Source organism: Pseudorasbora parva, chromosome 21 (assembly GCF_024679245.1).
Source record: "Pseudorasbora parva isolate DD20220531a chromosome 21, ASM2467924v1, whole genome shotgun sequence".
Lineage (NCBI taxonomy): Eukaryota > Metazoa > Chordata > Actinopteri > Cypriniformes > Gobionidae > Pseudorasbora > Pseudorasbora parva.
This window is the reverse complement of record NC_090192.1, coordinates 16,348,674-16,420,762: the sequence shown is the minus strand read 5'-3', so window position 1 is coordinate 16,420,762 and position 72,089 is coordinate 16,348,674. Positions and strand designations below refer to the sequence as shown.

At 42.2% G+C, this 72,089-nt stretch overlaps 1 protein-coding gene and 1 long non-coding RNA gene across 2 annotated transcripts; one reads left to right on the top strand and one right to left on the bottom strand.

Moving 5' to 3' along the window:
* Positions 1-17,131: 17,131 nt before the first annotated feature.
* Positions 17,132-67,311, top strand: cox19 (cytochrome c oxidase assembly factor COX19). The gene is made up of 3 exons (XM_067429952.1): positions 17,132-17,371; positions 66,807-66,918; positions 67,011-67,311. The coding sequence occupies exons 1-3, from the start codon at positions 17,290-17,292 to the stop codon at positions 67,084-67,086; spliced, it is 270 nt and encodes an 89-aa protein (XP_067286053.1). The 5' UTR covers positions 17,132-17,289; the 3' UTR covers positions 67,087-67,311.
* Positions 50,367-51,542, bottom strand: LOC137055356 (uncharacterized). Its single transcript, XR_010899980.1, has 3 exons — positions 51,371-51,542; positions 51,206-51,267; positions 50,367-50,960 (listed from the first exon to the last, which is right to left on the bottom strand). It is a non-coding gene; the product is annotated as an uncharacterized lncRNA (long non-coding RNA).
* Positions 67,312-72,089: the final 4,778 nt, after the last annotated feature.

Below are 72,089 nucleotides of genomic sequence, written 5' to 3'. Positions count from 1 at the left end.
TTAAGTGGCCCCATCTGGCCACCCCTATGAAACATTTCTGGAGGCGCCACTGGTTACATCCTGAATCCACCAAGGCCTGAAATGTACCCCCCTTTATACTCACAGGAATTTGGTACTCTCCTGCTTGATCGGGGGTGGTCCGCTGGACGTTCGGGATCCGGATCATTGTTCCGACGTCCATCATCGGACATCGGTCCACAAAACGATCCGGATCACCGCACCGCCAGCAGGCCAGCCCAGGCCTACCCGCCGCCCCTGCGGCGGGGAGTGGGTTGGAGAATGAGCGCGGGGAGGGCGTGGAACCAGAGCCATTGTCACCCCCCGCCCCCAGCAGCCCCGCCCCCCTGGGCGGAGCCCGCGAACTCCCGAACGGTCCAATCCGAGGAGGGCCCGGAGGGCGGGACCTAGGGAGAGGGACAGGATGAGAGGGAGAGACAGAGGGGGGAGAGAGAGAGTGAGAAGTTAAAAGGGGTTCGCCGACCCCCGGGCACGCCACCAGGTGGTCCTCCGCCAGGTGGATGGCCGTCTCCAGCGACGTGGGCCGGTGGCACTGGACCCACTCGGCAGTTTTCTTTGGGAGCCGAGCGATGAACTGCTCCAGTACCACCAGATCGACGATGTGGTCCACGTCGCTTCCGCCGGCCAGGAGCCATCTGCGGCAGGAGTCCCGGAGCTGTTGGGCCATCGCGAAGGGTCGGCCAGCCTCTCCCCACTCCAGGGAGCGGAACCTCTGCCAGTGCTGCTCCGGGGAGCGGCCGACCCGCTGAAGGATGGCCTTATTCAAATCGTCGTACTCGAGGAGGTTCGCTACCGGTAGTTGTTGTGCGGCCGCCTGGGCTTCCCCTGTCAGAAGTGGTATGAGGCGCACCGGCCACTGTGCCCGGGGCCACCCGCAGGCCTCCGCGGCCTTCTGAAATAAGTTAATAAAGGCCTCCGGGTCATCCTGTGGCCCCATCTTGTGGAGGGGCACGTGCACCAGTGCGCTGGCCAGCCCGGCGGCCTCGGTGCGAACCTCCCGGTCAATCCAGCTCCGGAACCTCTCGCGGTCCTCTTGCTGGCCTTGGACGATTGCCGCAAAGCGGCGCTCTTGGTCCGCCCTAAGGTCCAGCATGGCTTGGTGTTGATCCTGATGGAGGGCCGCGAGGGATGTAATGATGTCCGCAAATGGCGAGGCGGAGGGCGTCTGCATGGCGGCGGCGCTGTCCTGCTTCCTTCCCGGGTTTCGGCACCAGTGTAATAAAGTTCGATATAATGAGGAAGGAAAAGGACACGGGGGTCGGCTGGACGGTTGATGCTATTCTTTTTATTTTCTCAATAACTCAAAACACACACTAAGGTGTGGATTCACATAAACACGATCACATGATCACTTCCGGGTCGGCACTTCCAGCTTCCGGTTACTCAGTCTCTGTGGGGGTTTGGCATCAACCGTCCGATCTCTCTCTCTCTCTGGTCTCCGGTTCCACCAATGTTTTATACCCTCTCCGCGCTCATTACTGGAACAAGAGACAGGTGTTATTAATCTGCGTCCAACCCACTCACTTACCGCTCGTCCCGCGGCTCTCTCTCCCGCTGCAGACCTCGCTGAACCACGCCCCCCTTGCCACATCATTTTACTGTATAGTTTTGGAGAAAAGTGCAGTCAAACTGCAAAAAATCTGCCTATTCAAACACTTAAACTGTCCAATTTTCAAAATTCATAAAAATCTTTCCTTTATAGGTTTGCCCATTCATTCATGGGGGTACTGGTTTGCTTATCTCAAATGATTGGAAATTTGATCCATTACCATCTCTACCGGCCAGTTCATTTGAATCGCACTCAATCACTATTACTCACCCTGTTAAAATCCATGTGGTAGTGGTCTATCGTCCTCCAGGTCACCTCTGTAACTTTGTGGAGGAGTTGGATGTGTTAATTTCTAGCTTCCCTGAGGATGGCACTCCACTGATTCTGCTTGGTGACTTCAACATCCATCTTGATAAACACCTAGCTGCAGACTTCAGCACTCTACTGACTTCATTTGACCTTAAGTTAGTATCTACTACGGCTACTCACAGATCAGGTAACCAATTAGACCTCGTATACACACGCAACTGCTCCACGGACAACACTTTAGTTACTCCATTACACACCTCAGACCACTTTCTCATCACTCTTAACCTCATACTGACTCCTGATACAACACGCACTCCTACACAGATTACCTTTCGGCGTAACTCTACGCTCACTCTCTCCCTCTCGCCTATCCACTATGGTTTCATCTTCACTCCCTCCACCTGCTCAGTTCTCAGCACTGGACACTAACAGTGCTACCGACACACTTTGCTCCACTCTAACATCCTCCTTATACAGTTTTTGCCCCCTTTCATCCAGACCAGCCTGCCCCACCCCATCTGCCCCCTGGCTGTCTGATGTTCTCCGTGAACATCGCTCTGGACTCAGGGCGGCAGAGAGGAAATGGCGGAAATCTAAAAACTATACTGACCTTACCTTGTATCAGTCTCTTCTCTCTTCTTTCTCTACAAATGTCTCCACTGCTAAAACAACATACTACCACAACAAAATCAACAAATGCTCTGACTCTCGCAAACTCTTTAAAACATTCTCCTCTCTCCTTTGTCCTCCTCCTCCCCCTCCTTCATCAACTCTTACAGCTGATGACTTTGCATCATTTTTCACAAACAAAACATCCCTCATCAGGAAACAGTTCTCCTCATCACAAACTGACACGCACCTCTCAACAACTAACACGAACACGCTTCCATCCTTCTCTCCACTCTCCGAGGCAGATATTTCTAAACTCATCCTTTCCAATCACCCTACTACCTGTCCACTTGATCCTATACCCACTCACCTCCTTCAGGCTATTTCTTCTTCAATCACTCCTGCACTCACTCACATTGTCAACACTTCTCTTCACACGGGAACCTTTCCCACAGCATTTAAGCAGGCTCGGGTAACCCCACTGCTTAAGAAACCCTCTCTGAATCCAGCACTTTTAGAAAACTACCGACCGGTATCCCTTCTGCCTTTCATTGCAAAGACCCTTGAGCGAGTTGTGTTCAATCAACTCTCTATGTTTCTTGAAAGGGACAACCTCCTAGACAACAACCAATCCGGCTTCAAAAGCGGCCATTCGACTGAGACTGCCTTGCTCTCGGTAACTGAGGCACTGAGACTGGCAAAAGCAGCTTCCAAATCCTCAGTGCTCATTCTGCTGGATCTGTCTGCTGCTTTTGACACAGTTAACCACCAGATCCTCCTGTCAACACTTAAGACGATGGGTATCTCAGGAACTGCCCTCCAGTGGTTCAGGTCTTACCTCTCTGGTAGGTCCTACAGGGTGTCATGGAGAGGTGTAGTGTCTAAGTCACATCATCTAGCTACTGGGGTTCCCCAGGGCTCAGTCCTTGGACCACTTCTTTTTTCCATCTACATGTCATCATTAGGTTCTGTCATTCAGAAACATGGCTTCCCTATCTCGAGGGAACTTCGAGCTGCGTCGAAACGCTAGGGGGACACCTCTGCGTGCCATGTCATGAAGCACTTGTGTAATCAGTCCAATAGCGGGACGATACGTCACGGGCGGGTGACGTCATCGACCAGGAAGCTATAAAGCATGCCCGGACCAGACAGTCACTAGCTTCTGTGTCTTCACAAGCGCTCTGTGTGAATTGTATGTCCATTTATTGTGTGTGTGTTCAAAAAAATATGGCAAGTCAGTATAGGTGTTGTGTTCCTCCCTGCCCACGTTACATCACGGGTGGGGATACACACGTCCTAATGTGTGATGTGTTTGGGGCTTGAGCATGCCCAGTCAGCTCTCGAGGGGGTCGGCTGCGAGCATTGCGAGAGACTCCCAATGCGCATATTAAGATCACGCCGGGCACTCTTCGAGGAGAGTGCTTTGGCTCGCGGTCCTCAGGGCTCGGGTCCCGCTGTTGCCGAGGCGCAGCGAAGGCTCGCGTCCTGGGGATCGCAGTTGGATCTAGTGGCGGGGTTAGAGACGGGCGATCCCCTATCTCTGCCTTTACCCGCTGGATCTCATGCCTCAGTTAGCGAGCTGGAAGCACGCTCTGCGGTTTTCTTCCGCTCGCGCTGAGGCACAAACGCAGCAGCACTCCAGCTCTGAGGAACTGGATGTTGTGCGCTGATGATGATCTGCCAAAAGAAAACGACACACACACACTCATAAAAAGAGGTGCTATTGGTGTAACTCGCGCTGTGTCCAGGTTAAGTTTAGACTGGCCGGCCGAGTGTCAAGAAGTTCGCCAAAAAATAAATAAATATATAAATAAAATAAGAAAGAGAAAGAACAATATAATGGCGATTAGACAGCATGTTTGAGATTACGAGGGGCTGAATCTAGTGGCTCGGATCTCGCGTTTGCCGAGGCAGCGTGTAGATCACGGGTCTACAATATAGATTCTATGACTCGATCGCGGATCTCGCGCTTGCCGAGGCAGCGTGTAGATTACGTGGCTCAGATTGCGTGTTTGCCGAGGCATCGCGTAGATTATGGGTCTGCATCTATCATTCAGAAAGGGCGACGATGTCTCGCGGGGAAGAGACGCTTGCGAGCTATCTCTCCCCCGAGTCCACATCGTCACACAGCCCCACAGCTGCCCACAACAAGCCGGTAAAAAAAAAAAAAAAAAAAAGTCGGCTTTGGGGGTAGGGCATATTCGGCCGCCGGTTTGTATACGCCGGTTGCCCTGCAAGCATATAAAACAAGCAGACCTGCTGGGGGATATTGATATTGAGATGTGAAATATAAAAATATATATATATATAATAAATAAATAAATCAATCAAAATGTCCCTCTGGGGCTGTCGGGCGGGGCAGCCTCAGCCGAGTACATCCTTTCTCAAACCTACACCGAGCAAAACAAAGAGAGAGCGTGGCCGCTCGAGAGGCTGGTTCCCTTAGTAGATTTTCTGGCAGCGTGGAAACTTCTGCCGAATATCTCAGAATGGGTCCTGCTCACATTATAAAAAGGGTTCGGGTCACACCCACCCGTGTTCAGCAGGGTTACTCCTACGGTAGTAACCCCCGAGCAGCCTCTGGTCATGGAACGAGAGGTACAGACTCTTCTGCGAAAAGAGGCTATACATGGGTCCCTCCCCTCTGCAGAGAGTCGGGCTTTTACAGCCGGTACTTCATAGTTCCAAAGAAGGATGGAGGGTTAAGGCCTATTTTTAGATCTGCATCAGCTAAACAAAATGCTCACGATAAAACAGATCGTGTGTCACGTCAGGTCCGAGGACTGGTGTGTCACAATAGACCTAAAAAAAAATTTATACTTCCACATCTCCATCCTTCCGCAGCACAGACAGGTCTTCAGGTTTGCTTTCGGGGGCGAAGCTTACCAGTATTGAGTGCTGCCATTCGGCCTAGCTTAATCACCCCACACTTTCACCAAGTGCGTGAATGCAGCTCTGGCTCAGGTGCGACTCCAGGGCATTTGCGTGCTCAACTATATCGACGATTGACTGGTGTTAGCATAGTCGAAACAGTGGGCGTTCAGCATCGAGATGCTGTTCTCGCCCATATGAGAGTGTTGGAGCTAAGGTTGAACGGAAAGACATGTGTGCTGGCACCTATAAGCTGCAGAGCACTACTTTTCTGGCGGTAGTCTGGGACACTAAAATAATGTCGGCTCGGCTATCCCCTCCCAGGATAAAATCGATCCTGGATACCGTGAACCAGATAAAGCTAGGTCAGTCACTCACTGTGAAACACTTTCAGAGAGTGTTAGGGCTGATGACAGCAGCGTCCAACGGGGTACCTTTTGGCCTGCGGTACATGAGACCCTTACAGTGGTGGCTCAGGACCAAGGGGTTCTCCCTGAGGGGAAACCCTTTTTCGCTTGATCAAGGTCACGCGGCGCTGCCTACGTGCCTTAGTGAAGTGAAAAGATCCTTGGTTCCTGTCCCAAGGTCCAGTTCTGGGGGCTCCTTGTCGTTGCGTAACGCTAATGACGGATGCCTCCCTAACTGGCTGGGGAGCGGTCATGAGTGGCCGCTCGGCCCAAGGTCTGAGCGGCCGTCAGCTCTCCTGGCACATAAACCAGCTGGAGCTGATGGCTGTGTTTCAATCATATAAAATCAAACACTTCCTCTCAGACCTGCGGGCCGCCATGTGTTAGTTCGGTCAGACAACACTTCGGTGGTCTCGTATATAAATCACCAGGGGGGGTTGAGATCGCGTCGGGTGTGGAAGCTGACGCATCATATGCTAACATGGGCCCAAGGCAAGATGCTCTCGCTCAGGGCGATGTACATCCCGGGGGTCCTGTATGTAGCGGCAGACTCCCTGTCGAGGCAGGGAGTGATGCCGGGAGAATGGAGACTCCACCCGAGGTGGTGGAGGAGCTGTGGATCCGCTTTGGGCGAGCCCAGGTGGATCTGTTTGCGTCTCGAGAGACGACACACTGTCCAGCATATTTCTCCCTCACGCATCCAGCCCTGCTGGGGCTGGACGCAATGGTACAGACGTGGCCGAGGCTGCGTCTGTACGCCTTCCCCCCTCTGGCATTGCTCCCAGGAGTGCTGGAGAGCGTCCGCCGGGACGGGGTTCAGCTTTTATTGGTAGCCCCGCTCTGGCCGGGCCAAGTATGGCTCGCCGACATTATGTCTCTCCTAGAAGGTCCTCCCTGGAAAATTCCAGTCAGGAGAGATTTTCTTTCGCAGGCCGGGGGGGTCAGTACTGCACCCGCGCCCGGAACTGTGGAAACGGTGGGCTTGGCCCCTGAGTGGGCCCAGTTCATAAACACGGGTCTATCTACTGAGGTGATAGAGACCATGTTGCACTCCAGAGCACCATCCACAAGGAGACTTTACGCACTCAAATGGAGAGTTTTTGTCGCCTGGTGTACGCACCAGGCTTTGGACCCTGTTAACTGCCCGTTCGGTTCAGTTCTTGAGTTCCTACAAGAAAAATTCTCCGCAGGGTTATCTCCGTCAACACTGAAAGTATATGTGTCGGCGATATCTGCTTATCATATTCCATTAGATAATGCATCATTGGGGAAACACCCTTGGGTCATGCGTTTCCTTCGTGGTACTTTGAGGCGCAGACCTGCGGCACGCTCGAGGGTGCCTACTTAGGCAGTGGCACCCTCTTGTCTGGAGTTTGCACCAGGAATAGTAAAAGCATTTCTCTTCCCGAGGGAAGGATATGCTCCCAAGATCCCGACTAATGTGCCGGGACCAGTAATGCTGCAGGCTTTCTGTCCGCCTCCGTTCACTAGTCAAGACCAAGAGAAGCTAAATCTGCTATGTCCGGTCAGGGCCCTAGATGCATATGTCCACAGAGCTACCCTGTGGCGAAAGTCAGAACAGTTGTTTGCATGTTTTGGGTCCTCCAATAAGGGAAAACCGGCTTCAAAGCAGACGCTTAGCAAGTGGATAGTCGAGGCTATTTCGCTCGCTTATGAGTCGGTCGGACATCCTTCACCTATGAGGGTCCGCGCCCACTCCACTAGGAGTATGGCTGCCTCTATGGCTCTTATTTCGGGAGTTTCGCTGTCAGAGGTTTGTGATGCGGCTGGGTGGTCCTCTCCGCATACATTTGTGAGGTTTTACAATCTAGATGTAGCCTCTACACCGGGGTCCCGGGTGTTTCTGGGTTGATTCACACATACAGACATTTGGGACTCTGGCGGCGTGGGTATTGAGGTCCCCTAGCGTTTCGACGCAGCTCGAAGTTCCCTCGAGATAGGGAACGTCTCAGGTTACGTATGTAACCATGGTTCCCTGAGAGGGAACGAGACGCTGCGTCGAGATGCCATACTCCCGGCATGCCTGTGATCGATTTGTTCGACTTTTCCAGAAGCTAGTGACTGTCTGGTCCGGGCATGCTTTATAGCTTCCTGGTCGATGACGTCACCCGCCCGTGACGTATCGTCCCGCTATTGGACTGATTACACAAGTGCTTCATGACATGGCACGCAGAGGCGTCCCCCTAGCGTTTCGACGCAGCGTCTCATTCCCTCTCAGGGAACCATGGTTACATACGTAACCTGAGACGTTTTCCTATCACTGCTATGCTGATGACACTCAACTCTACTTCTCATTTCAACCAGATGATCCTACAGTCAGTGTTCGTATCGCTGCCAGTCTGACAGACATTTCTGACTGGATGAAAGAGCATCATCTTAAACTCAATCTTGCAAAGACAGAATTACTTGTTTTCTCAACCAACCCAGCACTTCATCAAAATTTCTCCATTCAGCTTGGTTCATCGACCATAACTCCATCAAGGACAGCCAGGAACCTTGGAGTTGTGATTGATGACCAGTTAAACTTCACTGACCACATTACTGCAACAGCCCGGTCCTGCAGATTTGCTTTATACAACATTAGAAAGATTAGACCCTTCCTATCAGAACAGGCTGCACAACTCCTGGTTCAAGCTCTTGTTCTCTCCAGACTGGACTATTGTAATGCTCTTCTGGCTGGGCTTCCAGCATGCACTATCAAACCCTTGCAGCTGATCCAGAATGCAGCGGCGAGAGTGGTCTTTAATGAGCCGAAGAGAACGCATGTTACGCCTCTCTTCATCAAACTGCACTGGTTGCCAATGGCTGCTCGCATCAAATTCAAGGCTCTAGTTCTCGCCTACAAAACAACCACTGGTTCTGCACCAATATACCTAAACTCACTTGTTCAGACTTACACACCCTCCAGAAGCTTGCGTTCTGCGAATGAGCGGCGCCTCGTGGTTCCATCCCAAAGAGGCATGAAATCGCTCTCACGGACATTTTCCTGGACCGTTCCCACCTGGTGGAATGACCTGCCGATCTCAATTCGTGCTGCCGAGTCTGTAGCCATTTTTAAAAAACATCTTAAGACACATCTTTTCCAATTGCACTTTTCCTATTGCACTTGACCAATACAGAATAACACTTACTGATCATATCTACGTCTCTCATCCGGATTTGTGCCTTCAGGCGGGTATGTTACATAGTTATCATAGCTACCAAAATCCAGTGTTCTGTATTTTGCGTACGTGAGTTTTTGCTGTCGATGGCTATTGCTGTGCGTTTAGCTAGAATGCCATACAAAACCAACCCATTGGGCCACTGAATCCGCATTAACGACAACAGTTGGGGCATCAGCCTTAGTCCTAATGGGTTGTTATCATAGCTATCAAAATCCAGTGTTCTGTATTTTCCGTACGTGAGTATTTGTTGTAGCTGGCTATAAAAATAAAAAATAATAAAAAAAAAGTTGTGTACTGTGCTAATTAATTGAGATTTCTTACAGCTCTTACAGGTTGTTGGCCTTGTTTGTTTCGTTGCTTCTATTGCTCTACCCTTTTTTGTAAGTCGCTTTGGATAAAAGCGTCTGCTAAATGATTAAATGTAAATGTAAATGTCATTCTTTTGATATTTGTTCAAAGTGACCCTGACTGCTACTGTATTTATTTACAAGTCATTTTACTGTATAGTTTTGGTGAAAAGTACAGTCAAATTTTCCCCAAAAAATCATTCAAGCACTTGCACTGTCCAATTTTCAAAAACTCAAAAAAATATTTCCTTCATATGTCTGCTCATTCTGTCATTTGATATTTGTTCAAAGTGACCCTGACTATTACTATATTAATTTACAAGTCATTTTACTGTATATTTTTGGAGAAAAGTGCAGTCAAACTGCAAAAAATCTGTCTATTCAAACAATTACACTGTCCAATTTTCAAAAATTCATAAAAATATTTCCTTTATAGGTTTGCCCATTCTGTCATTTGATATTTGTTCAAAGTGACCCTGACTATTACTGTATTTATTTACATGTAATTTTACTGTATATTTTTGGAGAAAGTGCAGTCAAACTGCAAAAAATCTGTCTATTCAAACAATTACACTGTCCAATTTTCAAAAATTCATAAAAATATTTCCTTTATAGGTTTGCCCATTCTGTCATTTGATATTTGTTCAAAGTGACCCTGACTTTTACTGTATTTATTTACAAGTAATTTTACTGTATATTTTTGGAGAAATGTGCAGTCAAACTGCAAAAAATCTGTCTATTCAAACACTTACACTTTGTCCAATTTTCAAAAATTCATAAAAATATTTCCTTTATAGGTTTGCCAATTCTGTCATTTGATATTTGTTCAAAGTGACCCTGACTATTACTGTAATTATTTACAAGTCATTTTACTGTATAGTTTTGGAGAAAAGTGCAGTTAAACTGCAAAAAATCTGTCTATTCAAACACTTATACTGTGACCTATTTTCAAAAATTCATAAAAATCTTTCCCTTATAGGTTTGCCCATTCGGTCATTTGATATTTGTTCAAAGTGACCCTGACTATTACTGTATTTATTTACAAGTCATTTTACTGTATAGTTTTGGAGAAAAGTACCGTCAAATTTGCCCCAAAAATTCGTTCAAGCACTTGCACTGTCCAATTTTCAACAATTCATAAAAATCTTTTCTGTATATTTTTGAAGAAAATTGCAGTCAAACTGCAAAAAATCTGTCTATTCAAACACTTACACTGACCAATTTTCAAAAATTCACAAAAATCTTTCCTTTATAGGTTTGCCCATTCTGTCATTTGTTATTTGTTCAAAGTGACCCTGACTATTACTCTATTAATTTACAAGTCATTTTACTGTATATTTGTGGAGAAAAGTGCAGTCAAACTGCAAAAAATCTGTCTATTCAAACACTTACACTGTCCAATTTTCAAAAATTCATAAAATTCTTTCCTTTATAGGTTTGCCCATTCTGTCATTTGATATTTGTTCAAAGTGACCCTCACTATTACTGTGTTTATTTACAAGTTATTTTACTATATATTTTTGGAGAAAAGTGCAGTCAAACTGTAAATAATCTGTCTTTTCAAACACTTAAACTGTCCAATTTTCAAAAATTCATATTTTTTTTCCTTTATAGGTTTGCCCATTCTGTCAATTGATATTTGTTCAAAGTGACCCTGACTATTACTGTATTTATTTACAAGTCATTTTACTGTATAGTTTTGGAGAAAAGTACAGTCAAATTTGCCCCAAAAATTCATTCAAGCACTTGCACTGTCCAATTTTCAACAATTCATAAAAAACTTTACTGTATATTTTTGAAGAAAAGTGCAGTCAAACTGCAAAAAATCTGTCTATTCAAACACTTACACTGACCAATTTTCAAAAATTCACAAAAATCTTTCCTTTATAGGTTTGCCCATTCTGTCATTTGATATTTGTTCAAAGTGAACCCGACTATTACTGTATTTATTTACAAGTCATTTTACTGTATAGTTTTGGTGAAAAGTGCAGTCAAACTGCAAAAAAATCTGTCTATTCAAACACTTACACTGTGTCCAATTTTCAAAAATTCATAAAAATATTTCCTTTATAGGTTTGCCCATTCTTTCATTTGATATTTGTTCAAAGTGACCCTGACTATTACTTTATTTATTTACAAGTCATTTTACTGTATAGTTTTGGAGAAAAGTACAGTCAAATTTCCCCCAAAAATTCATCAAAAAATTCGTCCAATTTTCAAAAAAACATAAAAATCTTTCCTTCATAGGTTTGCTCATTCTGTCATTTGATATTTGTTCGGAGTGACCCCGACTATTACTGTATTTATTTACAAGTCATTTTACTGTATAGATTTGGAGAAAAGTACAGTCAAACTTACCCTAAAAAACATTTAAGGACTTAAAGTCCTTTTTTTTTTTTTAAATCATAAAAACTTTCCTTTATAGGTTTGCTCATTCTGTCATTTGATATTTGTTCAGAGTTACCCTGACTATTACTGCATTTATTTACAAGGCATTTTACTGTATAGTTTTGGAGAAAAGTACAGTCAAATTCGCCCCAAAATTAATTCAAACACTTACACTGTCCAATTTTCAAAAATTCATAAAAAATCTTTCCTTTTTAGGTTTGCTCAATGTTTTGGCAAGATGTATTAGGATTTATTTGGAATTAAATTTATAAAGATTGTGTGTTTTATTGGAAGGATGTGGTACTGGGCTTTGTCGATTATAATCACAAAAAAGGTCATTTTTTTGTAATTAATTTGATCTTGTTACTCGCTAAATTCCACATTCATAAATCCAAATATCTAAATGCTAACCCTCTCTTTATTGTTTTTGTGAAATAACTGGAAAAATACCTATTTTGAATTAAAATTTCTGAGAACAAAAAAGCCATAAAAATGTTATCTAATGTCATCAGACAAGAGAAAAGATGTTGTTACATTTGGGAGGGGAGGATATTTTGTTTAAAGATTAGGAAGACACGTAAATTCAAAAAAGTATAATGTTATCAAATAATGATGTGCACAGATAAATAATTTTTAATAAAGACTTCAAACTTACAAATGTTGTTACATTTGGGAGGGGAGGATATTTTGTTTAAAGATTAGGAAGACACGTAAATTCAAAAAAGTATAATGTTATCAAATAATGATGTGCACAGATAAATAATTTTTAATAAAGACTTCAAACTTACAAACAAAAAAACAAGAAAATTACAACATTAAAAAATGCATAGTTGTCTAAATGTGGAACCACAGACAACTAGCGATTTTGTAATCTGATGTTTGATTCAGAAACTAGTTAGCCTACTAGTTAAGTCCGCTTACCAGCATTATAGAGGAAGTAACTGTTCGGTTGTTGCTTAGGTAGGGAGGGTGGCCTTAGGTTGGTCGCGTGTGGAGTGAGCTCTGTCAGGCGGCAGTGATTTGGCACGGCTGTACTGTGACTGGACCGGAGATGGAGGAAGGAGATGGAAGAGGAAGAGATAAGGGGAAAGGTGGAAAGGAAAAGCAGGTAGGAAGTAAAATGGACAACCTGAAGAAAAAAAGGAAGGCTAGTACTCTAGGGACAAGTAGTAACTCAGATGTGAGTGATGACGAGAGTGATATGAGTACATTAGCTGAACGAAATGAAGAACATAAAGTAGTTATCAAGTTTCGGGAGGAAGGTGGAGTGGAAGGTGTGAATCCGGAGACTGACATTGGCAATAAAAAAAGCGATTGGTGATATAATTGCAGCAAGGGTACTAAGAAATGGAAGTTTGATGATTACATGTAAAGACATGGGTCAGAAGGATCGGGCATTAAACTGGAAAGATTGGGGCAATTTCAGGTGGAGAGTGTTGTAAATGAGCAGGGAAGAAGAAAATGGAGTAAAGGTGTGATTACAGGCATTCCAGTATGTGTGGGAATGGAAGAGGTGAGGACTAATTTAGAGGAGGGAATATGATGAGTGCATTTAGACTTCATTTAGACAAGAGAAGGAGTTAAGGAGGATAGTCAGTCAGTTTTGTTACAGTTTGAGGGAGAGTTTCTCCCAAAAAAAGTAACAATTGGATATATGATTTACTTTGTTAGACCTTATGTGCCAAAACCACTTAGATGCTATAATTGTCAGCGGTTTGGACATGTAGCAGTGATGTGCAAGGAGGAAAGAAGATGTGCCAGATGTGGAGGGAATCATAGTTATGGTCAGTGCGGGGAAGGTGCACTACCTAAATGTTGTAATTGTGGAGGTGCTCATAATGTGGCGTATGGAGGTTGTGCAGTGACGAAGGAAGCAGTACAAATACAGCATGTAAGAGTGGGACAGAAGGTATCATATGCAGAAGCAGTTAAAAAAGTCAGAAATCAGACAACAGAAAGTCGAAGTGGTGGTAGTGTAGACAATGAAGCAAGACAAATAAAGCAGAGTGAGGGGAATAAGATGCAAGTGAATGTAAGGAAACTAGTGACATTTATTGCAGGTGTGATTAATGGCACAGCAGATGTTAAATCAAAGACAGAAAGAATACAGTTGATTGTCATGGCTGCAGTACGACATTTGGATATAGTAGGACTGACATGGGAAACAGTGAGAGATGATCTCAATCATCAGTCTAGTCAGGAAACATGGGTTTGTTAATATTAATTATGTTATTATTAATACAATGGAATTGATAGCAAATGGGCAAGAGTTTAAACATTGTATTGATGAAATGGTGGAAAAGCCAGATGTTATGTGTATACAGGAGACCTGGCTAAGACCAAATCTGGATTTTGTGATATAGGGGTATGTGGTTGTTCGTTGAGATAGAAAAGAAGGGAATGGGGGAGGATGTGCTACATTTATTAAAAAGGGGATTCCATATAGGATCCTGGGATTGGGAAAGGAGTTGGAATATGTTGTGGTAGAGGTATGGGTAGGACAGGATAGTGTATCTATAATTAATTTTTATAATCCATGTAGGAGATTGGAGTTAGATAAAATGGAAGAGATCGAGGGACAGGACAGAAGAAAGGTTGTATGGTGTGGAGATTTTAACGCTCACAGTTCTCTTTGGGGTGGGAAGAAGATGGATGAAAATGGTCGGATAAAAGAGGAGTTGTTGGATTTGAAAGGGCTGGTGTGTATTAATGATGGTAGAGGTACAAGGATTGATATGGCTTCAGGAAATGAGTCAGCAATAGACCTTACTTTTACATCTAATGATATTGCAAGACTATGTGAATGGAAGGTATGGGATGAGTCAACAATAGGGAGTGATCATTTTCCTGTATTATGCTCAATTAGAATGAAGGTGAATGAACAGGCTGAAGAGGGATGTGGGAAATGGATGTTTGGAAAGGCTAATTGGACAAAATTCAGGGAGTTATGTGAGGAAAGACTGGATGGAGAGGTTAGAGATATTGATATTGAAAAAGATTATTGTAATTTCCAGGAAATTATTAAAGGGGTGGCAGATGAAACTATTCCTAAGAGTTCTGGGAAAATGAGAAGGAAAGCAGTTCCATGGTGGACAGAGGAATGTAGAGAAGTAGTACGAGGTAGGAATAGGGCCTTTAGGCAATTAAGACGGACTCATAATTATGACCATTTGGTACAATATATAAAGACGCAAGCATTAGTAAGAAAGACCATACGGCAGGCTAATAGAAATTATTGGCGTCAGTTCTGCAGCTCAATAGGACGAATGACACCTGTGGGAGAAGTATGGGGAATGATAAGGAAGATGAGTGGAGTAAGGAGGGAATTGGGCTATCCTGTATTGGTTTGTGGGGAGGAGAAGGCAGTGCCTGATAAGGAAAAGGCAGAAATGATGGCAAATGCTTTTGTAGCTATACATAGTTCTGATAATCTAGAAAAGGATTGGAAGAAAGGAAGAGAAGAGACATTGAAGGTATATCCGGGAGTCTTGGGAAAAAGAGAGGAAGTGGATGATGCATTGAGTGCACCATTTTCTAAGGAAGAGATGGAGAGGGCAATTGCTAGAGCAGGGGTGACCTCACCAGGAGGAGATGAAATGTGCTATATCATGTTTTCTTACATGGGTGAAGTAGCATTAAAAAGATTGCTTGGTTTATACAACAGAGTTTGGAAGGAAGGGCAGCTTCCAAAAAGTTGGAAAGAAGCAGTTGTAGTCCCAATTAGGAAACCAGGAAAGGATCCTACTAAACCTACTAGTTATAGACCAATTGCTTTAACATCTCATGTGGGTAAAGTTATGGAACGTATGATAACAGACAGATTGGTCTATTTTTTGGAAAAGAGGGGATTAATTACGTCATTTCAAAGTGGATTCAGGAAGGGCAGAGGTACAATGGATCCAGTGCTATGCCTAGAAGATGAAATAAGGAAATCCCAGGTTAACAGGGAAACAGTAGTGACAGTCTTCCTAGATATTGAAAAAGCGTATGATATGATGTGGAAGGAGGGATTGTTGATTAATGCCTCTACAATTAAGGAGGGAACAGCTGGCAGCAAACTATTGGGTAAATTTACAAGGACATGGTATGTCTCACCCCTCAAGGACAGTTTTGCAGATATGCTGGGAGCATGGAAAGGTCAAATGTCAGAGTTTTGGTTGGGTGGGTGATGTTATAGGAAAAGAGATGGGGCTGGAGGGAAAGGAATTTAGCCCAACAGTTCCGATGCCAGCCAGACCACGTTGGCTACTTGGGCAACCTAGTGTGGACCTGGAGATATTAAATGGTTATCTAAAGAGGAGAAGGGATGTGGATTTATGTGAAGTATTTTATAATCAGTTGAATACGGAGTATAATGGATATTTGGATATGTACACAGATGGGTCTAAAGATCCTCAGTCTGGGCAAACAGGGGCTGCATTTGGAATACCAAAGATGGGGATCAAGGTGCAGAAAAGACTGTCTGATCATTTATCTGTATTCACAACAGAGTTGGTGGGTATTTTGTTGGCATTGTGGGTAGAAGAAGTTAGACCAGATAAAGTTGTAATTTGCTCAGATTCTAGTGCAGCTTTAAAAAGTTTGCAATCATGTACATCACAATCAAGGCAGGATATAATATATGAGGTACTAGAATGTTACTCACACATTTGTCAGTTGGGTATAAGAATAAAATTCACATGGGTACCAACACATGTTGGGGTTAAAGGAAATGAAATGGTAGATGGTTTGGCAAAGCAAGCCAGCAAAATGGAAGCTGTTGAAATAACAATTTTATTAAGTAAAGCGGAAGCTAAGGTCCGAATTTAGATGAAAATTATGGAAAAGTGGCAAAGATGCTGGGATGCAGAGGTGAAAGGGAGACATCTATACAGTATACAACAAAAGGTTGGAACAAGGAAGATCAATGGAAGGAATCGAAGGGAAGAAATAATCTTTACTAGACTGAGGGTTGGACATTGTGGGTTAAATAAATATTTATGCATTATTGGTAAACATATATCAGGAGTGTGTGAATTTTGTAGTAATATTGAATCTATTGAGCATGTACTATTTGAATGCCAGAAATATGAGAGGGAAAGAATAAAGATGAAAGATGATATAAGGAAAATGGGGGTTCAAGCAAATTCACTTATTGAAATTTTGGGTAAAACATCAAAAGACATAAGTAAAATTTTGTTTAGTTTTTTAAAGGCCACAGGTTTAGCAGTTCGGATATAGTTTACAGCTTGGAAAAAATGGTCCTTTTTTATATTTATTTTTTATTTTAATATTATTATTATTTTGTGTGTGTGTGTGTGTGTGTGTGTGTGTGTGTGTGTGTGTGTGTGTGTGTGTGTGTGTGTGTGTGTGTGTGTGTGTGTGTGAGGGGGGGTTCATCTCTGCCTAAGCTTCGGTCCACACTCCAGTACGGTAGGTGGCCGTAATGCACCATTGAATTTGGATGCCAACCACCGTTAAACATCAAAGAAGAAGAAGAAGAAGAAGAAGAAGAAGAAGAAGGTTGTTGCTTAATTCCGCTTAATTCACAACTTCACATGAGCGCCCGTTAAAACCAAACAGTGCGTCCTCCTTTACATGTATTGAGACTTTGTTTTAAGAGCATAATGTCAACAGCGATGAACTTTGGAACCAAGACCTTCCGACCTCGTCCACCGGACAAAGGAGCGTTTCCTTTGGACCATTTCGGTAAGTGATTGAGAACATTCACCGTTGCATTAGTTAGTTAACATTCACAAGCAGTCACAATTTCAGCGTCCCAATTCGCCAATACTATGACCTAAAATTATGTACTGTTTTTGTGAATAAAAAGTACAATACTGCCTTAAAAAGTGGAACAATAAAAATGTTAAATCCAGGGCTCTCAAGTTTTGAACTGAGTTCAGAGTGAGATTTCGGCCGTGGCGGCAGCAACAGGTTTTGGCTGGGTACGGGGGTCTGATATGAAAAATGACACAAATTCGTACAAATAAAATAAAAAATGCATTTAGAGAGAGAGAGAGAGAGAGAGAGAGAGAGAGAGAGAGAGAGAGAGAGGCTTAACAATCTCTTTATTCGACCATTTGTCTTTCTACATCAAATCATACAATTGTTACAAAATAAATTACATTCTACAAATTTAAAATCAACATTTAATTTTCTCCAATTTCACAAAGAACTTCCCCCACTGACCATATTTCAGAAAACATTACAATGCTATTTACCAATTTATAATATGTATACTCAATTTTTATTCTAGCCATTATCATTCCTTTTAAAACCATCTCAACATTTGTTGAACCAATCCCAACATTTTATTTTTCCTAGTTTTCCAGATCGACAATTTTGCCGACCCTAACAAAAAATTCAATAAACATTTCTTCCTTTTTTCCTTGAAATTATATACTGGTCCACTTATAAAAATCTGATGCGAAAAAAGTTCTCCACACCTTATAAAACGAGAGAGAGAGAGAGAGAGAGAGAGAGAGAGAGAGAATGGTTAGTGTTGTTTATTGGTGTTGGTAGCAGGTTTTTGAGGCCTTCAACCCAGAGGTTGGTGGCACCTTAACATGAGCACGGCCGCGCTGAAGTGAGCTGTGGTTTACAACAGAGATTATTTTACTCTCAAATAATCTTAGACAAGCTGCCTATAATTATTGTTTGCTGTATCAGTATGGTTGTATTTTTTCCTCTCTTTATGACAGCGGCAGGGCCGGCTCTAGCTCTTTGGTTTCCCTGAGCGAGATGGAGTTTTGTAGCCTGACAAGCCAGACCCACAACAAGATGTTTGGTCTGGAAACTCACCATAGACAATCTCAATCCGAGGGGCGGGATAAACGGTTGTCTTTCAAACTCCCTCTGCACGCGATAGGATAGGGCTACACCAACCAGAGCGAAGGTTAAACAGAGCTCGCTGACTGATTAAACATTCGTTGTATCCGGTCGGCTAAACTCCGAACACATCTTCCCTTTTTAAGAATGACTTCAGTGCCGTTCTTTTCTCAGAGAAAAGCTGAACTCCAAGTCTTCCAGAGTCGCGGTCAAAGCTGATTCGAAAGACCACCGCCGTTCGCCAGTTTCTGTGTTTACTAGAAGCACGCAAACGCAACTCGGCCATCGTCATTATGGCCCCGCCCGCCGACTCTATACATGATGTGATTGGGCTGTCCAGATTTTGAGGAACACAGCTCAGAATGGTATTGAGAGTGCCTAGACAACACTTGCGGGCAAATTAAATTTGCTGCCGCTAGGGTGCGTCTAGATTTCTAGGCTAGGAGTTTTGCATTTTCGGATTGCATTTTTAATTCCACATTGAATTTTGATACATTCATTGCGGGATAATCAAAATGCAATCACAAGTATCTTAAATGGGAGTTTAAATGCAATTTAGAAAAATAACATTTAAATTATCATTTTGCTACAATTTTTGCTTGAACATTTTAAACACATCTAATTATTTCTGTAATACATTTTAATATTGCAACTTATATAAAGTATTACAATATACAATTTATGTTTAAATTATATGTTAAAACTAATGTAGGAAATAGCAAATGTAAATTATATTATTCAATTTGAATGATCATTTTGTTCCAAATGTTGCACACATGGTATGGAAAATTTAAATTTAAATACTGAAATGCATTGCCATATTACATATTGCATTGCAAATTTTATATGGCTACACTTCAGCTTCCATAAATAGGGGTGAGCTCGAATATATTCGATCTCTAATTAATATTCGAAAAATAAAAATAATATTGAAATTTTACTAAATTGCTTCGCTGGCCATAAATGCAGTGAATCCATTATAAATCCCTCTAAATCTCGCAGTTATAACTAAATCCACTGGGTGGTGCTGTGGAGCGTGTTAATAACTTGACTGTATTTGATTACTAATGTCGTCTGCCTCGTGATATTTGGAATTACTTAGATGAAAATTATCTTACAAAATGGAGTTACTTTTAATAAATTAATTAATGAAAGTGAGTAAAAAAAAAAAAAATCACATCCAAACACCAGTCGAATGTGGACAGCTGTCCATCACCGCATTCACGAGTGCAGAAGAGCACAGATGTTCACTGAGTGAGAGCGCAATAATGTACGATAGCAAAATGCATTTCATGCAAATCATGATTGAGACAAGGCTTCCTTAAAGTTTTGTTGAGGGATTAAGAACAGAAAACACAAAGTGCTGTCAGAAACTGGCCGTGAATCACAGAATGTGACGTTGGAATCAGAACGTAAACTGGGTGGAGGGAATGTATATATTTTTCCCAGATACATAAATCTATTTTATGATTGGCTGTTCGGTCTCTATTTTTATTAGATTAACTGGTGCGTGGCAGGGCCATCAGAACTCTATGGGGAACTCGCTTGATTCCTCTAATAGCGTGCAATTTTGTGTGTGTTACCCTGGCGATTTCTCTGCGTGAGAAATACAATGTGTGGCGTGTGAACGGTTTGAAATGCGTGTGTCTCACGCCCAAAGCGTGAGACTTGAGAGCTCTGTAAATCTATCTTGGTCATAAATAGGCCTAACATTAAGGAACACTCCACTTTTTTTGAAAATAGGCTTATTTTCCAAGTCCCTTAGAGTTAAACAGTTGAGTTTTACCCTTTTTGAATCCATTCAGCCGATCTCCGTATCTGGCGGTAGCACTTTTAGCATAGCTTAGCATACATCATTGAATCATATAGGTCCATTAGCGTGATCAAAAAATGACCAAAGACTTTCAATATTTTTCCTATTTAAAACTTGACTCTTCTATAGTTACATCGTGTACTAAGACCAACGAAAAATTAAAAGTTTCTATTTTTTTAGACCGTTATATAGGTGTCCATTTCGGGGGGGACGGGGGGATGCATACCCAACAGATTTCTTCATGAGTCATTTTGTGTGTTGAAAGAAAGAAAGCTGCTGATTTTGATTCATTATCGTGAGGTGCGGTGTCATGACAAATCCTGTCCCCCTGTGAAATCGTGTCCGCAAGGACCCAACTTGGTAGTGGTTTTAAATGCCTGATCAAAAGCTGTTATCGCGATGTTTCGTGTAAAGCTAATCGAGCCATTGATTACGTAGATATATGCATAGATATCAACGGGCTACTGTACATAGTTTATTCTAGCATGTTAAATCCTAAAAATAAAAACATTTAAGAAATGTTGTGTTACGGGTTAGGTATCAAACACGTCTAGTAAAACGTGTATTAATTATACTAAGGATAAGTAATGCAGGATTGTCAAAGTAGTAGTTTTGATTTCAGTGTCTGGAATAATTTACCTCAACATAGCTGTTGGATGTTTTTCAGTTAGCTAACATTATTGGAAGACAAATATATCACTTGTAATGATAACCCAACTTACCCTAATAAAAAGATTCATGAACGAATAGAATGGGTAATAAAAATGAATCCCGAATGTGTTCATAGTTTTTGTTTAACGCATAAAAAAATTCTAGGCTGTTCTGTCATCTAAAATTTTATTTGGTATAATTATTCAAGTTACTGGGTAGATATAGTGAATAATTTAAAGTTTTTAAAGGTGTAGTTCAACCCAAAAATGTGATTGTTTACTCACCCTAATGTCATTCCAAAAATCAGTACTTTACTGTCAAGTGCATTTTTGTGTGACAAAAGTGCAATATTAAGTATTCAATAATAGCCATCATTATTTGTCCCCCGTCCTAGTTTATTTATTCCAATTTAAGGGACACACCCCAGCAAAAACATTCATGGGGGAACTCAAGGGCCAGATGGGCTGGATTTGCAGAATTTTAGCCACAGTCCAGCCCTGGCCAGTCCACTGCTGTCAATTGTGTTGTGTTTATTTTGGACCTGAGAGGATAACGTGCAGTACAAATATTATCAAAATGCTTCTCAGCAGCGCGGATGACGTCAGGATATTAAGCGAGCTCTCAGATTTAATGCATTTCCCAAGTATTGTATTTTAACTTGGCCTATTTTGCAAACAAAATGACTCTGGTGATTTCCTTAGTGACTTCTTTATAGCGAAAGCCTAAATTGAGTCCACACAGCTCTGTATACCGTGGCAGCGGAATAATTCTATCGTCTTGTGAGCTGGGTTTGCTAATGCTAGCACTAGCGATGCACTCACCTTCACCTTGCGCTTCTCTGGTTTAGCGTCAATTTATGTTCTGAGATAACACTGCCATCTAGCAGTTATACAGTGTATTTGAACCATAGGAGGTAAAAAAATATAGACAACACGACATCATCCGTTTCCGCTGAGCAGAGTTGAAGCTTTCAGATGCTCCGCAAGACCCTGACATCTTGGGACCGGGGTCTGCGCAGTAGAGAGCAGGAAGTACAGCCGCAATATCAAAATCCCACCCACACTCTCAAAGATGCAGAACAATTAATTATGTTGGTGTGAAATAAGCAGTTATAGAAATGTAGAAATTAAAGATATGCTCCAATCTGCTCCTAGCCTAAAAATCTAGACGCACCCGAGCGGCAGCAAATCTAATCTGCCCGCGAGCCTCGTCTAGCAACTCTCAATACCCTTCTGAGCTGTAATTGCCTAACTCTTGCCAGGCCAATCACATTGTGTATAGAGTCGGTGGGCGGGGCCATAATGACGACGACCAAGTTGCGTTTGCGTGTTTCTAGTAAACACAGAAACTGGCGAACGGCGGTCTTTCGAATCAGCTTTGACCGCGACTCTGGAAGACTTGGAGTTAAGCTTTTCTCTGAGAAAAGAACAAAGAATGGCACTGAAGTCATTCTTAAAAAGGGAAGATGTGTTCGGTAGGGCTGTAACGATATGCGGTATGAAATCGCAATATGCAGGTCCACGAACCTATATCGCGATGTGAGAAGGCAGAATCGCGACACACTCCTTCCAACTCCCAGAATGATCCTTCCTGTCCAGGTCCAATTTTTAAGTCAGCAGTATGGCAACATTTCGGCTACCCGGTGGAGAACAAGGATGGCAATCGTGTAGTTGACAAGACCCACACAATTTGCCGTAAGTGTTTCAAGAAGCTTCCCCAACTGGCCGGCAACACAACCAACATGCAGATGCCGGAGACACACTGAGTATTTCTTTCCCCTCAAAATATCTTTTGGACTGTTTTGTTTCCCCCCCATATCAAGGTTTTTATCGTACCGTGGGTCAAAAATCGTGAAACGAACCGAATCGTGGGTTTGGTGTATCGTTACAGCCCTAGTGTTCGGAGTTTTGCTGACTGGATACGGCGAATGTTTAATCTATCAACAAGCTCTGTTGCATCTTTGTTGCACTGCTTGGTGGTAGTGCTATCCTATCGCGTGCAGTGGGAGTTTGAAAGACAACCGTTTATCCCGCCCCTCGGATTGAGCCCTGTCAATGGTGAGTTTCCAGACCAAACATATGAGGTGCCCCTAGGGACATTATTCAGAATTGCCATGCATATACATGTGCTTTTCCTCTCACATACACATATGAAACGAAATTCATTCTCATTCTATAATGAAATGTTTACACACATACAAGTGAAATGCTTTACAAACACAACTGAAACGCGATTATACATACAACTGAAAATGTTATGCTCTCACACACAACTGAAATGCGCTCACACACACATACTTGCATTCTTTTTGGTTTCGTTTTGGCTTCTCGCTTATGTGCGTGTGCTCCGAGTTCAAATGCCCTGCGTGTCCGGGTCGAGAGGGAGCGGCTGGTTGCTTTTAGGGATGCTCCGTGTCCTCCTTCTGAAGAATGCCCTTGGGGCTAGTAAGTTGATGACTCAGTAGGGAAGCGAGGAGAACAGGATTGTTGAAGATCGGATTGTAGAAGAGAAGATTTTTGGAAGAGCTGAGGCCTGTTGGAGGGCCTGCATTGGTGGCATGGCTTAAGTGCCAGCCACCGTGGGGGTTGGCTCCCACAGGGAGAGAGTTGGAGAAGTAAGAGCCAGAGAGTAAGAGAAGAGGGAGGGCATCCGAGGTCCTCCTTTTATGGTCTGGCCGTAGTCCCACCCTCCAGGGTTAGACTTAACCAATGAGATTGTTGGGATTTCCAGGCGGGAAATTCCTCAGAAGATTTTATGGTTCTTTGTTTCAAAGTTCGACTCAGTGGGTCTCTGAGTCTTCATACTATAATTAATGCAACAAACACACACTGCATTTTCTGAATAAGTGATATACATGGAAGTGTAAGTCGTGAAGTGAGCATTCATTTGATAGGAGACATGACATATATGAGGTTATCCGAACTAGTACTTTGTTAAGCCAAAGACAAAAAGATGCAAAATACCATACAGAATAAACATTTTACAAGACAGTTATGTGTTTACATATAATGTCCTGGGGTGCAATTTCATTTATAGATGGTTTGTCTATAATTTGAGGCAAAAGCTCTGTGTCTTAAACTCTTTGTGTATAAGACACTCTTCCTGCACTTTCTGTGGCCAAATTCTTTTGAGCCATAAAACATCTTATCAGATGGTTTCCAGGGTAACGAAGAGTCTTTCTCTGTTGTGTTGGGGGAAGGTCTGATACTCAGCACAACTTTCAAAACATATTTGTTAAATGTAACTGGCGATTGTGTGTTTGATTCGCCTGAGTCGCTACATAATCCCCCCTTTCGCTAGTTGTTGTCCCTCCTATGGACAACAACGAGCGATATCAAAGATTCAGGAAGATCAGACACATCATAGCCATGTTAGGCTCCAGTTGTTTGTGTCTCCTGAAGTGATGGTCGTTCCACTGCAGATAAGGCAGACAGTAGCCCAGTTCAGGTCTCTGTGCTTGTGCAGCAGGTGTCGAGGCAGCAGGTGCCCTGACGGTGCGTCACCTGTCATCCAGAAGTCTGTTTGTGTGGTGCAGGTGTGCTGTGGGCTTTCTGCAGCCCTGGGTGGAACCATGTTCCTCGCAATGGCCAGTCAGTCCTTTAGGTCTCCTGCCTAGGAAGATGGACTGTGCATCTTGACACTTTTATGTCCTATGCTGACTAGGAACTTTTCCAGAGGGTGCCTCGCATTGTGGCCAGGCTGGGTGCCTTCTGGTGATCCACTTTGGTTTCTCTGTTTCAAAGTTCAAAGTCATTGGGGTTTTGAGAATCCCTTCAGAGGCAGCCTTGTGTTCGTTAAAGGCCTTCTTTCTCAAATCACATGCATGACATAGTGTGGGGCTTGGCAGTATTGCCTACAAGGTGACTAACTGGTGTTGGAGGAGAAGGTTCTTGAAGCTGGTGTAAGGTTAGGCAGAGGGCTTGGGCTCCTCCCCCCCTTTGCGTTTGTGTGCAGGGCTGGAGGAGCTTGCGTGGCTGATAGGGGTGTGCATTGGCACTGCCTTCACGATTCGATTCGATTACGATTCACCAGGTAACGATTCGATTCAATTCGATTCTACGATGCATTGTGATGCATCAAAATTCTACTGCACACAAAGCAAATTTTTCATCAGTCATGAGGCAATACAAGCAGATATTAAACAAAAGATTGTATTGGCTGCTATGTGTCTCCTGTATCTTTGACATAAAAGTTATTAAATAAAATAAAATGTAATTAAATAAAATTAAATAAAATGCAATTACCCTTAAATGCATGACTGTTTCACCAAACATTCTAACATATTCAGGTCGTTAGCGACCCAGATCTGTATTTAACATGGAGAGACCTCTACCTGTCATGATAATATATAAAACTCCTGATTTTAGAGTAACAGCTACAGAAGAATAAAATTAAACCTATTTCGTTACCTTTTGGAGCTTGGAAGGATTCAGTTTAAGCAGATGTTTAATACCATCATCTGTCCTCGTCAGAGCTCGTTTACCAGTATATTCAGCATCTGACTCATATTCGCGATCTCCAGCATATTCTCCAAACTCATTTTCAACGTCTTCAAAATCAATATTTTGATCACTGACAGCTTCTTGACCACATCCATCATCAAGAGACAGTGACACTAACATATGATTGTGTTTAGTACTTGCTCTCTGAAGTAAATCACTGAGTCATTTCAAGTTTTGCAGATTATAATTATTGTTTCGTTTTCTGTCAGAGGTAACTATGAGTGAAACGTCACTTCATCATTGCGTATCAGACATTGCCACCTTGTGGAATAAAGGTGAATTGCGCCATATTTCGTCATTATAGATTAATTTGTTATTGTGCAAAAAATATATATAATCCTACACATCGGGTTGTTACCGCGTTAGCGCATTTTTAATAACCTGTCTATCGCGGTCATCTCCCTCCGCCTCAGCCATCTTCCTTGTTGTTGTTGTTATTCTCCCGGAACCGGAAGTATTTGAAACTTCACAACTTTATCGTCTGCCAGAAAATAAACAGTGACATAATCGATTATGGCACTTTGCCGCATCGATGCTGAATCGTTCATGCCCCGCATCGCGATGCATCGCCGAATCGATTATTGTTGACACCCCTAGTGGCTGATGTGAAGTTCAGGAGAGTACGTCTTTCTTTTGAGGATTCATTTGCAGTTGGTGATCAGCAGTCCAGGTTGCTCTCTCAGTACGATGCCCGAGGCTGGACCCGGTGTGATGATGTCTGGTGGTGGCTGGCCTCTGATTGTCTGGAGGCACAGGAGCATGATCACGGCCGCGTTTCTTAGGCATTTCCAGATCTGTTGCATGGCCTCAGTAGTGAAGTGGATGCCTCTGTCTGAGTTGATTCTCAGTGGCAATCTTGACAGGAAAAAGATGTGATTCATCAGGTGGTATGCCGTGGTCTGGGCGGTGTCGTTGGGTGCTGGTTGACACTCCACCCACTTGGTAAACTGGCACACCACTGTGAGAAAGTACTTTTTGCCTTTTGTGGACCTGGGCAGGGGTTCTACCCGGTCGATTTGTAGGTTTGACCATGGGAACGTGGTCCCTCTGTGTTGTAGTGGGGCTCTGTGGCTCGGGTTTGCTGGTTGGAACTGGCAGCGAGCTAGCCATTCTCTAACATACTCTGCCGCATCTTGATGCATCCCAGGCCCATATGCCACCTGTTTCAGTGTGTCATACGTGGCTCTGGTGCCGTGGTGTCCAGCACATGGTGTGTTGTGGGCGTACATTAGCATCACCCCCCTTTGCGACCGTGGCATTACAAGCCGTGGCGCTGTGTTGCCATCGGGTGCAAACCAGAGAATGGTGTCCAGAATACGCATCATGTGTCTGGAGTTATGTAGATGTCTGTGGCTAGAGTCATCAATGAGCTCAGAGTCAGTGATAGGGTGGTTGGAGGGGTCTGAGAGGTGGTCAAGAATTGTCTTTATTGCAGTGTCAGAGGCTTGCGTATCCGCAATATCGTTGTGTGAAAACTGCGGCGTTAGCGATAGCAGCTGCAAGGGAGGCATTGTAGCCGGTGTCGATCGCTTGCTGTGGGTTAGCACTGCAACAATGGGGCTGGATGTGGGGTTTGGGGGTGCCCACATGTCGCCGTGTGGTGTGTTTCTACTGATTGCATTGCACAGTGGTAGACTTTTGGTTGAGTTGTCTGCCCACAGTGCAGGGATACTGTTCGTTGTGATAATGTCATTCAGCTGTAGGTCATTCATGACCTGGGGGCAGAAGGCATCAGAGTCTTTGGATAGCTGAAATGTGCAAAGTAGCGAACTTGAACTTGGCTTTGGGGCTGAGGCTGTGTTGTCACAGTGTGCTGCAGGGGGTCCCGTGGCCTTTGTGACCTGGCAGTCTGGCTCTGCGGGAGTTCCCGTGACCTCTTTGACTTGACAGTCTTGCTCAGACGATGTGTGTGTCTGAAGGGGCAGAGGGTCACGCACTTGAGCCCAGACTTTCAGCTGTTTGAAGTCCAGTACGGGTTCGAAGCGGTCCAGCAGGTCTTTTCCGATGAGAAACGGATAAGTGTTCATAGGGGAGATATAGACTGGGTGTATCAGCCTCATAGGTCCAATTGTCAGGTGGATGGAAGCTACGTGCTTGAGCTGGATGTCGTTTTGGCTATACGACTGCACATTTAGCTTACAAGTGTGAAGGTTAAGGGTGCGATTTTTTCCTCTGTGCTTCAAATCTGAGTCTTTCAAACAGTTGGGCGGATATAAGCGTGAGGTCGGAGCCAGTGTCAACTAGGGCTTCGAGCTTAAATTCCCTTTCCATAGTGATAGTCAGATAGAGTTTTCGAGCCATCCCCTTCTCGATTAGGTTTCCCAGGAGTCTTGGTGTGGGGACCTGTGTGTTGCTTGATAAGCCGTCTGGATATGTGTCAAGTGTCTCATTATGCGTGCAAACAATCAAAGCAGCGCTTTCTGGTACGCTGGGCTGTCCCATGATACTGTCTTGATTAGAGGCTGTTGCTGTCAGCTGTAGTGAGTGTGTGCTGCTGACGTGTGGGGGTGCAACAGTTAGTACACTAGTCCGTGGTTGGGGAACAGTGTTCAGGGTGGATGATTCAGTTGCAGGAAGGGCGGGAAGGTTGATTTCAGGTATCATGTCTAGTCGTGCTGTACCTGGTCCGTCCTTCTTGTCTTCCTTATGAGGTTTCTGTCGGAGGAACTCTTTTAGGATCTTTATGAGCTCTGTAACTTCAGAAGCAGCTACACTTTCTTTGCCAGACGTGGGTTCAGGTCTGGGCCTACCATTGTCCCGTCGAGAGTGGCCTCTTCGCTGGCTTTTTGGGCGAGGCAGGTCCCAGGATCCTTCAGAGCGATCGCTCTGGTACCGTGGACGGTCGCCATTATGACCACGCTGCCCTCTGCTGGCTTGGAGTGGTTTGGACTCTCTGTTGACGGGTCGGTAACTGTGGTTCTGTTTGGGGCCCTCTAGGGTTAGCTCTGGGTGGTGCTCAGAGACAGGGCAGATGGTGGGCTGTTTTACAGTCTTTTCAGAAATGGTTTTCTGTTTGACGTAAGCTTTGTGAGCCAAGTCTCTTAACTGTTGCGTGCCCATGCTGCGCGGGCACGCCAGCACCCCCAGGTGGTAACTGATGGTAGGGTGCAGGTTTCGGAGGAAAAGAGTTTTGAAGTTGATGTCCTCCTCCATGCCTGGGTCGTTACGTGCCCCAAAGTAGGCACGTCGCAGTCTGTTATAAAAGTTCTGTGAGGTCTCACGTCGAGCTTGCTTGAGGTCCATGGCAGTGATGAACCCCTGGTCTGACTCGGGGTCGGAGTACTCACGAATTAGAGCTTGTCGTAGATGCCAGTAGTCCACTTTGATGGCCTCTGGTTGTCGATCCAGAAAGCTGCGTACGTCACGATTAGACGTGGCCCTGAGCAGGTACAGTCTGTCCCAGTTGTTCGCGTGAGCGACAGTTTGCAAGTAAAAGTCTATGTCTTCATGCGTGGACGTTGTGTCCACCTGCCGGGTCTGGGCTGAAGGTAGGAATATTTCTGGCCAGCTTGTCAAGGTTCTTTGAAGCTTCGTGGCTGTTGACCTTGACTTCCTGGAAGGGCGTCCTTTCCTCTGCTGCTGACGGGGATTCGTGGAGACTGGCGGGTGCTCTTTTAAACAGGGGGCTGTCATTCCCCTTCGTAGCTCTTGCTTCGTGGCTAAAATGTGCGGAGTAACTGGTCAGGGGAAACTCTGTGTTGTGTGTTTCCCCCTTCCGGTAACGTTGCACTATATATGATTGTCTCAGTTCTCTTTGCACCATGTCAAGTTCATTTTTGAGCTCGTGTCTTTGCTGGATGAGCTCGTCGATCTCGGCTTGTGCCGACTGCAAATGTTTTGCATAGACTTTGGCGTTAATGTCTCTGTCTTTAAGTTCATCAGTGGCTCTCTCCAGGAGGGATTTGCCACGCCGAAGCTTTTCGTCGAGGTGTTTCCTGGCGTCTTTCTCTGACTGTACTCGTCGGTCGGTGTCACGACGGAGCTCCTTCAGGGTCTTTTGAAGTCTTTCTATTTCTTTTCTTTGTTCTTTGTCTGTTTTGTCGTCTTTCTCTGTGTCTAGAAGCTGATCTAGGCTGCGTTCCACTCCACTTTAAGACACGCACTTGCAAACTTCCCTAAGCACTTCCCCTTGGGGGAATCCCTGCCGCCATTTTGAAGTGCGTTCCACTTCGTGAAGTGGACAAGGGAAGTTTGTATGGACAGACCCTTGCTCCCTCGATTTTGACCGAGTGAGCGAGTCTACTTCATATGTACACTTCAGGCAGCTTCATATACCACAATGCAACGCGATTGTGACGTCACCACATATCACGTTTAATTTACCCCACCACAAACAACTATAACTATTTTTAAAAACATTTAAAACAACCCAAACACATCCATATACATATAGAATGCTGCATTAAACAATTTCGTAAAGGTAAAAAATAAATAATATATCAACTCCATAATGGATTCCAAGTGATCAAGGGCTTAGGGCGTTCCAGTTCAGTCCATTTGCAAAGTTTCCGCCAGTAGTGGGCACTCATGCAACGTAGGCATGACGCACATCCGAGTGAACGAGACGGAGGGAAGTTTGCGAGTGAAGGGCATGATAAAAACGAACTGGAACGCAGCACTAGACGAAGCTGGGTGAAGGCTTGGTCTCTCCGGGCCTCCTTGGCTTGAAGCTTTAGCGTTGCTGCCTCCTGTTCCAGGTTGGCGTAGCTCCCTTCGCTTAGACGTGCCTGTGCGATGAGGACGTGGGCGAGGCTTCCGAGGATCTTGGCCACTTCCTTGTTGGAGTAGCTGTGTGTGGGGTCGTGTGTCATCAGCTGGTCTAGCTCGGTGTCCAGTTGCTCCTGGCTTGGCTGCCCCAGACTTCCTTGACTGGTGGCCGTTAGCGCTTCCAGCCATGTCGTTAGGCGATCCCACGGGACGGCGGAACTGGATGCACGGAACATTACTGCGGACGAGAGAAACACAGCACACACACACACAAAGAGAGAGAGCCAATGCAAGCTTGTTCTAAGCTAACGAGCTATCGTACGGATAGCTGGGAATTTTAGCTAACTGATGTAGACAGTTAGATAATTAGACAATTTAGACAATTAGGTGGGCGGTAGCCCTGGGGGGTCACATGGTGAACTGCTGCTCGGTCGTCCCGGGACTATCTAATTCTCCTTGGGGTCTCTTGGTGAACTGAAAGAAACACAATCGTGATAGTCCAACAGTGAGGATAGGAAAGAGCACAGTGGAAACAAACACAAGATGAATTGGTCTGTAATGAAAGGAATGTCAGCATGCGCGCCGGGAGTGTTAGGGAAAACTAATAGGCTTAATGCTCAAGATATACTAAAATTCGACTTGTACTATGGGTTATCCCAATTCATCCGGGGTGAATTGAGGTCGCTTAAGTGGAAGATTAAATATCAAGAGCAATTTAGAAAAAGGCAAAAGTTTCTGTCAAGTAATGATAAAACAAAAGCACTTTTGATACCGTTTGTAATTACCAGACTGAGCTTTATTCCCAATGGTAGGGGAAAAGAAAAACTTTTGCAGAGAGAAAAAATAATAATAATAATAAAAACATTTTTAATAATAATTTTTAAAGGGTCATGAAACCCCCCTGCTGCAGCGGTGTTTTTTCACACCTTCGATTTGAAAAAGCTTGTTAAAAGGGGAGTGGTCGACTGTGAAAAGGTGGGATGGTATTGTGTGGAAAGAGGGAATGGTTTTCATAAATAGGGGAGTGTCTGTCAGTATAGGTGCATTAAGATTAGAGATATAGCAGCAGCAGACAGCGGTTCTGAGACATGTTCTTGGTTCACGTTGGCATTGTTTACCACAGTGAGATTAAATGAGCGATGAGTACAGCGAATGAGAGAGCTATGAGTGGCGTGCAGCAGAGATCGCAAATCATTCAGCTCTTCAAAGTTCAAACCAGCATAATTCAGTGAGAAATGAAAATAAATGTTATTCTGCATGACGAAATATTTTGCAAACGTGATAAAACTATATTTGTCCAAATATGCACGCTGTTTGGCAAGATGAACAACGCGCCGACGTGATAAGAGAACGTGAACCACCCAACATGCGATGTGATAGAGATGTGTAATTCTAGATCGGGGTAAAAGCGAAGGGGTTTGAGGCTTCATAGTCTCGACCGCGCATCTGAAGCAGAGCGACGCGCGCTGGGTTGCCGTGACGATCCGCGCGGTCACTCGGCAGCTAAATCTATATTTGTCCAAATATGCAGCACGCTGTTTCACTAAGAGCCCGAACACATGCGGTTTAGTGCATGGCTGTGACCACAAATAAAACGGAGAGGACGTGGCTTTTGTTCATTAGCCTACAGATTACAGATTGGTTATTTTGCACTCCTGACATAGATAGTCAACGCTTGCAGGTTCGGCGTGCGATTCCTCAGGTGAATTTTACTTTACAGAGCCTTTGTAGCAAAGGCTTCCACAGACGGCGCCGGTTACAGCTCGCTCGGCACCCTTTACGTTTCTTCGTATCAGCACAACGCCTAGCTTTTCTCCGTGACTTTTCCGCACGCTGCTTCCAAAACTTCCCCACCATATCTCTACAATAATGATGTAAGACGAGCCTGACAGAAGTGACTGTCTCATGCATATTAACTAAATTATCTTGTATGCATACTACAGCGCAGGGATTGGACTGAATGAGCTTTATGTCATGAATATATATCGAGAACCGCTCGGAGCGGTCGACGTCAGCATGTGCCCAGCAGCCCATACTTGGGCCGAAAAGGCCGCGCCGACGTCAGCATTTGTGACGTTGCTCCGACTAAGCTTTTCAAACCGGAAGACAGAAATCGCTCTGAAAAATGCAAAAATAACTATTTTCACATATGAATACCATTAATGAGTACCCTTAGTGTTTTCAATGATGTGCAGCCTATACATATCTGTTTACATCTCAAAAAAAGTGTTTTGGGGTTTCATGACCCTTTAATTAAAAAAATTAATTAAAATTAAAAAATTAAAATTAAAAATTGAAAATTAAAAATTAAAATTAAATAAAAAAAAAAAAAAAAAAAAAATAGAAGCTCAACTTAATTCAAATTAAATTCAAAGCAAGTTTAAATGAAATTTAAATAAGCCTGTAAGGAAAATCAAATAAAAGAAAGCCAATCAAAAATCCTATCCTATAACGATTAATCTCTAAGTGGGAGTGATCCAAATAAAAGAATTAATCAGAAAGGGATTAGGGAGGTAGTGGTGCGCCGACTTAACAGGGTATAGCCACACGGTGGCGTCCTTCCTTCCAATTGGACTGTCTGTGACTTATACCTAATTTCACTTTGAGTTAGAGGAAGTTATGTTTCTTTTTCAACTTCAAATTCGAATAAGGGTGTTTAATCAGCGAGAAAGGAGACTTGGTTGTTGCTAGAGAAATTGTATAAATGAAACTGTGTACAACAGTAAGCAATAAACAATTTATAGGCTCAAACTTATTTTGTTAAGGCAGAATCAAATAACGGAGAGTGAAACTATCCGAATTTATCCACACGATGGCGCTATTGCGCCCGCCCTAGACTAGAGTTAGTTAGGCGGAAATGCTCACCAGATGGCTTTGTCTGGTTCTGAGTCGCCCTCTGGCGTTCTGCACGCGGCGTTGCAATTTTTGAGTCGCCCTGGCGTTCTGCAAGCGGCGTTTCCTACACTTTACTGGCTTCGGCAATCATTTAAAAATGACTCTGGTGCACGATCAACGAAACGGGTGAAAACAGGAATTTATCGTCTGCCTATTCACGCATTTTACATGGACTCCAATAGACATTTATCAATATGGCTGACGGTTTTCAGCATCTTTGATTCAAATGTTTTAGGTCTCAGGTCTTTGGTTATCTAAGCCAGACTTAAACCAGGAGTTGTCGTTTATCTTAACGATATAATAATTATTCTGAGGCCCCTTATATTGTACAGGAGAGTCTCGCCCTGTCCCAATCTTCCGCAATGATAGAAACTTTCCGTAGTTCAGATCAAGCGGGATACCGCAACGTACGTGTCTACAGACTACATCAAAATCTCATTATTTTGATGGAACACATAACATATTGCTCGAGTCAAATGTATGGGTTTTCTACAATACATTTGTTTGGAAATCACGCGGATAAACCCTATTGCGCCTACGGCTGCAGGGGGTTTCGGAGATCACGCGGATTTTCGTACCGTTCATATTTTTATTAATATAATCCGGCTACTTCAACATTTCTCAGCATCTGTTTATGCTTGGGTTCGCTTTGCGTACCCCACAATTCACAAAACAACACCAAAACAAAACGAAACAAAAACGCGCGTGCAGGTTATTAATACCTCAAAAATACACAATGAATAGAATATGAATATCATTCACACATACACAAACGTTTGAAACTTGCCCGCATTATTCTCCACCAAATATACTGTAACAACAATGACTGATGAGTTTAATGTCTCGGGGAATAATTAACTCAAAAGGGATTTAATATTCAATATTCATGAATTTATGAATATTATTTGCCAGTCATTCATTACGTATTAAAATTTTCCGATAGGGAAAATTGTTTAATTAAATACAAGTAACCCTTTATGAAATTGCTTGAAATTATCCTACTAAGTTTGTCCTGCAAATTAGTTATAGACTTTTCAAATTAATTCTCAATAAGGGATTACTGCTTTACGAGCGCATAAGAAACATTAACTTTACTGATCAGGATAAGTTCAATATTTCAAATGGTCATACAGTTTACTTTACTAACATAGTAGCATAAGCAGTTAGGTAACGTTAGATCGCAAGTTTCATTGACTTTGTGTATGTGGCAGAATAACAGATTCAACTCATTAAATGTCTTTTAGAGGTTTAATAAACACAGACTAAAAATAACACTACAATTCACACAGAAAGTACATACTAAATATGCATCAAGAGAGTAGAAGTATAGATATTAACGAAAGAATACATAAAAGAGAATAATGAATAGACTGAAATTAGAGAGAGATAAAAGAGAGAGAGAGAGACAAAGAGAGAGAGAGAGAGAGAGAGAGAGAGAGAGAGAGAGAGAGAGACAGACAGACAAAGAGAGTGGGGGGGGGGGGTAAGCAGCAACTTTCCTTCAGTTCATCAAATACGACCTTCACGGAGTTAACTTGTCCCAACGGGAAAATAACACACCCTCTTTACAGCAGTAAGAATAAGAATACTTGCATTCTTTTTGGTTTCGTTTTGGCTTCTCGCTTATGTGCGTGTGCTCCGAGTTCAAATGCCCTGCGTGTCCGGGTCGAGAGGGAGCGGCTGGTTGCTTTTAGGGATGCTCCGTGTCCTCCTTCTGAAGAATGCCCTTGGGGCTAGTAAGTTGATGACTCAGTAGGGAAGCGAGGAGAACAGGATTGTTGAAGATCGGATTGTAGAAGAGAAGATTTTTGGAAGAGCTGAGGCCTGTTGGAGGGCCTGCATTGGTGGCATGGCTTAAGTGCCAGCCACCGTGGGGGTTGGCTCCCACAGGGAGAGAGTTGGAGAAGTAAGAGCCAGAGAGTAAGAGAAGAGGGAGGGCATCCGAGGTCCTCCTTTTATGGTCTGGCCGTAGTCCCACCCTCCAGGGTTAGACTTAACCAATGAGATTGTTGGGATTTCCAGGCGGGAAATTCCTCAGAAGATTTTATGGTTCTTTGTTTCAAAGTTCGACTCAGTGGGTCTCTGAGTCTTCATACTATAATTAATGCAACAAACACACACTGCATTTTCTGAATAAGTGATATACATGGAAGTGTAAGTCGTGAAGTGAGCATTAATTTGATAGGAGACATGACATATATGAGGTTATCTGAACTAGTACTTTGTTAAGACAAAGACAAAAAGATGCAAAATACCATACAGAATAAACATTTTACAAGACAGTTATGTGTTTACATATAATGTCCTGGGGTGCATGTTCATTTATAGATGGTTTGTCTATAATTTGAGGCAAAAGCTCTGTGTCTTAAACTCTTTGTGTATAAGACACTCTTCCTGCACTTTCTGTGGCCAAATTCTTTTGAGCCATAAAACATCTTATCAGATGGTTTCCAGGGTAACGAAGAGTCTTTCTCTGTTGTGTTGGGGGAAGGTCTGATACTCAGCACAACTTTCAAAACATATTTGTTAAATGTAACTGGCGATTGTGTGTTTTATTCGCCTGAGTCGCTACACATAAAACGGAAAATGTTACACCGACACGCACACAACTGAAACGCTCACACACATACAAGTGAAATGCTTTTACACACACAACTGAAATGCGCTCACACACACAACTGAAACGCTCTCATACATAGCCTAACTGAAAATGTAAAGCTCACACACACATCTGAAATGCTCTCACACACACAACTGAAACGCTCTCATACAATTGAAAATGTTACGCTCTCACACACACAACTGAAACGCTCTCACACACACAACTGAAACGCTCACACACATAGGCTACAAGTGAAATGCGTTTACAACCCAGCGGGCAATTGATGTCAAATCGACGTCAAATTGACGTCAAAAAATGCAAATCAAATTGATGTCAAAAACTAAACGTCAATTTGACACCCACACATTGATGTTTTCTTGACCACCAAAATAATGACACAAAATTAATAATAATAATTTTATTAATCAGTATACATACATACATACATACATACATACATACATACATACATACAATACTGGATTTTGTAAATTCAAATAAAAAAAAATTGCTTTATTGACATAAATCATACAATATTGCCAAAGCTACACTCTCAGAAAAAAAAGGTACAGTGCTGTCATTGGCGGTACCCGAAGGTACAAAAGTGAAAAGGTACATCTTTGTACCTTACTCACCCCTATATTAGTAACATAAAAAAGTACATATCGGTAATTTAAGAGCATGTATAAGTAACGTGGTGGCTGTGGTCGGCCAAACCAAATTTTATGTAGATGTGATGTGAGCCTCCTGTCTGATAGCTGTAAGTCTTCTAGTAGTTGTGGAAAGTGAAATCTGAATCACGTTGTTTCTCCCGTTGCTTTTGGCTCACTATGGGCTTCTCCTCATTCTTCTCCCTTGACTTTATCCGACTTTGTCTCCACGTCCCCCCGACTGCCTCATAGACAGTAAAAGATTGTTTCTGAGCGTCTCCTCCTGTCTATACGGTAATTTCTCAACTGTGCGACAGAGTCGCGTTGGTTATGACGCAATCTATTTGTACAAAAACAGCTTCTACGGGGCGATAGTGTAAGATACAAGGTAATGGAGCATTTTATACATTGTCATGTTTCTTTATAAATAAACAATAGACAAATGGAGTCTTTAAACGTCTCAGATGTAAAGTTATTCACTGTCAAAGTGACTCTAAAATGAATGGGAGTCAATGGGATGCTAACAGCAGGTGATGGCTTGGTTAGCAATGGCACCCTATGGGTGGAACGCTTTCCGAGTGCTAGATTACCCCCTTGGTCATGCATGTTTACCGGCAAAGCAAAAAACTGCCACAGCCCTATTTAGGGTACCACCCCAGTGACAGCAATGTACCTTTTTTTCTGACAGTGTAGGAATATATAAATAATAGATAGGAACATAAATAATATTAAAGCTGCGAGCAGCGATGACGGGCCCAAGCCGGGGGCACCGCCACCCCGGTGGCATCAGCTTAACTGTGCACAGCAGGCCAATAGGCATTTAATATGGGAAAAAATAAATAAAGGGACTATGTCAAAGTCATTTGAATTCACCTCATTAACTGCAGCAACTGGTGCTGCTATGACCAGAAACCACTACAGTCACATCTCTGAGATCAATTACATTTTATTCATTAATTTTATGTCAGATGATATCAAATGTCAATTTCAAAATGAGTGCAGAATACTGTCCAAATGCTGAAGTTGTATTATTCTTACACTTCTCTTAAAAATAAATTAAGCCAAATCACAGAGACCACAACAATGATTTTAATATCAATGTCAGGTAAGAGTAATATGCGTGCATAAAATTTATAGAACTTTATAAACAGGAGAATATTTGAAAATTGCTCTAATATGCCACATGTATCACAGCAGCTGGTGCCACTATGACCACAAGCCACACCTATTATGAAATTTAAATATAGATTTTTTTTAATGCATTAGGATATAATGGGTCACTCTCAATTATGTGCAAATGCATCTTTTGCAGCTCAAAATTTTGTAAATTCAGAAGGCCAGTGTTTAATTAAGATATAGTATTTTCTTTGCTGTTTTTACATATTTTTCACACTAAAGTGATAGTTATTTGTGATAGCCTATGATATGAAGGTTTAAATTATGACAATCAAGAGACAAGGTGGCACACACAAAGAGTGAGAGAGATCCCCTCCACACACACACACACACACACACACACACACACACACACACACACAATCAAAATGAAGCTGGCACCATCCCCCTACAAACAGACACACACACACACACACACACTGAGAGAGAGAGAGAGAGAGAGAGAGAGAGAGAGAGAGAGAGAGAGATTAAACATGATTTTCAACAAAACAAAAATAGTAAAGTCTAAACGGTGGGGAAAAGTTTCAAGCCACACTCATGATGTAATTTAAATATAGATGAATTCTAATGTAATGGGATATAATAGGTCATTTTCAAATATGTGCAAAGTTATCTTTTGCAGTGCTATATTTTGTATTTATTTCAGTATTTAATTCAAGGTATTTGTAGAGTTTTTTTTTTTTTTTTACTTATTTTTCACATTTGTATTAGCCTATGATATGTTAGGGTTCAATTATTACCATCGAGAGAAAGTGACACACACACACACACACACACACACACACACACACACACACACACACACACACACACACACTGCAGAAAGCTGCAGGTATTAATCAGCCCATCCCCCCTCCACACACACACACACACACACACACACGTCTGGTTCACTATCTTTTTGGGGACTCAGCATAGATGTAATGCTTTTTATGCTGTACAAACCATATATTCTGTCCTCCTACACTGCTCCTACCATAAACCTACCCATCACACAAAACTTTCTTCAAAAGAACTAATTCTGTCTGATTTATAAGCTTTTGTACCCATTGGGAAGTCCCCATGAGTCTGTGTGCATTCAGGTTTAAGTCCCCACCAGGCTAGAAAACCATTCACACACACACACAGAGGCAAGGTTTTTTGCTTGAAAACTTATACAATATTGCCCTCTACTGGTCATTTAAGGGAGTGCATAAGTGTTGAAAAAACAGGGGGAAAAAAACAGAAAAACAGCCAGTGTGCTATATAGAATAACCAGCAGGTGGGAGTATAGCCTTATTTATGAACCAGGCACGTGTGTCCCTATTTTGTGTTTTTTAGGCTTTTGCTAAGGGAACACCGTTTGAGATATCCAATAACCGTTCGCATTTTAGCATCTTCTGTATATTTACTTCATGTTGTCCGAGTTTGGAGAAGATTGAATGAATCGCTTTTGAGGAGAAGGTAAAAACTAAGAGCTCGCTTTCCACTTCTTGTTATCTTCCAACCAAATTATCTGACTTCCTGTTGGTCAGAGCTAATGACTTTAAATTAGAAAGTTGTCCGGCTCGAAAAGTACAATATATATACCGAGTTTGGTGACTGTAGATAAAACTAACCACCCACTTTGGACAAAAGATGGCGCTATTGAGCCCCTCTACCACGCCCGTTTCTGAATCTTTGCTTGCATCTTCTGGACAGCATGTCAGATGTGTGTGTTGAGTTTCATGCAATTTCAAGCATGCTAAGAGTCTCAAAAACACATAAAAAGATTATTAGACTTTGACACGTTGCCATGACAACATTATTTCTAGAATCAGGAATCCATTCATATGTCTATATCTGCCATGTTTTGACATAATACTGATGAAGTTTGAAGTAAATCGGGTGAAAATAAGATGGGGATTTAAAGCAATTATGAAAGTGACACACTTCCTGCTGCCAGTTGGTGGCGCTATAACTTTGACTCACAAAAGTCATATCCATGTGATCGGCCTCTTACAACGAACACACATCTGAAGTTTCATCAAAATGAATTAATGTATGCAGAAGTTATAACACACTTCCTGTTTCCCTTTTCTCGCCATAAATTCGTCTCTTCGCCACGGCCAAACCGTTTGAGATATCAAAAAGTTGCTCGCAATTTGGCATCCTCAGTGTGTTGACTTCACGCTGACCGAGTTTGGTGCTGATCGGGTGAATCGTCTAGGAGGAGTATCGCAAATTCCACAGCATGCGTTCCACAGCATGCGTTCAACAACCCCTAATAGCTCACTTCCTGTTGGGCTGACACATAACTTAGAGCACGAAAGTTGTTCGGCCCGATGAGCTCTATATGTGTACCGAGTTTCATATATGTACGTGCAAGTCGGTTTGATTTATAGACTACGTTTTCAGACCCCACTTTAGGGGGCGCTGTCGAGCCCCCCTGCCACGCCCGGGTCCCAGCCTCAGCCCGGCCCTGATGGCCGCGCATTCTGATGCGTGTGCAAAGTTTCAAGAGTTTTCGAGCATGGGAAGGGCCCCAAAAATGCCCAAATAGTCTGTAAAAAAAATAATAATATATAATTAAAGCTGCGAGCAGCGATGACGGGCCCAAGCCGGGGGCACCGCCACCCCGGTGGCATCAGCTTAACTGTGCACAGCAGGCCAATAGGCATTTAATATGGGAAAAAATAAATAAAGGGACTATGTCAAAGTCATTTTAATTCACCTCATTAACTGCAGCAACTGGTGCTGCTATGATCAGGAACCACAACACTGACATCTATGAGATCAATTACATTTTATTCATTAATTTTATGTCAGATGATGTCAAATGTCAATTTCAAAATGAGTGCAGAATACTTTCCAAATGCTGATGTTGTATTATCCTTACACTTCTCTTGTGTGTTTTTGACCTACCGTAGCTTGTGATTGTTCACCAATTTTATGCAGCAAAAAGCATGCTTATTTTTATTTCAATATGTGTGGCATTCAATATTTTTTTTAAATAAAAAATAATAAAAAATAAAGCCAAATCACAGAAACCGCAAAAATTATTTTAATATCAGTGTCAGGTAAGAGGAATATGCCTGCATACATTTTATGGAAGTGTATTATAAACAGCCACTTTTAAATGTTTAAATGTAATTAAATTTAAAATAACGATATCAAAGTCATCTGAATATATTTACTGGTCAAAGTCGACCTCTCTAAAACATGCAGCATGTTTTTATACCGCTGAGAATGTGCACGACAGGCAATATGCATTTAAACAGGAGAATATTTGAAAATTGCTCTAATATGCCACATGTATCACAGCAGCTGGTACCCCTATGACCACAAGCCACACCTATTATGAAATTTAAATATAGATTTTTTTTTATGTATTAGGATATAATGGGTCACTTTCAATTATGTGCAAATGTATATTTTGCAGCTCAAAATGTTGTAAGTTCAACACACACACACACACACACACACACACACACACACACACACACACACACACACACACACACACACACACACACACACAAACAACCCAAACAGAGTGAAATTCAGAGAGGGAGAGTGAGGGGGGAGGGGAACGACAGACAGAGAGGCAGAGTCTAATTCCGAAAGAAACAAGATTTGAAAGAAACAAAAAAATAATAATCTAAACAGTGGGAGAAAGTTTTTTTTTTCTTCTTCACTGTCTGGAAACACTGTTTTGCAATAACAATAGTTTTATCTTTAAAACTGTGTTCTCAAGGACATATACAACCTGGTTCATAACTAAGGCTATACTCCCCCTTCTTGTTATTCTCTATCATTTGCTCTCATTTTCATCCACAAATAAAAGGCATTAATCTGCTTATTTTTAGGTTACACAAACTTCATTGTTTGAAAAGGAAACTCAAATGTGTTTTTTCTATTGTTACAAATTAACTGGTTCTATAATTTTATTGTAACCCAGAATAATATATTTTTTTATCCTTTAATGCTTGCCAAAGCACACAGCAATGAGCTAATCTTTTCACAATCAAAATGAAGCTGGCACCATCCCCCTACAAACACACACACACACACACACACACACACACACACACACACACACACACACACACACACACACACACACACACACATACGGAGAGAGAGAGAGAGAGAGAGAGAGAGAGAGAGAGAGAGAGAGAGAGAGAGAGAGAGAGAGAGAGAGAGAGAGAGAGGCAAAGTGAGATTTAGATTAAACATGATTTTCAGCAAAACAATAATAGTAAAGTCTAAACTGTGGGGAAAAGTTTCAAAAGACAATTAAATGTGTTTTTTTTTGTTAGTAATGTTTTTTTATATTTATATTTTTCTATTAATATTTATTTGTATTAACACAATTATTTAACTAATTATATAAAACAATATTGTCAATGCCCTACAAATAAACTGGTTTTATACATTATTTTTTTTATTCAAACCCAGAATAAAATGTTTTATCCTTTAATGTAGGCCAAAGCACAGCATTGGGAGGTAATCTTTTTAGACAGAAGAGTGGCTCACACACACACACACACACACACACACACACACACACACACACACACACACACACACACACACACACACACACACACACACACACACACACACACACTGTAGAAATCAGTGACACGTGTCCCCATGAGTCTGTGTGCATTCAGGTTGAAGTCCCCACCAGGCTAAAAAAAAGAACACACACACACACACACACACACACACACACACACACACACACACACACACACACCCACACACACCCACACACACACACACAGTAGTAATGCTGAAGTATGCTGCAGGCAACTCTTATCAGTTAAGCCCATCCACCATCCCCCATCCACAACACACACACCCACCCACAAACACACACACATACACACACTCATGTCTGGTTCACTATCTTTCTGGGGACTCATAGACGTAATGGTTTTTATGCTGTACAAACCATATATTCTGTCATCCTACACTGCTCCTGCCCCTAAACCTACCCATCACACAAAACTTTCCTCAAAAGAACTCATTCTGTCTGATTTATAAGCTTTTGTACCCATTGGGAAGTCCCCATGAGTCTGTGTGCATTCAGGTTTAAGTCCCCACCAGACTAGAAAACCATTCACACACACACACACAGGCAAGGTTTTTTGCTTGAAAACTTATACAATATTGCCCTCTACTGGTCATTTAAGGGAGAGTATAAGTGTTGAAAAAACAGGAAAAAAAACAGAAAAACAGCCAGTGTGATATATAGAATAACCAGCAGGTGGGAGTATAGCCTTATTTATGAACCAGGAACTTGTGTGCTTATTTTGTGTTTTTTAGGCTTTTGCTACGGGAACACCGTTTGAGATATCCAATAACCGTTCGCATTTTAGCATCTTCTGTATATTTACTTCATGTTGTCCGAGTTTGGAGGAGATTGAATGAATCGCTTTTGAGGAGAAGGTAAAAACTCAGAGCTCGCTTTCCACTTTGTGTTATCTTCCAACCAAATTATCTGACTTCCTGTTGGTCAGAGCTAATGACTGTAAATTAGAAAGTTGTCCGGCTCGAAAAGTACAATATATATACCGAGTTTGGTGAATGTAGATAAAACTAACCCCCCGCTTTGGACAAAAGTGACACTTCCCACTGCCAGTTGGTGGCGCTATAACTTTGACTCACAAAAGTCATATCCATGTGATCGGCCTCTTATAACGAACACACAGCTGAAGTTTCATCAAAATGAATTAATGTATGCAAAAGTTATAACACACTTCCTGTTTCCTTTTTCTCGCCATAAATTCATCTCTTTGCCACGGCCAAACCGTTTGAGATATCAAAAAGTTGCTCTCAATTTAGCATCCTCAGTGTCTTGACTTCATTCTGACCGAGTTTGGTGCTGATCGGGTGAATCGTCTAGGAGGAGTATCGCAAATTCCACAGCATGCGTTTTCCGAACAACCCATAATAGCTCACTTCCTGTTGGGCTGACGCATAACTTAGAGCACGAAAGTTGTTCGGCCCGATGAGCTCTATATGTGTACCGAGTTTCATATATGTACGTGCAAGTGTGTTTGATTTATAGACCCCGTTTTCAGACCCCACTTTAGGGGGCGCTGTCGAGCCCCACTGCCACGCCCGGGTCCCAGCCTCAGCCCGGCCCTGATGGCCGCGCATTCTGATGCATGTGCAAAGTTTCAAGAGTTTTCGAGCATGGGAAGGGCCCCCAAAATGCCCAAATAGTCGCGTAAAAAAATAATAAATAATAACAAAAAAAAATTAAAGCTGCGAGCAGCGATGACGGGCCCAAGCCGGTGGCACCACCACCCCGGTGGCATCAGCCAAATTGTGCAAGACAGGCAATATGCATTTAAACAGGAGAGCATTTTAAAATCGCTCAAATATGCCACATTTACCGCAGCAGCTGGTGCCGCTATGACCACAAGCCACACCCATGATGTAATTTAAATATAGATGAATTCTAATGTAATATGATATAATAGGTAATTTTCAAATATGTGTAAAGTCCAGAAGGCCAGTATTTAATTCATGGTCTTTTTATTTTATTAACAATTATTAAACTAATTATATAAAACTATATTGTTAGTGCCCTACAAATGAAGTTGGATTCACCACATTAACTGCAGCAGTTGGTGCTGCTATGACAACGAACCACAACAGTAACATCTATGAGATCAATTAAATTTAATTAATCAATTTCATGTCAGATGATGTCACATCAATTTCAAATGAGCGCAGAATACCGTCCGAATGGTGATATTGTATTATCCTAACAATTCTCTTCATGTGTTTTTGACCTATCTTAGCTATTTACAATCTTATGCAATTAAGCATGCTTTCATTTCAATATTTGTAGCATCCAATAAAAAATGTTAATTACAAAATGACCAATTGGAGCCAAATCACAGAAACTGCAGCAATGATTTTAATATTAGTGTCAGGTAAGAGTAAGATGCACGTCTAAATTTTATGGAAGTTTATTATAAACTTTATTATAAAATTTACTTAGACTGACTGGGTAAACCCAGCCTGATCTGCCAGCGATTTGACTTCGCCCTGCAACACAGTCTGAAAACCTGTACATTCATTTCTACTGCTTCTGTTACACTTTTGCGGGAACAAATCACAGACTAACTTATTCACCTGGCACGCTATTGGCGAGTTTAGTAGTCTGTTTAGTTGACTATCCAATTGCAAACAGAGTCATTCAAATAATGCTCATTGATCAATCTTAAATTGAGCTTGGTCTGGTGATACCCAGACAACTTATAAACTAGAAAATCATGTGAAATTTACTTTTTAAATCAATTTGATTTTTATCAGTAAATAATTAATTTTAAGACATGTGTCTTTTCAAAAACAGCAAATGACCTTCTGTAAAGCCCATGTATAAAACACACACACACACACACACACACACACACACACACACACACACACACACACACACACACACACACACACACACACACGATAATTAAACTGACACTTTGTCATAGCAACAGCATATAAAATATCAGGAATCCATTCGTATGTCTATATCTGTCATGTTTTCACATTATACTGATGAAGTTTGAAGTAAATCGGGTGAAAGTAAGACAGTGATTCAAAAATGTTTCAAAAAGTGGCACATCCTGCTGCCAGTTGGTGGCGCTATAACTTTGACTGAATATTGGAATGTAGATGTCTTCAGGCCAGGACTCCTGTCAAACGTGTGAAGTTTGAGGCAGATCGGACATTGTATGCCTGAGGTACAAAAAATTCCTGTGTCATGGCGAAACATCAACATTTGTGAGGCCGCCACGGACACACCCTTCAGGGAAAACTCAAGATCTTCCCAATTTAACACCACAAAGGCCTTTAGATTAGACTGTGCTAATACGATGTTGATATGATTCAATCTCTAGGAGGAGTTTGTTAAAGTACAACGTCTGGCAATGGCAAAAACTGCACCAATTTACCAAAGAAAATTCAAAATATCTCAGTTCCTGTTGGTTTTTCAGATTTGGCGCCTTGGGTCTTTTTTGTAGGTATTGGGCTGTTGAATGCGTCTACTGAATTTTCATACTCATACATGAAACGTAGCGTGAATGACGCTTAATTTAAATTTTGTAGGTGGCGCTATCGAACCATTTTGTCACACTTAATTCTGAAACCCATATCAGATGTATGTTTTCACCACTTCTGATGCGTGTGCAAAGTTTCATGAGTTTTCATGCGTATTTAGGCCCTCAAAAATGTAATTCATTTGGGAAAAGAAAAATGATGGTTTGAGCAATTACAGTGAGGTCCTCACACCTTAAGCCCTAAATATCTGAGTTCCTGTTCGTCGGAGCTAATGACTGTAAATTAGAAAGTTGTTCGGCTCAAAGAGAACAATATATATACAGAGTTTGGTGACTGAAGATAAAACTAACCCCCCCACTTTTGACAAAAGATTGCATTTTTTTTTACAAAAGATGGCGCTACTGAGCTCCTCCACCATGCCCGTTTTTAAGTCTTTGCCCATATCTACTGGACAGCATGTCTGATGTGTGTGTCGAGTTTCATGTAATTTGAAGCATTTTAAGAGTCTCAAAAGCAGAGAAAAAGAACGTTATAGTTTGATGTGTTGCCGTGGCAACAGTATATAAAATATCAGAAAGTGCTTACCAGCTTTATATCTGCTATGTTTTGACATTATACTGATGAAGTTTGAAGTAAATCGGGTAAAAATAAGATGGTGATTTCAAAGCATTTTGAAAGTGACACACTTCCTGCTGCCAGTTGGTGGCGCTATAACTTTGACTCACAAAAGTCATATCCATGTGATCGGCCTCTTACAACGAACACACAGCTGAAGTTTAATCAAAATGAATTAATGAATGCAGAAGTTATAACACACTTCCTGTTTCCCTCTTCTCGCCATAAATTTGTCTCTTCGCCACGGCCAAACCGTTTGAGATATCCAAAAGTTGCTCGCAATTTAGCATCCTCAGTGTCTTGACTTCATGCTGACCGAGTTTGGTGCTGATCGGGTGAATCGTCTAGGAGGAGTATCGCAAATTCCACAGCATGCGTTTTCCGAACAACCCATAATAGCTCACTTCCTGTTGGGCTGACACATAACTTAGAGCACGAAAGTTGTTTGGCCCGATGAGATCTATATGTGTACCAAGTTTCATATATATACGTGCAAGTGTGTTTGATTTATAGACCATGTTTTCAGACCCCACTTTAGGGGGCGCTGTCGAGCCCCCCTGCCACGTCCGGGTACCAGCTTTGGTCCGGCCCTGATGGCCGCAGATTCCGATGTGTGTGCAAAGTTTCAAGAGTTTTCGAGCATGATAAGGGCCCCGAAAGTGCCCGAATAGTCGAAAAAGCTAAATTGTCCTTAGAAGAACAATAGGGCTCTGCGCCCTTTCAGGGCTTGGGCCCTAATAATCCTTAGAAGAACAATAGGGCTCTTCGCCCTTTCAGGGCTTGGGCCCTAAATATATGAACATTAATGATACTGATAATAAAAAAAATCTAAATTGTGGAAAATATAACAAGATAACTCAAATTTAAAGGGATACTTTACCGCTATTTCATATTAAACTGTTATTCCCTTAACTAAAACGAGTTGATACATACCTCTCTCGTCTCAGTGTGTGCTCTTAATCTCTCTGACGCGCGGTGATGATCTGATAGCATTTAGCTTAGCCCACTAAGCCCAGTTCATTCACTATGGTACCAAACAGAGATCAAGTAGAAGCGACCAAACACCTCCACGTTTTCTCTATTTAAATACAGTTACACCAATAGTTGAACGATCAAGTATGATGACAAAAAATAAAATGTGGTGCTTTTCCTTTTCTTTGTGTCACCATACTTGGTCGTTCAACTATTCGTGTTGAACGAAAGAGATATATATCAACTCGTTTTAATTAAGGGAATAACATAGTTTAATATGAAAAAAGTGAAGTATTCCTTTAAATAAACAGTGTAACAAATTAGAACATTTAAAAATTTTATACCACAGTGTTTTAACACGCATACACACACATTTGTGAAATGTGGGGACATTCCATAGGCGTAATGGTTTTTATATCATACAAACCGTACATCCTATCCCCCTACACTGCCCCTGCCCCTAAACCTACCCATCACACACACACCCTGCCCCTGCCCCTGCCCCTGCCCCTGCCCCTGCCCCTGCCCCTGCCCCTGCCCCTGCCCCTGCCCCTGCCCCTGCCCCTGCCCCTGCCCCTGCCCCTGCCCCTGCCCCTGCCCCTGCCCCTGCCCCTGCCCCTGCCCCTGCCCCTGCCCCTGCCCCTAAACCTACCCATCACAGGGAACATTCTGCATTTTACTTTCTTATAAAAACTCATTCTGTATGATTTATAAGCCTTTTGAAAAGTGAGGACATGGGTAATGTCCTCATATTTCACAAAAACAAGCATACACACACGCACAAACACACACACACTATATATATATATATATATATATATATATATATATATATATATATATATATATATATATATATATATATATAATATATATATATATATATATATATATATATATATATATATAATATAACTGTGGTGTACAATAGGGAAATACGCTGAGGTCAGACACAATACACACATTAAATACAATTTCTGAACAATTTCCTAATCTGAATCTGAACACAGATCAATTGCTGTCTGACCATTTTGGCGTCCCATTCCCTCATATCTGTTGGGAGCAGCTCAAAGATGGTTCTTCATGAGATGTTTTATATCAGCCTCTGAAGATGCTGGGCCTGACTGCTGTACAGAACCTGAATGAAGATGGAGCAAATTTTGTATTACTTGTTTCACATCATTTAAAGTAGAGCATAAATAAGACTTTCATCAACCATCATTTGTAGTAACATAGCAATTCACAAAGTAATTTAACCTCTTTAAAGCTAGTACTTTTCTTTTATACTTTCTGTGTGCGCAAGGTTATACATGACGTAATGCAAATCAAAAAACAAAGGCGTAGTTTGATGATGCCAAGTTTAAGAGCAGAATCTTGGGGCATATAGTCTTCATCTCACAGCCGTTGGAAAATAATCGGAATAGGACTCGTTCATGAATGTGATTATTAACATTAATGTAGTAGGAAGCAGAGCAGATCCAAGTGTTGTGGAGCTTAGCAAGGCTGCTGGAGCAATTGTTAATGAGATGAACAACACACGCCTCGTGAGCGCCGGGACTTTTATCATGACGGGATGGAACACTGTTCTCTGCACCATTTCCACTTTTTCGGTCATGAGTATGCTGCTCTGTTTATCATATTAAGCCCCGTTTCCACCACAGGAACTTTACCCAGGAACCAGGAACTTTGGGTGGTACTTCGTGTGTTTAGACCGCAGGAACCAGGGTCTAAATGAAGTTCCGGGTAAATATTTCCCCCTCCAAACGGCCCTGCTCGCGAGGTAGTACTTTTTCAAAGTTCAGGAACTTTCGAGGGCGGGACTTGGGCGCTGAACGTGCTGATTGGTTGAGCTGACGCAGCATATTATTTCAACTTGGCATTTTTAAAAGTCTTTTGCGAGGTTCGGTCTATGTTCAGTAATAATCAGTCTTACACGCCGCGCTCATGTTGACAAGAGAGGAAAGTTAATTTTTCTGAGGGGTTAACTTTTTATTTCGTAAGTTATGAAGATAATGTTGGAGTAATGACACAGCGTATATTGCCCCAGGCAGTTTTTACTTTAACTGCGCCTGACAGAAGATTATTTTTTTTCTCAGATGATTATTTAAACAAATAAATAGCTTATAATATAATACTGTATTAGTCCTGGTGGCCGCTAAGAGTTGCTATGGCTTCAGTTAACACACTCCAGCTGCTGGAGAAAACAGCGTTGACATTTTTGATGTGGCAGACAAACTGCTTATGTGACAAAATGATTGCGATTGAAAGTCATCACATGTAAACACCAGATCGGTTTAGATAACGTCTCATGTAAACAGTTCACTAAATCTTTCAATCGGTACACACAAAAATGATTACTGTCCGTTAGGGCTGTCATTTTTGAAAAAAAAATCTAATTCGAACGGAATTAAAATATCAAGCAATGCATTCGAATATATTCAATTATCTACAACGCCGTCATCTCCAGCAGCTGGAGTGTGTTTACGGATGCCATAGCAACTCTCAACGGCCTTTATGAATAGCTTTATAAAGCTATTCATTTGTTGTAAAGTGTAATAATCATCTCAGAAAAAATAAATTCTAATGTCAGGCGCAGTTGAAGTAGTTAATGATTGTTTGCTTACATAGGCGTAGGGACAGTGTCATTATGCCAACATTATCTTCATAACGTCTTATGAAATAAAAAGTTTATCCCTCAGAAAAATGTAATTTCCTCCCTTGTCATGCTTGGTGCATGAGCGCGACGTGTGCTCTTCAGTGGTGAAGGCGCGCGCTGTGTAGCCTACATCACATAAGGACGCACACTCAAAAGTAATCCGGTCAGGTCATTTACATGGTGAAATGTTTCGTTTGATCGATTCATGAAAAGGTTTATCCACCCATCTCAAAACGATTACAATTTCATTCAGTTTGGGCATTTTTATTACGATTGATCAGGTGTTTATATGGAGCATTTCCCTTCAGATTGGACTTTTAAACTGATTGCAGTGCTTCATGTAAACGCACCGACAGTAAAAAAAAAAAATGCGCTACATGGCACTTTAAAAACCGGATAGTTTATTTATAGTTCGATTACGGATATTTCACGTCATCTTCGAATGCATATCGAAAAGTGACAGCCCTGGTCCGTCACTGGCTGGAGGAGCAGTCGCGCGCAGTCCTACATCAGCGGACTAATTTGCCTAATCTTCTCGGAACTTTATCGCGGTGGAAACGCAGACAGCTGCAGGTCTGGGGGGTAGAAAAGTTCCTGTAAAAAAGTTCCTGGTACAAATTGTTCCGGGTAATTTTGGTGGAAACGGGGCTTTAGATACATTTGAGTGTGTTTTAAAATTATGTTATCACGTTACTCTATGCATTCACTTGTTCACACTGCTAAGAGTAAAGCGCTCCTGCCGAGGCGCAGATATGACGCAATTGACAGGCGACTCCCTCAAACGCTATGCTGAGACGCCACGGGTCCTTGGTTAAAATAGCAATTTTCTCACAATTTACAAATAGTTGGAAACATTTGGGATATTGTAAGAACTCAACTGAACAAAATATATAACACATATATAAATACTACATAGTGCACCTTTAATATTGTTCATACAGTGTCACTTACGTTTGGATGTCAAAGCCTTCTAAAACAAAATAAATAAAACCAATCATTTGAGAAAATAAAAAGAAGATAGATGTATGGTGATATTATAGGTGGAAAATATTGGTAAAACATTATTTTTTACTTCATCAGAGATTATAACTTTATCAGCTCACCTGTGTTTCCTACTTCTCTGTCAGCAGCTTCCTCCAGAAATGTTGGAATCTTGGGAGAGGTAGAGTGGTTACTTTGTCCCTCCTGAAATCACAGAACATTTTTACATAGTTTCACATTCGCATTTTTCGCATTCATCGATTGATGTCATCGATTAACAGCGCACACATTTAACTAACATTAAATGAATAAGCCAACTTCTAATGACCAGTTCAATTTCCAGCAAAACCTTTACAAAACTGTCAAGTTCAACACCTCGGCTCTAATATGTTAACCCATAAATATGTTAAAAGCACAAACTTTATTAATAAGAGCTTAAGTTACGTTACCTGCTCTGAAAACAGTTGAGATGCTAACGAACTTTCTCGAAGACAATAACGTTGTTACATTTCTATAAAGTAAATAATCAACAGAAGAGTGTCAATTACACGTAAGAAAAGTGTTAGGAAAAGCTGTGTGTATTATTTGTGTAACTTTAGAGAGAATAAACTCACCTGAAAGCAGTGGGGGAAAAACAACAGAGGGAGTTTTGTAGTTTGTCGGTTGCTGCTGCATCGTATCCATGGCAACTCTGCGACGCTTTCAGTTGTATATTAGAGCGTTTCAGTTGTGTGTGTGAGCGCATTTCAAATGTGTGTGTGAGCGTAACATTTTCAGTTGTATGTATGAGAGCGTTTCAGTTGTGTGTGTGTGAGCGTAACATTTTTAGTTGTATGTATGAGAGCGTTTCAGTTGTGTGTGTGAGCGTAACATTTTCAGTTGTATGTATGAGCGCGTTTCAGTTGTGTGTGTGAGAGGGCATTTCAGTTGTGTGTAAAAGCATATTTCACTTGTATGTGTGAGAGCATAACATTTTCAGTTGTATGTATAATCGCGTTTCAGTTGTGTTTGTAAAGCATTTCACTTGTATGTGTGTGAGCATTTCATTATAGAATGAGAATGAATTTCGTTTCATATGTGTATGTGAGAGGAAAAGCACATGTATATGCATGGCAATTCTGAATAATGTCCCTAGGGGCACCTCATACAAACATCTTGATGTTGGTCTGGCTTGTCAGGCTAATCTGCTCCCAAAAATCCTGACAAAAGTCTGCTAGTGCCTCAGTGACAACTTCACTCAGAGAAGATGTCGATCTCAGCTGTCAATCATGACGTCACACCCCCCATTTTTACAGCATCAACTGACTAAAACTAAAACTCATTTTAAAAACGAACACTTGAAATGAATCGTGATGATAACTGCCTACAATGACAAACTAACTTTGGGGAAAAAAATATTTGAAGTGTAATTTTATTTAGTTTGCCTCACGTCCATTAGAGAACACAGAGGGGCGGTTGTACTGGGACCAGCCACCTGGGGGTGATCGAGGCGATCAATTTCAGTTTCTGAAAGGGGTGCTGCAGGCTTGATTTGAACACAAAGCCACAAATCTTGTATGTAAATAAATAAATATTCAAATATTTCGACAGTAGTAGAGGACAATAATGTTTCCCAACTGTAGGGGGACCCAGAGAGCAAAAGTTACCTAGTGCTGCTTTAATAATAATAGGCTAATAATAATAATAATAAATATAGCTGCAATCAGCCATTATCGGGACCAAGTGCAAAGAAGAAGACAAGACATGCCAGCATGGCTAGAAGTCTCAAACCAACTGCAACAATGAGTCATTAAGGAGCTATTAAGTTGATTTTAGGCAAAATAGCAGTACAATTTTAAATACAGTCAATAATAATGATTTAATGGTTTATCACTTTTGACCAATAGATGGCACTATTACGAAACTGATGTAGTGTAGTCAGACTGAGGTGGCAATGGCACATGCAAAGTTTGGTGTCAATATGTCAAACCATTGCAGAGATAGTCTCAAGAGTATTTTTTTGCATTATAGGTCAACTGCGTTGCTGTGGTATATGACAACTGTTTTGCATTGAAGTAAATGGGAATTTCATGTTTTGTTCTATTATAGCGCCAACAAGAGGCAGAATCCCACGATTTTTTTATATGTCCTCAGAGTGAGCTCATACATATGTGTGTCGAGTTTGGTGAAAATATCTCATTTTGTTTTGGAGTTATAAACAGTTGTACGAAAAAACACCTAAAAAATGACTGTCTTCTGACTTTGATTGGATCTTACCCCTTACTATCAATATTTTGACGTTTGGGCATTAGTGTATAGCTATCGACCTATGTTTCCGAACTTCTGCCGCTGGTTTCGTCTCAATCGGAATAAAAATATGGAATGAACTACTATTCGATTTTACATATTTTAAGAAGTAAAATGAGTTTTAAAAGGAATGGACATTTAATGGGATTTGTATGTTTTATTTTATTGTTGTTGATTTAATTAGGGCCCGAGCACGGATGGTGGTGTACATGCTAATATTTAGTCAGTTATATTGTCACCTGTGGGCAAGAGTAAACTGTGATTAACTGCTCATTAAGATTGAACCAAAACAACATCATATTTGGTCAGTCTAATAGTTAATAGCCTTAGTGATGTTAAATTTCAAAGATCTTGAGTTTTGTTGAACATCCTGTCCTGACAAAGTCTGATGTTTCGGCAAAATTTTAGTTATTCATAGTGCCACTAGCTGGTCAAGTCAAGTCGCCTTTATTTATATAGCGCTTTTAACAAGTCCAGTTTCAAAGCAGCTTCACAGTGTTAACAGGAAAATAAGGCAATAGATTTTGTACAACTGCTCTGTTGAAAACAGTGATGTTATCCAGCTAATTTCAATTATCATGTAGTGTCAATGCGAGCAGATCGGTAATGTAGTTGAAATTTAGGTGTCTCCAACTGAGCAAGCCAAGCCAAAGGCAACGGTGGCAAGGAACCAAAATTCCTTCAGAGGCAGGATGGAGAAAAAAAATCTTGGGAGAAACCAGGCTAAGTCGGGGTGCCAGTTCATCATTTCATCATTTCATGTTTGCGCCGTGCGAATAATTTCTCACCAGACTGCTTTATATACTGATGGTCAGTGCGAAGCAGATTTTGCTAAGAAGCTGCTCTTGAAAAAAAGGTTGGCAACGCACCAGCACTTCGTGTTCCTGCTGCCCCTCCAGAAGAAGTGAGTGTAGTTTGAAACGCATGCACGCTTTACAATGAATGTGGCTAAAGTTTACAGGGTAAGGTAGCTTACATTACGGCATGCTTTCTATGTATGATGTTCTCAATATAATCAGACTGATCTCATGAAATGGCGCATGTATGACGCGCCAATTCGTATGCCATTTTGGCGTGCTATCAAGACGCATAATCACGTTTTAGTGTGTTTATCAACGCCGTTGAGAACTTGAAGGTTTATTTTTCTTTTGTCTTTTTCTTTTTCAAGTTTTGGTTCCTTGCCACTGTCGCCTTTCGCTTGGCTTGCTCAGTCGGGGACACTAAAATTATGATCTAAGTTATTCAACTAAATATACAAATAAAATGTATTTATTAGTCTTATTTAATTCTATAAACTATAATACTGATCTGCAACATTGTCGCTATATGATAAATGAAAATAAGCTGATAACATCACTGTTTTCTCCAGAACGACTGTACAGCCAAATCAAATTTTGTTGCAATATTGTCCTGTTTGACTCTGTGAAGCTGCTTTGACACAATCGTGATTGTAAAAGCGCTATATAAATAAAGTTGATTGATTGATTGATATTAGGGCTGGACAATAATTCAATATCAATATATATCGCGATATATTTTTTTTCAATAATGGTGATATGATTTTTAAACACATTTCCGATATTTCGATATGACTGACGTTCAGGGCGCAGCCATCAGAAAGAGCAGAACACGATTGGCTTCTTGCGTGATGACGTACACCACGGACACGCAGCCAGTGCTCAGCAGTAGTAGGCTGATAGATAAAACACGGCACGTTAGCTACAAAGAGAGTTTCCCTGACCACAACACAAATGTGACTGAACGAGCTTCCACAAGTAAGGAGAAATAAATAGTTGATAAGAGAAGAAAGACTAACTTTCTTTAGTGGCGTGGAAGTGGTTCGTCTATCTAAAGCACGATTCGCACAGGATTAGTATTTATCTAGGGACCTGTGTGATTTAGAAATGACTCCTCCACATCTGAGTTTTGCGTGGCGCATTCGCACGGGATAAGCAAAGCCTGTGATTTTACTCGAATTTACTGACTTCTCCCGGTTATGATGTCAAGTCTTCGTTATAGATAGCTGTATGAAATCATAAACAGGCATCGATATCGTTTTGATTATTTTACAGTAGCCTAATAAATAAATATAATTTCGTTCAGTTAGTGAACAGACGCCATGAACTGAGCTCAGACCAGCGGCAGGAATCATTTATTATTTATTTCATTTATCACGAGTGAGAAGACAATATACGGCGGAAGATTCAGTTTCAAAACTAAATGTAAAAGCGCCTATTTAAACAAGATTGTCATTGTACTATACTGTTCTGTTATGTTTTTCATTAAGAACAGTATTGATGTTAATATTAAACACACCATTCAATCAGATTACTCTCAAATTGATAGGCTACTCATTCTAAAGTGAAAGTATAATCCGTGTGGGCGCAGCTGCACGGGTTGGGAATGACTGAACGCATTATGAATGCAGACTTTATTCTTCGTGAAAGATAAAGTTAGAAATGCTCACAGGAAGAAAAAAAGCTTGCAAAAAGTATATACAATTCGCCTAATCCTGGCCAAATCACAGTGATGTCGATTCGCACGGGACTAATGTTATCACAGGACCTCGGTGTTCAGCGGAATATGGTAGGTAGGCTAATTTGCGGGGGAGTTTTTACTTTACAAATTACAGACATGGCCGATTCGCACGGGATTAAGATCACAGACATTCTCTGCAATTATTACATCACCAGAGGTCCCCAGATAATACGAGTCCCGTGCGAATGGGGCTTAAGATCTGATATTAAACTTCAGGTTTCAGTGTGCTGCAAAATGTGCCGGAGAGGTGCCGACTAGGTGTAACAATACATCGACATAGATGCATCAATCTAATGTCTAACAATAAGATGCCAAGCGTTAAAAATAATCCATGTAGACTATTTATGTAAGAGGCAAGTGGCACATTTGTTTTAATACTTTCCACATTTGCACACAATGTCATGTATTAACACCAATGCGTTCATTCTCGTTTAAATTACCTTTCAAAGCTTGTGAAAGACGGTCAGACATGGCTTCACGAAAATGTATCATTTGCTCCTGTTAAAGCCTTGCAAAAAGCAGAGTGCACTCATCTCAAACAGAGCACAAATAGGCCACTGAATTGAGTCTTCTTTTATTTATTTTTTGTGCATCAGTAGATAAAGGTATAGTTTTGCATAAAAGGAGAATATAGCGCTATGAATCGTTCTTCACTGAAATTTAAAACTTAAAAGAAAATGCTCAATAATGCGTCTGCGAAGTGAGAGTCTTGTTTATTTGACGGTGATTTCACATTTCTTGTTCGTATAAAGGCTAAATACAAATAAAAGGTGAACATTAATATATTTGTACCGTTTTTATTTCTAAAATATTATATCGTTTTATAGGAGGAGGTTTCATACACTTGGCAAATTAATTTTTCAGAAGTTTGTAGGTACAGACATCCTTTGTGGCAGTTCTTGGTAGTTTTTCTAAAGCTTTTATATAGTTCATATCGATATCGAAATTATATCATATCGACCAAAATTAAGAAATTTATCGTGATATAAATATTGGCCATATCGTCCAGCCCTTATTGATATATTTATTACCTAAGTACTATACAGCAATTCAATATATTTTTAATGCACTTCAAATAAGCATTTGGAAATACAAATGTATTATACGCATACTACTTGAATTTCAAGTATATTTTTAATATATTTAATAGTACGACGTTTTCACCTGGGCAGGGGTAAGCACATACACAACAAGCTGTGATGTACTGTGTATTCTGACACATTTCTATCAACTAGCAATAGCTTCTTGAAATATTTGAGCTTCATTAGCTCGTCTATTTGATGGGACCACACCAGCCTTCGCTCCCCACATCAATGAGCCTTGGCCGCCCGTCGGCGGTTCACCACTGTTCCTTCCTTGTGTAGTGAGATCATGTGACTATGGTTAATGCATCGTTAAGTTTAAGATGTGGCCAATCAGTTGTCGCCCCATTGGCGATAACTGATTAAACTTGTTGCCGTGTCCCCATATAAACTTGTTGTTTGTGCATCCTGGAGTGGGTCATGGTAGACCCCGCCCCTTTTGCATTGTTGTCACAGACTACAGAGGTATGTGTTTTTAGCTTTGCAGTTTACCTGTTTGCAGTAGGGGTTTCAGTCAGGGCCTTCACTAACGATCGACACACCCCACAATACACACACACACACACACACACACACACAGATACATACAAAATACAATAATGCACTGTACGCACTACTATTACGAACTGCGCTATTATGAACCGCGCAAAGTGTTTGTTGGGAAGGGAGCAAGCAAAAAGTACACTTTGATCACAGGGATAAATTACACTTTACTATTTTACATTTACAGAACAGAAGAATATTTCACGATATTACAGCTTTTTTTTGCATTTTAATAACATAAATGCAGCCTTTGTGAGCAGAAGAGACTTCTTTTTAAAAACATTTTAAACATTTTAAAAATCATACCGTTCTCAAACTTTTGTTTGAGTAGTGTATATAATTAAATAGCCGACAACGATTTTGTTTAGTGTGCATATATAATTAAATGGCTGACAACGATTTTGAATCGCTATAGGTTGGCCTGTATGTTTGGTACGATAGGGGGCCCAACCTCATATTCTTTCATAGGGCCCAAAATTGCTAGAGACTGTGTCAAACATATCTAACATTAAGTGGGCTGGTAGTTTTACGTATTTATGTTTATTGTTAATATTCTTTGTTTTCTTTGTAGACTTGTTTGTATGAGTTTGATTCTGAGTTTAACTGCAACGGTCTGGTACATGCAGTTTGGTGATTTATGTCTTGTACATTTACATGCATTTGTTGTTTTCTTTCTTTAATGTGAGTTTTCAGTATTTATACTTGGTTTATTTTGAGTTTATTGTAAATTGGTGCTTTTCTTTAGGAGCTGAGCAGGCAGGTTCCCTTTCGAGAGAGGTTCCTCGTATTAAGTATGGGAAAACTCCTTTTCTCGAAAATATGAAGCAAAACTTTATTAATAAAGGTATCCATGTAAAGCGTAGTGCCGCTGTACGGCCATAGCCCAGCGCGAGGAGCGCTCTGATTGGCCGGGCCGCGGCAACTGCAGGAACCTATGGTGAGGCGGCTGAGAGGAACGAACCAATTGGGGGCGTTCCAGAAAGCCCGCCGTAAAAGGTGCTTATATTTGCATACAGGAGGCTATATAAGACCCTAATTCGCCTTAAGTGTCAGATTTTATCTCCTTCAGCGACACCTTCGCTAACCTCCGGAAGAAGCACCGCCGTTGAAAAAGCACCAGCGGAACCTGCAGCTGAGGACGACGCACTCCCTCTCCGCCTTCTCTGCCGTTCCAGCTACGCCATCCGGCGATTGTATCCTTTTAATTACTCTTCTTTCTAAAAGAGCGCGGGGCGTTGTTTCAAATGCCTCGCACCTCCTGCGGCTCATGCAGAGCTCCTCTCCTTGGCGGCGACCGTCACGTCATCTGTGTGGCGTGCCTTGGACGGGACCACGCGCAGCTCGCGCTTTCTCAGGGCGGCTGCCCCGAGTGCGATGTGATGGCGCTGCAGACCCTTCGGGCTCGCCTCGCCACCTTCGACCAGGTCCCTCCTCCTGCTGCTGGGCCGCGCCGCAAGAAACGCCGCGACCAGAGACTGCCAGAACGGTCGGGCGACTGCACGCCGGATGACTCCCCGCGTGCCTCGCCCTTGCCGGTCACCTTCACCCAGGAGGAACAGCGTCCCTCTCATGCAGCGGCCTGTTCGGTTTCCTTCGGTGGCCCGTCGCCAGAGGAAGACGTGGACAGCCTCTCCACAGCCGCTTTTGGTAGCGAGTGGTCAGTTTCTGTCTCGGAGCCCCCCGCTTCGACGCAGACCGCCACGAGCTCCAAATCCAACGTTGACGCGGAACTCATCCGCGTGCTCTCTAAGGCCGTGGAAGACCTCGGACTCGAGTGGTCCCAGCCCGAAGAGCCAACGCGCAGCAGACTGGACGAGTGGTACCTAGAAAGCCGCCGCCTATCTTCTCCTCAGAAGCCCGCGCCTTTCTTCCCTGAGGTACACGACGAGCTTACGAAATCGTGGAAGTCGCCCTACTATGCTCGTGCGAGATCCGCCTTTTCGCCAGCGCTCTCCATCGTTGACGGCGCTAAGGAAAAAGGCTACGAGTCTCTTCCCCCCTCGAGGAGGCTGTCGCCGCGCACCTCTGCCCGCCCTCCTCCTCCAGAGGATGGCAGTCCAGGGCGCAGCACCCGTCCAAGCCCTGCCGCTCACCTCTGCTCTCGCTGGCCGGGCATATGCCTCCGCTGGCCAGGCTTCCGCGGCCCTTTACACCATGGCTGTCCTTCAAGTGTTCCAGGCCAGACTTTTCCGCTCCTTGGACGAGTCTGTCCCCGACTCCGAGGTTTTGAAGGACCTTCGCAGCGCGACGGACTTGGCCCTTCGCGCTACTAAAGCCACCGCACAAGCCATTGGGTAAAATATGGCTAACCTGACGGTCTTAGAGAGGCACCTTTGGCTGAATTTGACCGAGATGAAGGACACGGATAAAGCCTCCTTCTTGGACGCCCCCATCTCCACTACCGGTCTCTTCGGCCCGTCAGTCGTGGGCTTCGCGGAGCGTTTCACCGAAGCGCAAAAGGCTTCTCAGGCATTTCCTGCCCAAGCGCTCCAGCTCTTCTTCAGGCCAGGGACGCCCTCAAGGTAGACCCCCGCCCTCTCAACCCGCTAAGCCGGCTGCGCCACCTTCCCGGCCTCGCTCCTCTTCTGGAACGCGCCAACGCTCCCGCTCCCGCTCCGCGAACCGCAGCAGGTGGCCTGAACGCCGGGGACCTCGACCCAGGCTTGTGTTGAACCCCGAGCCTCCGAAGCCGTCCTAGCCGCAGGGATAAAAAGGAGATGGTCAGGTCTCGCCTCGGCCGGACCCCCATCTCTCCCTCCCGGTCTCCCAGTTCCCTGCACCCAGGTGACTGCCGACCTCAGTTTCACAGCCAACGAGCCCGTTGTCAAACGCACTCGCCTGCACACAAACGCCGTTATCACGACGACCCAAATAAATCTCAAAAAGAGCTTTTTCTCTGTAGTAAATGTGCCCACTTATCAGTCTGCACTCCTACACTCATATACCCCTCCCACCCATGCTATAAATGTCCCGGCGCCCACTCCACAGTGCACGCCGCCACACATTAGCACTACCCCCTCTATGTCTCAAGCACAAAATGGCAGCGCTACCGAGTTCCCTCTAGTAGGCGACCCTTATCCGCGCCGGCTCCAGCCGCTATCGCGTCGGGCTCAGGCCTGGCAAGCCATGCCCGGTGTATCAAATTGGGTTGTGAACATAGGCTACTCGCTACAGTTCGCTTGCAGGCCCCCGCGCTTTCGCGCCGTGGTCGAGACCTCGGTGAGAAGCAGCGTCAGTCACGTGCTTCGCACCGAGATTTCGAAACTGTTAGAGAAGGGAGCGGTGGAGCCCGTTCCCCCATCCAGAAGCGAGTCGGGCTTCTACAGCCGATACTTTCTTGTTCCGAAGAAGGACGGAGAGCTCAGGCCCATCCTAGATCTAAGGCATTTGAACAAAGCTCTAATGTCTCGCTCTTTCAAAATGCTGACGGTGAAACAGATCCTCGCGCACATTCGCCCTGGGGACTGGTTTTTCACGATAGATCTGAAAGATGCGTACTTTCACGTTCAGGTAGCCCCCCACCACAGGCCATTCTTGAGATTCACCTTCGAGGGGCAGGCTTATCAGTACACGGTCCTGCCATTCGGGTTATCCCTGGCGCCCCGCATGTTTACGAAATGTATGGACGCGGCATTAACCCCGCTCAGGCTGAAAGGGATGCGGGTGCTCAACTACCTCAACGACTGGCTAGTGATAGCCCAGTCTCGAGCACAACTACTAACACACAGATCCTGGCTCCTCAACCACTTAGACTGTTTGGGTCTCAGGATCAATATCGCCAAGAGCTCGCTGTCACCCACTCAAAAGATATCTTTTCTGGGCATTGTTCTAGACTCGAGACTCATGAACGCGCGGCTAACGACACAGCGCGCGCTATCCGTCCAGAACATGGCGGCTTCATTCAAAGCCGGAACTCGTGTTCCCCTGAAACACTTTCAGAGGATGCTCGGCCTTATGGCCTCGGCATCATCAGTGCTCAGGCTGGGACTGTTACACATGCGTCCCCTCCAGCGTTGGCTACACGCCCGTGTCCCTCCTTACGCATGGAAATGGGGCTGTTTTCCCGTCAAAGTGAGCCACAGCTATGTCAAAGCTTTGGCTCCTTGGACGGGGACAGAGTGGTATCGGAGGGGCGTGCTAATGGGCACGGTTACGAAGTTGAAAGTGGTCTCGACAGATCACTCGACAGAGCCCTACACGAGGGCAAGCCGATCTCTGGCCTGTGGACAGAAACAGAAAAACGGCTGCACATAAACTGTCTAGAGATGAAAGCGGTCGCCTTATCACTGAGAGCTTTCCTTCCACATATAAAGAACCACCACGTCTTGGTTCGTACAGACAACATGTCGGTGGTAGCGTACATAAATCGCCAGGGCGGCCTGAGATCACATTCCCTTCACCGCATGGCGAAGCATCTCCTTTTATGGGCAGAGCACAACCTGAGCTCCCTGAGGGCGGCTCACGTGCCAGGTATTCTGAATCTGGGTCCGGATATGTTATCCAGGGGACCCATTCCCCCAGGGGAATGGTCTCTTCACCCGCAAACGGTTCTCTTAATTTGGAACACCTTCGGCAGAGTGAAGGTGGATCTCTTCGCCTCAGAAGACAACACTCACTGCCCAATATTTTTCTCCAAACACAGGGACGCCCTGGCCCATGTCTGGCCCAGTCTCCCGCTATATGCTTTCCCCCCGATCGCGATGCTACCACAAACCATCAAGAAAATCAGGGAGACAGCATCCACGGTGCTTTTAATAGCCCCGCTCTGGAGGAACCGAACGTGGTTCTCCGATCTGATCCAGCTGTCAGACACAGCCCCATGGCCCATTCCGCTGAGGAAAGACCTCCTCACGCAGGCGAAGGGGAAGATCTGGCGTCCCAGTCCCGAACTATGGGCCCTCCACATATGGCCCATCAACTGGTATCGGGGAACCTCTCTGACAGAGTTATGAACACTATTGCGGAAGCTAGAGCCTCCTCGACTAGGCGGCTCTATACGGCTCTAAGTGTTTTCTAACTGGTGTGCCGTCCAAAATATCGACGCACGCTCATGCGAAACAGCAGAAGTGCTCGCTTTTCTCCAAGAGCTACTGGACGCAGGTCGTTCCCCCTCCACACTCAAAGTTTATGTCGCCGCCATAGCCGCTAACCACGCTCAGATCGCGGGACATTCACTAGGGAAAAGTGAGCTCATTGTACGTTTTCTTAAAGGGGCTAGGAGATTGAACCCCCCTCGCCCTCCCTCGGTCCCTATTTGGGACCTTGCGGTGGTTTTAGACGCTATGAAGGGTCCCCCCTTCAAGCCACTCCAGACCACGACCATAAAGCTTTTATCACTCAAAACCGCGTTTCTGCTGGCTCTGGCCTCGGTTAAACGTGTGAGTGACTTACACGCACTCTGTGAGCCCGTCCTGTCTCGAGTTCGGGCCCAACAACTCCAAAGTTGTTCTCAAACCGAGACATGGTTTTATACCCAAAGTGCTTTCTACCCCTTTTAGAGCACAGGTTATTACTCTGCTTCCATTACCCGCATCTCAGGGTGAACAGGACGCGAATCTACTCTGCCCGGTCAGAGCTTTGAGACTGTATCTGGAGCGCTCCTCCCCCTTCAGGGAGTCGGACCAGCTGTTTGTCTGCTTCGGTGGCCGCACTAAAGGTTGTGCTGTCACGAAGCAAAGACTCTCACACTGGATAGTGGACGCAATCTCGCTGGCATATGAGTCTAAAAACCTGACTTGCCCTATAGGCGTTAAAGCCCACTCCACTAGAGGCATGGCCTCATCTTGGGCTTGGTCGTGTGGCATTTCTTTGGAAGATATCTGTGCGGCGGCAGGCTGGGCCTCTCCATCCACTTTTATCAGATTCTACAAATTGGAGGTTCCAGCTCTACAAGCAGGGCTTCTCTCCATCTAGGCTCTATCTTGACCCTGGCAAACAGATTGCCTTACGTTTTGGCCTGTACACATTAGTCCTTAAGCACTATTCATTCATCATAAGATCCGACTATGTCCGATCAGCTGTTCAAACGAACCGACTCTTCCGGTTCTTCATTCCCCTTATAAGCCGCCTCTGTCGGTGTCTCGGGGGTTTATTAACATGTGCTTTGGGTATACTGGGTCAGTCAGCACACACGGCGCTTTACATTGTGTTCCCATGCGTAATACGAGGAACCTCTCTCGAAAGGGAACGTACTCGGTTACTTTCGTAACCTCGGTTCCCTGAGAGAGAGGAACGAGTATTACGTTCCGTGCCGTGTTTATGCTTCTCAGGTATCGCTTCAGTCGATCTTAAAATCTGACACCTATGGCGAATTAGGGTCTTATATAGCCTCCTGTATGCAAATATAAGCACCTTTTACGGCGGGCTTTCTGGAACGCCCCCCATTGGTTCGTTCCTCTCAACCGCCTCACCATAGGTTCCTGCAGTTGCTGCGGCCCGGCCAATCAGAGCGCTCCTCGCGCTGGGCTATGGCCGTACAGCGGCACTACGCTTTACATGGATACCTTTATTAATAAAGTTTTGCTTCATATTCTCGAGAAAAGGAGTTTTCCCATACGTAATACTCGTTCCTCTCTCTCAGGGAACCGAGGTTACGAAAGTAACCGAGTACGTTCTTTATGGCATTGCAGGCTTTACATCACCAAAGGGTGTCCTTTATTGCCGTGCCACTAGTTTTGTGTCTTTACAGTTAACTTGGTGTGTGTGATTCTGATTGGCGTGGTTTCAATTGTATGCATGTTGCTGGTACACTAGCCTGCTCTCCAGAGGAAGCCTCAGCCCCTCAAGATTTATTGTGAATTAATTAGGGGTTCAAGCACGAAGTGCTTGAAAACCTATTGTATTTGTAGCGGTTTATTATTCTGCCGTAAAACGCATCTTGCAGACCAAACCGTAAGGGCTAGAGACTTGAAACTTGGCCAATTGGTAGTACAAAAATCGAGGAGAGGTTATCAAAGTATGAGCCAGATTGGCCAATAGGTGGCGCTATAGCAATCAAAAGCGTGAAATGGCTCATAACTCCTAAACTATTTGGTCCACACTCAAGTGTCTTATATCATTGGAAAGCTGAGTCATTGGCGAACAAAACGTATATCTCCGATTTCATTTCCGGTATGCAAATTTTTCCGCCATTTTGAATTTTGGTTCATTCTGTCTACTAAGCATACACTTAAATTAAAACCATTATATTAGCATTACAAATGACATTTTGTCAGTGTTACCAATTAATTTGTTCATTGGATGTATGTTTTTACAATAATTATTATATTACAATTAAAATAATGCCTGAAAATGTTTTAAAATGGGAAAACCTGGAATAAGCTATTTGTTACCTATCATTTATTTCAAATATCTATATCTTCAATAACACGTGCATGTGAGTTAAGCACATTTGATGGCATTACCTTGGAAAATGTGCCCATTAAATGAAAAACAGACATTTAAAAAGAAAATGAGCCAATGAGTGGTGCTCTGCTGCCACCTGCTGGCTTAACTAGTCATTTTGTCATACTATTTACTTATCATGTTCTATAATTCCTATTTAGACATTATAAAGTCACTATTACAATATTTACATGTTTACAAAGTTTAAATGAGTTAACATGGAAAATGGGCCTATTACATATCCCTTACAATTACAATTACAAAAACCACCAGAGGGCAGCAGAAGACCACTCGTGGGTTCATTCTGCTCACAAAGCATATATATAAACGTTTTAAAATCATTAAAATAATATTGCAAATAAAATGTTGTCAATGTTTACCAGTTTAATGTATTTTTTTATTTTTTACAATATTACATTACGATTAAAATAACACCTGCATTTAAAGGGGAAAACATTGAATAAGCAATTTGTTACCTATCATTTATTTCAAATATCTATATGTCTACAGTATGTAAGCATTATTTAATATATTCATATGTAAAACAGAAGTGTGTGTGTGTGTCTGTCTCTGTCTGTCTGTCATGCTAGCAAACAGCACTTCCAACATGCTACACATGCTAGCAGTGAATAGCTACATACTAATAGTGATTATCTAAGTGATAAAACCAGGCTAAAACATATTAAGAACTCTATAAAAACTCCATAGTAACCAACTGTGACAACTACCAACTGCCTAGAAACACCATAGCAACCACCCAGAATACCTTAACAACTGCCTAGCAACCACACAGAACAACTTAGCAACTGCCTAACAACGCCATAGCAACCACCCAGAATACCCTAGCAACCGCCTAGCATTGCCCTACCAACCACCTAGAACACTGCTTCAGAACATCATAGAGACATGGGGGTTGGGTCTTTTGACTTATGTTAGCAAACAGCACTTCCAACATGCTACACATGTTAGCAGTGAATAGCTACATACTAAAAGTGATTAGCTAAGTGTTAAATCAGGCAAAGAACATAGTAAGAACTCTACAAACACTATAGTAACCATCTGTGACAACTAACTGCCTAGCAACACCATAGCAACCACCCAAAATACCCTAGCAACCATCAAGAACACCCTAGCAACCACCTAGCAACATGTTAATCATGTTAGCATAATGCAAACAGCATGCTAATCATGTTATCATCATGCTAGCATCATGTTAATCATATTAGCATAATGTTAAAAACATGCTAATCATGTTAACATCATGTTATTTGTGGTAACATCATGTTAGCATTATGCTAATTGTGTTAACATCATGTTAACATGTTAATCGTATTAGCTTAATGCCACCAAACATGCTAATCATGTTAATCATGTTAACATTATTTTATCATGCTAATTGTGTTACCATCATGATAACATTATGCCAATTGACTATTATGCTAATGAACAACATGTTAATCATGTTGCTAGCATTATGCTAACAACATGTTAATCATGTAAACAACATGCTAATCACTATTAAACCTATTATAACTTTAAAAATCATATTTTGTCAATTTATCACAATTTCATCTGAGCTCTGTTTTAATTATTTTACTGCTTAAAGGCCGTAAATGCAAAAGATCTAAACTGTTTAAAGGCCTTTAAATGCTTGAACCCCGCTAAATGCTGCTTGCAGCTTTAATTTATTTTGTTTTCCCTATTTTCAGTCCATGACACTTGTCCCTGTGGTTTTAAATAATTGTTGGCCAACTTTCTTTAAAAAATATATTTTTGTACGGAACCCATGCCTCTTGCCTCTCTAAGTGGAACGCACTTGCATGCTTTATTTGGAAGGTTTTCCCCATTAATCCGGGGTGGCGTAGTCATTACAATCGAGCCACATGCTACACTTGGACCACTTTTGATTGATACTGACACAGCAGGCTGGAAACACCCTACAAGAGCTGCAGTTTTGGAGATGCTCTGACCCAGTCGTCTAGCCAACAATCCTTACGCTGGCCCATTTTTCCTGTGTTTAACACATCCAACTTTGAGGTCAATATATTCACTTGCTGCCTAATACATTCCACCAACTAACAAATGCTGTGATGAAGAGATAATCAGGGTTATTCACTTCACCTGTCATGATGTACATATGTTATAATGTAATGCCTGATCTGTGTATATTTTCACAGTAATACTATTGTGAAAATTATATTATATTTTGTGTACACAGGTGAATGTAAATCATTCAAAGAGCTATATATGCGATGCCTCAGAGACAACCATTTTGACAACTCGTGCTGTCGGACAGAGTCAAAGGAGTATCTGGAGTGCAGGATGGACAGGCGAGTTTTTCCTAATATGATTTAAGCTACAATTGGCAAATTATTTCCTAATGCATTTGACCAGAATCGTAAATGTTTTGTTTACTTCACAGACAGTTAATGGCAAAGGAGCCCCTTGAAAAACTTGGCTTTAAGGACTTGATGGAGGATTCAACGGAAGAAAATTAAACAAAAATATAATTTTGTATGATGTTCACGTTTTCTTGTTTTGATCATTTTATTTTATGTCTCTCTCCATGTCACCTGGCAAACTGATATATGCTTTATGCATATTAACAAGCATCTGTATAAAAAACAACAACAATGTGATAAATCATTAATATACCACTAGTCAGATGCTGATACTTTGGAGATTTGGTTTTGTAGAATTATCTGTTAAAATGTTTTAAATCATTTGAAGTCTGTTCTTCATTGGGGCGGCAGTGGCTCAGTGGTTCATGTAGGTTGTCTACAAACCAGAAGGTTGGTGCGCTATATAAATGCAGTCCATGTTCTTATTATTGGAGCTTAAAATATTCCATAACTGCTTTGAACAGACTTTATCATATAAAAAAAAAAACTTATGTAAATAATAGACTTAATTGAGATCAAGTAGGGCTGGGTGATATGACCCAAAAAATATCACGATATGCTTTTACATATCAGTTGATATCGATAATTATCACGATATATGTAAAATCTTTATTTATTTCAAGTTTAAAGACATATTTTTGCTCCTGAGTGAAAGATGTTGAACACAGACAGTTAATTGTACTTTTAAACAATCCTTTATTGTCAAAAAAACATAACATTACATAACACTTCCCAAACAGATGAGCAACTTGTCAAAACTGAGGTAGATTTATTTATTTATTTATTACTAATATAATCAATATTAATAGAGTAAAATGTTTATTAATTTAAATAGAATAGAACTTATCTTAAATAGAAAAAGAAATTATCTTTATAGAAAACTGAACTGACAAGAACTGTAATGATATAACACTGGGCTATGCTGACTGCAAATGCAAAGTTAAAGGTCTTTGTCGTGGCAAAAATATGTTAACTCCGTTGCATTTCTGAATAAGAGACAAACCTTAGCCAATTGTGTCTTTATAAAGATTTAATCCTTGCAAGAATGAATCCACAGTCAACACAACCAGGTAATGCCTGCATCGAGTGTGAACTGAGAAAACAAAGAAGACCCAAGCTTTTATACCCCTCAGTGTCTCAGTAGTATTTTTCCGTACCGAGGAACCCTTTTGTTATGGGACACAATGGTCCCTGTAACTACAGGGGGGAAGTAAGAAACACACACACACATACATGGCCCCCCTTCTGTCTTAGAACAAATTTAAATCAGACTGATCTCATGAAATGGCGTATGCACGACACGCCAATTCGTATGCCATTTCTACCCCCCTACACTGCCCCTACCCCTAAACCTACCCATCACACACACACAGCCCCTAAACCTACCCATCACACACACAGCCCCTAAACCTACCCATCACACACACAGCCCCTAAACCTTCCCATCACAAGAAACATTCTGCATTTTTACATTTTCAAAAACACATAATTTAGTATGTTTATTAATCCATTTACCTTGTGGACACACACACATATTCAGACACATTTTGAACGTGTAACTCAAACTCTTCCCTAAACCTACCCATTTGTGTATTATTAAAAGCAGGATAACAGGCAGATACGACTGCAGGCACAATTTATTCAGAAAGTACAAATACTCCAAGTGTTCCAAGGCCAAACGATTGATTTGTGTGAAGAAAATCCCCAAAAGCGATCAGAACGTCGATTCCATCAGCCAAAGATTAATAATAAATTTCAAATATTGCCGCCGGAAGAAACGTCAGGTCAGCTTTGACAGCATTGGCTGTCGTGTGTCTCGTGACTAATTGAATCATTACGTCAGCTTTCATTGTAAAATGCCATTGGCCCTCCTGTTTCTCGTGACCGATCGCGTAATTTTCATCATTGTCGTCTCGCGTGTATCATTTGAATCAGACAGAAATCGAGTTCTGTGTTCTGTTCACAAAGGGGCGCGATCATTTCAACAACTAAAACAATAATATCAAGTCTGTTCTTCAGATGAAGATATCGTATTACTTCAGAAGACTTGGAATGAAACATGAGTTAATACTTTTATACTGTTTTTTGGTCCGTTTTTGCAATAAATACATGTGACTGTACATTTTTGCCTGTTACGTGTTTTATATTGTTGAGAGTGGGTAGGTTTAGGGTAGGAGTGGAGTTAGTTGCCCCAAAATATAAAATTAGGCTATAAATATTAATTCTGTCAGATCAGGTTGGCGGAATCACACGGCATAGACATATACTCGGAGATGATGGTTTGTTTGGGCGTAGACATACACGCGGAATCACACGGCGTAGACATACACGCGGATAGCTCAAAATGTGTATAGATAACACGCCACTTACCTTTAGAAAGTGGCGTGTATGTTTACGCAAATTCATGATGCCATGTTGGAAAAGCAACAAACAACGGTCTTAGGTCTAATTTAGATTAGCCGACACCTCTGATGAGGGAAAACTCTCAAACTAGGGTTCCCACCACAACCCCCCTGGGTTTCAAAAGACACTGTCTTTTGGTGTTTTATTATGGCAGAAACAGATGTTGACTTCTTGTGTGAACTCAAAAATAAATTATTAAAATTTCTTCAACAATTCCCCCTTTTATCATTCTTTGATAACTCACAAGAAATGTTTTAAATGTGTATTAATGTTGTTCTCTTCAAGCCTCACAGTCCAGGCACTCGAAAATCCCACAGTTGTACACCCAGAAAGTCAAGAAGATTAGTCTTTGATGTGCTTGTAGTGGGTTTTTTTTTTTTTTCATTCTGTGGGCTTACAATAGGTTCTAACTTGAAATTTGGTTTCCTCAGCACCACGTTTTGCCAGTTTCTCTGCTCCTCAGATCATAATGCCAAGTGATGTTTGTGTTTGATCTCTGACCGCACAGACGTGTGCCTCCTGCTCCTCTCGGCTCCTTCTCCCCTGTCTGCAATGGTTCGCATGCACCCACGTCTCTCTCTCAGCAACCTCTCTCTCAGCATGACAAAAGCTCTTGCCACTTTTATGCCTTCCAGCTCTTAGGTCCCATATCACCATATCGGGTCCCTTAACCTGCACAGATCTTAGACAAACAGCAAATTATGTCTTTTGCAATAATTCGCAATTCTATTGATGTAAGCTATTGTTTACCCCCTTCCATTCCTATGAATGGTTAGCCTGACGTGGTCATACTCAATTCTAGTCAGAATATGAGTCTGAAACTGCTCCATTGGGCTGTGATTGAGGCGTGTTTCAACCGAACCAGGAAAGACATCAATTGGATAGACCTACAACAAATCAGAGCATTGTCAAATGTCGATGCATTGTCAAATGTCAACAGAGCTCAATTGCACTGTGTTGCCAAGTCTGCTACCCCCAAACGCCATTTTTCCCCCAGAGAACCCCCCGAGAAGCTATTGTTTAGGGCTAGTAGTTGGCGGGTTTTGTTGTAAAAACTTGGCAACCCTGTCTGCAAGCGCTCTGGTATCAGGCTGAAATACACAATCTTTGCCGGTGTTGTAAAAAAATAACATAATTTAATGATACACAGAGTACTTACCCAACATGATCATTTCTGAGAGAAATTGTGATGGTGGATGCATATAGAAACAAGCTCTTCGTTTAGGATTCGAAAAAATATAATCCAAGCCCCTTTGATGACGTGCATGATTACGTTACTGTTGATCATCTGTCCATCATCGTCTAAAGCCCGCCCTGATGATTTCATTGGTCCGAACAGTTTCTGTTCGGGGATAATTACTCCTCTACTATGGAGCAATACCAGACAGTTCGGCCCAACCTAAAAAAATTCTGGGCGGGGCTAAGTTCGGCTGGCATCCAGGCTAATGAATGGTGGTTTTCCGAAAAACTTTTTCAAATGGGCTCAGATTTGCTCTAGGCCTCTGTTCTTGTTGTTGTTGTTGTTTTAAAAAAAAAATCATCAAATACTGTACCCCAGACAGTTTATATTTAATAATTTCCCCTTTGGGTGCCTGGTCATCCATGCAGCCATCTAGCATAATGATCGAATAATTATCGGGGTAAACTAGGCTTGCCATCACCACACCATTTTGAACGGTGCAGCCACATCGTTTCCTCAGCTGTCTCTCTGCTGTTGTGGCAAAGGTCTCCATACTCTGTAAAGAAGTGAAAGCATTTTTGTTAATTTCACATAGCAAAAGACATTATGGTTCCTTTGACTGCTGCTCTGCCCTGGCCTTTACAGCCTCATCTGCTCTCATGTTTCCTTTTAAAATCAAATCTTCGTTATTAGTGTGCGCTGCGCATTTACAGACATCCAGCCAGGCAAGAAAAAATTGCGTCTAGAGGAGCAGACACAATTTGCAAAATGGTTGCACAAGCACAAATGTCTGGGGTCATTATCATCAACCTTAACTTCATGTTTGCATCTAGATCTGTACAGTTTCTCACTGTACATCATATTCTTATGAACATAAATCAAAAGTTATTAATGTTGAAACTATCAAAATGACAATTATCTATTTGTATCACATTCAATTAACTCGTTCACTCATCTTTCTCTTGTTACATCATTGTTTGATTATATCCAATACCCAATTCTTTATCAAAATCTTTCCGATTAATTAAGATTTCCTTTAAAAAAAAAATTTGTCAATTAAAACTCCAAAATTACCATAAATTTACCAAGAACTTGCAAATGGTTTTCATATTATTTAATCTTCTTTTCCTTTCGGCTGTTCCCTTCAGGGGTTGTCAAAACGAATCATCTTCCTCCATCTAACCTAATTCCCTGCATCCTCTTTTCTTAGACCAATTACCTTCATGTCCTTCTTCCCTACATCCGTAAACCTTCTTTTTGGTCTTCCTCTCAACCTCCTGTCTTTTCTTCGGTGCAACTGTCTCCAAACCATACACCATCGCTGGTCTCACTACTGTCCTGTACACCTTTCCTTTAATTCTTGCTGGTTAATTCTTCATTCCTCTTCTCTCTATATCAAACCTCCACCTTTCTAGACTTTATCCCACCTGCTCCCTGCTGTCATACATATTACTTTAATAAAGTATTCAAATTTGTACTATAATTCCAAAATTTATTTTAAACTTGTTTTAAAACA

Excerpts from the sequence above, each read along its gene's own strand:
- cox19 (XM_067429952.1), top strand. The coding sequence starts at position 17,290 with ATGTCAACAGCGATGAACTTTGGAACCAAGACCTTCCGACCTCGTCCA. Across the intron at positions 17,372-66,806 it reads GTTTCCTTTGGACCATTTCG|GTGAATGTAAATCATTCAAA; the intron begins GTAAGTGATTGA and ends TTGTGTACACAG. Across the intron at positions 66,919-67,010 it reads CTGGAGTGCAGGATGGACAG|ACAGTTAATGGCAAAGGAGC; the intron begins GCGAGTTTTTCC and ends TTTACTTCACAG.